The sequence below is a fragment of the Balaenoptera physalus genome (assembly GCF_965194825.1).
Source record: "Balaenoptera physalus genome assembly, chromosome: 8".
NCBI classification, from domain to species: Eukaryota; Metazoa; Chordata; class Mammalia; order Artiodactyla; family Balaenopteridae; genus Balaenoptera; species Balaenoptera physalus.
In genome coordinates this window covers 13,845,945-13,914,774 of record NC_138887.1, presented here as the reverse complement: position 1 = coordinate 13,914,774, position 68,830 = coordinate 13,845,945, and the positions used below count along the sequence as shown (strand labels likewise).

Genomic DNA, 68,830 nt, shown 5'->3' with positions numbered 1-68,830 from the left:
GGCAAATTTCTTGGCCCTGGGGATTCAAGGTCCCAGCTGTTATGGCACCCACAGCAGGTATGGATACATGTGAGCAAACATGATAAAGTCCTCCGTCTCTGCTGAAGTAAGAATTTCCTATAGTTATAGATGTTTTAGAGGAAAGAGGTCATCAAGTCCAACTGACCCAAGCCCCTTGTTATACTCAAAGAGGTGAAGTGATTTGACCAAGGTCAGTAGCCAAGCCTGGGTGAGAGAGACCTCATACTCTGGGCATCGTGTCATCACTCTTAGGCCACCTCTGATTGGTCCCTAAGCAGATATCTTGTTGGTTCAGAAAAATGTGCAAAACAGAGATTGTTCTTTGCAAAATTATCTTTATACCCTGTTTTCTCTGACCATTTTTATAATAATTCTTTTCTCTTTCCCTCATTCCCTCTCCCTCCCCACTTCTGCCAGCACTGTGCCCCTCCCCCCTCCCCCATCCCAACAACAATCACATGAACAATGTATGCAGTAGCTATGCATTGCTTTACTCCTCATTCCGGTTAATAAATTACCCGTGACATCGCCTAGACCCTGAAACTTCCCGAGGTTAGGAGTGGGGGAAGGGAATCTTCTTCCATATTCTTTTTCAGGTACATTCTGGCTTGAGCTGTCTCAAGTGATTAAGGTGTACCAGAGTGAATTTTAACAACTCAAGAAAAGGGGGTTGCAGCCAGCTCCCAATGGGAGAGGGAGTTTACATAATATACAAACGTCTCATGTTTAAGAAGCATACCTCTATCTAGACTTAGGTATATATTGATATTTATTGAGATTTCATGGGATACTTAGCAGGCCATTAGGAGATCTGAACATTTGTAAATAAGCATAGGCACGCCCTATAAAATTATTATTATTTTTTTAATAGATCTTTATTGGAGTAAAATTGCTTCACAATGCTGTGTTAGTTTCTGTTGTACAACAAAGTGACTCAGCCATATGCATACACATGTCCCCATTTCCCCTCCCTCTTGTGTCTCCCTCCCACCCTCCCTATCCCATCCCTCTATGTCGTCGCAAAGCACCGAGCTGATCTCCCTGTGCTATGTTGCTGCTTCCCACTAGCTAACTGTTTTACATTTGGTAGTGTATATATGTCCATGCCACTCTCTCACTTCATCCCAGTTTACCCTTCCCCCTCCCTGTGGCCTCAAGTCCATTCTCTATGTCTGCGTTTATTCCTGCCCTGCCACTAGGTTCATCAGTACCATTTATTTTTTTAGATTCCATATATATGTGTTAGCATACGGTATTTGTTTTTCTCTTTCTGACTTAACTTCACTCAGACCTAGGTCCATCCACCTCACTACAAATAACTCAATTTTGTTTCTTTTTATGGCTGAGTAATATTCCATTGTATATATGTGCCACGTCTTCTTTATCCATTCATCTGTCGATGGACATTTAGGTTGGTTCCATGTCCTGGCTACTGTAAATAGTGCTGCAATGTAGACTTTTTGATGATGGCCATTCTGACCGGTGTGAGGTGATACTTCATTTTAGTTTTGACTTGCATTCCTCTGATAATTAATGATGTTGAGCATCTTGTCATGTGCTTTTTGGCCATCTGAATGTCTTCTTTGGAGAAATGTCTATTTAGGTCTTCTGCCCATTTTTTTGATTGGGTTGTTTGTTTTGTGACATAGAGGTACATGAGCTATTTGTATATTTTGGAGATTAATCCCTTGTCGGTCATTTCATTTGCAAATATTTCTCCCATTCTTTGGGTTGTCTTTTCGTCTTGTTTATGGTTTCCTTTGCTGGGCAGGAGCTTTTTTTAATTAGGTCCCGAATTGGGGGTAGATTCTAATAATGTTTCTACTTTACAGACTTCTCCTCATGTCATTTGAAGAATAATATGGAAAGTTTCTGCTCTTTGGCCACAGAGGAAGGAATTCCCCATCCATGTAGATCCGTAAGGTCCCAGTGGCTATATCTACTCATAAACTACTTGAGGCAGGGGCCATATTTTCCCACAGCCTCTAACACTATGCTTTACACATAGTAGGCACTCAGTAAAGATTTGTCAAGTGTATGAATGCATAGGGTTTCCATAAAGGTGTGATCTAAGGCTGTTCAGGTGGTTCGTACTCCATTTTTATTGCCATTCCGAACTTACAGCTCCCATAGCAACAATAACTTGTACCCCTGGAGCATATGTAGTATTTAGTATTTCTGTATGTGGTGTCAACTTTCATGTCATAATATACTGTATAGGTAACTGGTTAAGTTACTGTTGTTTGGGGAACCACAAGCTCTCTCCTGTCTAAAACAAGCCCTTGCTAGCCATCCTAGTCTATGCAGAGGTAACATTCACTGTATGACCTTTTCCTGCCTAACTCCCTCCCCCGACCCCCAATTTGGTAACACATCCAGTCACAAGCTTACGTCCTGATTGTAATGACAATTCTGTGCTTAATAGTCTTTTTGCTAGTAACACTATGACATTAGTATTTCTAAAGGCCACTTTTATATTTGCTATTGTTTTGTCAGAGGTACTTTTATATTATAGCTACACTTTGCAAAAGGGGATTGATTCAAGAGTTGGTCTGGCTATGTGAAATATTCCTATAGAGACAATGACATAGAACACATACATTTCCTCATCCTGTCTCCTGAAACCATCCTGTCTCCTGAAACCACTGTTCAAGCAGATTGGTCTTGAGCCAGCAGATATTTCTATTTGTGTTACTCGAAGTTTAGAGATCTGTGTGTTGTACTCTCTAAGGGAAGACCACAGCATATCTGTGTCTTTCTAAATTTAGAGCACCTTACTGTTAAGACTGATTTACTTATAAGGATTTTACCCTTTTGGTGATCACTTAAACAATTAGTGAAGCAAGTATGATGTTTCACCGGTGTTTATTACACCTCAGTAACTATCATCAGATTCCTCTCTACTGTATTTCTTCTGCTAAAGGTTCTCTTAATCCCTTTTAATCTCTCACCTTTTCCACTTTCTCAAAACACACACACACACACACACACACACACACACACACACATACACACATACACACACCTCCCTCCTCAACTTACAACCAGTAGATCTTAATCTCCATCTTTTATATTTGGAGCCCTGGCCTCAAGACTGAATACTTATGATCTTTGTTTCTCCTTTGTAAGTCATAAATGGGTTCACTCAAACACATTTGTTGAAATGGAATAAAAATGCTCCCAATTTTACTTAAAGAACATCTGGAAAAACCTGGAGGCATTTCCCACTCTTGTCTGTTGGTGTCTTATTGGCCCCCGTGCACGGGGTCGCCTGGCCCAGTGTCTGGTCCATCCTTATCAACAAGTGACCTTTCCTTTCCATATATATACCAACACCTTAGTCCTTGGCAAGTCAAAAACCAACTATCCAGTGTTCTTTGTTCAAATAATCTGATAAATGAATTCATACCTAAGTGTATGTGAACGACCGTGTAGTATTCATATTTTCAAAGGAGTTTCTTGACATTACAGTATATTATCCTTACGGATTAATTTAATGGTGAGAATTTCTTGTTGGGCAGGTGAGAGAAATGTTTCTGAGTGTATAGCTCAATCAGCGTTTCAACCCATACCACTTAAAAGGCCACTTTCTTTGCCTTTATGTGATGTCTGTTCTTGATAGTGCCTGTAAGGTTTTAGACAGTTTAAAAATGACTTATTATGGGTATAACAGCACTACATTTCCATACTGAGACAAAATACACTAGAAAGATCATTTTGCATCACAAGCAATTTGTGTGTGTGTGTGTGTGTGTGTGTGTGTATGTGTGTGTTAGGTTATAGTTGGGGATAGGTGATTATAATTCATTGATTAAATCATTTGCTTTTTACTGAGTGCCTGACATGGGCTAGGCACTTTGTAATGTACTGAGAATAGAATGATGACCAAGAAAATTGTGGCTGTTGTCTGAACCTAGATTGTAGTGTAAATAAGGAAAGAGATGAAAAATAAGTTAAAGAAACAAAGAAAAATCCTAATTTGTGATAAGTACCAGGAAAGAAATAAAAAATATTGCTAAGATGGTGAATTATGATTGAGGATGGGAAACCTACTATAGATGGGGAAACGGGAGAAAGCCATGTTTCAGCTAAGTCTTGAAGGTTGAATGGTCAGCCTGTGGGGACTGGGGCTGGTGATGGGATGGGAGAGATGATGATGATGGTGATGGTGAGGATTCTGATGCAGATGGTGGTGGTGGTCATGGTGATGACGGTGGTGGTGTTGGAGGTGGTGGTGGTGAAGGTGATGGTGATGGAGATGGTGGTGGTGGTGGTAATGGTGATCATTAACCACAATGAAGTTTAAAACTACTCTGTGGTAAGAATAACAGAGCTATGTCAAACATAGTCTTTGACATTTTATCTAAGAAGACCTGGAAATAATAAGAAGTAGGATGATATTAAATAACTTACTTAATCTTACCTTTGTCCGTGAACAATTTACTCTTGAAAATACGTTTAGTAGCAAAGGAGCAAACAATACTTCTACAGCTTATGTGTTTTCTTTTGTAGATAATGAATTCTAGACAAAACAAAGTGACTGCTACTACTCTGTTCTTCTTTAGGCAAAATTCAGGAGTTTTGAAACCAGTTTTTTAATATCGTACTGGTTTTATCTTGAGGTCAATGATTTACAGATATCAAGGAGAAAAATAACATCTTAGGGCAATAAACTGATTACTGACCTGCTGTTTTGGTAATTTATTGATTTGATCAATTTATTCAAAGCACTAAGCTTATTTTTCTCTTCAGGTGGAGTTTCTGAATATTTTCTGATGGTTATCTCCTTCTTCCCTGCCATCCTCTTCTCTCTTTTCCTTCTCTTTCCTCTCCTGCCAAAGCATCCTTATCATAGACATATGAAGATTTCATTAAGGGTCAGGTATTAATGTTAAGTAATGAGCAGAGATAGTGTTTTAAGATTTTCTGAGTTGCTATTAATTATATTCAGTCTTATTCATTATCTTTGGGAGAGCACTTGCGGAGGACCAACACAATTTAGTCAATTTTTGTTTCTGAATATGAAAGATTTAATGACATAGAAAGAAGCTCAGTTATTTTGTTAACCAGAAAAAGCAAGTTATAAAATATTATGTACTACATGCTTCAATTTTATAAATAATACAAAAGTATAAAATGCATATGTAAGTATTTCATTTATATATGCATATAAAAGCCATCAAGGGTATACTAAGACATCTATCTCTTACTCGTGGGATATTTTGAGAAAATTTTATGTTTTTTCCTTTCCTAAGTTCTAAAATTTCAGCAATGAAAGGGATACTTTTGAAATAAACCACAAACAAAACAATAGCTTGTTTTGGCCTTTGACCTGGTAATTCTAGTAAAATAACCAGAGATCTGGGTGAACAAATTGTGTCCCTTTTGTTGCTTATATTAGCACTCACATATGAAAAGGAAAGATCTGATGTCTTAAAAGAAGGGAGTGGTTAAGTATACGAAGGTAGATCCATAAATCATGACATTAAAATTATGTTTTCAAAGAAGTTGAATGACATAGGTGTATGCTTACAATATAATGTGTAATGTTAAGTGAAAAAAATTCGCTTATGTAGTAAAATACTAATTATGTAAAGAAAAAAAAAAAAGGTATGTGTAGGAAAAAAGACCATAAATAAATAACCAAACATTTAGCAGGGGTAATTTATAGATTTGGGGAATCATGTTTCTTAATTTTTCAATGAACAGGCATTCCATTTAAAATGAGATATATAAACATTATTGTAATTAAAGAAAATCAGAACAAGATAACTCAGACAAGAATTCATTTAGATGTTTGGGTGAGACTAGGCCTAGAAAATATTACTTTTCTCTATGTTCATCCAGTGGTGTAAGTAAACAATAGCAAATAATAGCCTTGAATTTCTTGGACATTTCTTATAGACTGTCTAAACTCTAAAGAAAGGCAAAGAAATCTCAAGTTTTAGGATTAAATTATTGGATTGTCTAAGCGGTTATAAGATTGGACATGTTATTGTTAATATGATTATTAGAGACATTATCAACTCTTGTCAATTGATCAGGAGAGTCCATTCAGATTAATAAGCCACAGAAGGGTTTCCTAAAGGTTTTCTTGTTTGCTGGACGTATGGAATAAGAATGGACTGTATTAACCTCAGAGTCCCTTTTAAGCTACAGGACAAACCCAGTGTATGAACTGACCCAATGGCTCAGGCATCCCTGGACCTCGGGCTCAGGGAAAGAAAACCTATGGATTTGCAGTGCCCTGTGCAGAAGAGACCCTCAATAAACAAATGAATGATCAGGGGGCAACTAAAGCACATTTGATCCTGGCCATATCCCACTCCACAATTTTAACCAGAAAGCAAATACTTTATATATGATATTTACACAAAAGGTACCTGTCTGGGGTAAAAAAGTCAAAATGGGAGGAGTAATTCTATAAATAGTAATAAAAAGATACTGAAAATTATGTCTGCCAATTATTATGCCCCTGCTATGTGCCAGGCCCTGCAAGAGCTGCTGGCATGTGACTTATCTTTAATCAGTGATTCCCGCCCCTATTTGCTCTGGGACTTGGCCTTCCCTGATGGTTATAACTGCACAAAGACACAATGACCAGGCTCTCAGTACATAGGGTGTCTAATACCCTTCTCACCCCCTGTCTACCCGTCGGTCTTGGTCTGCGTCCTGATGGTGTTCCATCTCTGTCTGAGGCAGATGGCATTCAAGGTGAGAGAAAGAACAAATCCTGTAAGGTAATTCTGTCACTCACCTCATCCTCATAATCTTCCCCGGGCTTCCTCCGCCGTTCACCCTGGTATTGATCGTGTCACAGGCTATAGCCGACCAAAGCAGGGGGCTTGAAAACCTTTCCTCGCCAGCCTCGCCCGCATGCCTGTTTCAGCTCCAAGAAGAAAAGCCTGCTGTGAAAACAATCAGTGCATTTGCTTTAGATCTAAGTGATTCCAACTAGGTCGATGCTTCATGCTGATGTGTTGAAAACATTTAAAAAATTTCTCAGAGTTTGATTTTCACGGGAACATTGTGGCATGTGTCTGACCGTCTGCCTCTGTTATTTTTCACGGAGGTGGCTGAAAACTGCTTCCTGCCACTGTGTACAAAAGCAACACAGAAACCAAGGCTTTTGTCTGCGTGGGTATTTACCACGAGGGCTTTTTGGAAAAGGGAGGAACGTGTGCAGGTTTGGTTGATAGTTGCGTGCTAACTTGACCTACAGCGATAGGATTTTGTTTTTGTTTGTTTCACTCCGGAAGTGAACATGATTCAACATTGACTAAGTAGAGATGTGAGAGAATGGACAACCCTCTGGTTTGGTTTTGAGTTTGGAGATTTTCTTTGTTTGGGCACAGACTTTCCTAAGGCCAGTCATGTATAACAATACCAAGAGTGGCTTTTCTTCTAAAAGATCCATGAGGTCTCTGCAAGTGTAGGTTTATACTCAGAAACCGTTGGAACTCTTCATCACATCTTGGCATCAAGTGGCAAAATAGGCATTACAGAAAGGAGCTATCCTCACCCAAATTAATACTTACTTAATATCTGTTGCCAGGACATTTATTAATTAAATTAACAACTTAATATAATCTATTAAATTTATTAATATAAATATATTATAATTATAGAATGTACAATCACAAATTTCCCCCTGAAAAATAAGCCCTAAAGGAAGGGAATGCTGCACCAGCATTTATGTGGTGTTGGGGGCATGATACAGGGTGGGGGGGGGGGTCTAATGTAAAAACATGGAAGTCGGGGCATTTATAAATTTATTATACCTGATCACATTTCAAGGCTCCCCATCCTGGTTATTTTTTTTTAAATAAATAAATAAATTTATTTATTTATTTATTTATTTATTTATTTATTTATTTATTTATTTATTTTTGGCTGCGTTGGGTCTTCGTTGCTGTGCACAGGCTTCTCTAGTTACGGTGAGCGGGGGCCACTCTTCGTTGAGGTGCGCGGACTTCTCATTGCGGTGGCTTCTCTTGTTGCAGAGCACGGGCTCTAGAGCGCAGGCTTCAGTAGTTGTGGTGCACAGGCTCAGTAGTTGTGGCTTGCAGGCTCTAGAGCGCAGGCTCAGTAGTTGTGGCTCACGGGCTTAGTTGCTCCGCGGCATGTGGGATCTTCCCAGACCAGGGCTCGAACCCGTGTCCCCTGCATTGGCAGGCGGATTCTTAACCACTGCGCCACCAGGGAAACCCCCCCATCCTGGTTATTAATAGTAGAGCCCAGGGTTTGTTAAAAACGAAACAAAAGTAATCTACAAGCCACACCTTCAAAATGACTTTTCCTTTTTTTGAGATGGAGTCAGAGGACTGCCGTTAGGGTATTTTGTTTTTTCCATATTGTTCCTTGGGATATCTATGGCTGAATCAGAACTAGAACTCAGTTGGTTAGTGTTTCACTAGTTCTAGTGTTTTCTAGGACTTCTGCCAAGTCCTAGAAAAACTGTGTGTGTCAGTTCAGCTGAGTTTTCTTTGCAATACCATCATTTAAATCAAATGTTGGGGTTTTCTTCTAGGCATGAACTCTCTGGGGTTGTGTTACCCTGTTCGCTGTTTACTGTCAAGATGCTGAGAGAATGTTCTTACAAAGATCCAAGAGGAAGTGGCAAATGAGTGCTCCTCTTCAGGTATTTTGTTGCTTTTTCAGAATGCCTACCGATAGGAAAATTTCCACAAGACTATAATCTCTGAGTTTGTTGTATGAAATCTGAGGGAAAGCACTGTCATAATCCCTTTAGTCAAATGAGTGAGAGCCCCTTTGCTCTGATCTGTTGCTAACCAGAAGGTTAGATTTATTTTATGCCAGAGTTTTTCCTTAATTCATTACCTGTTCCCACCTCTCGTTAGTTCTGTATCCATATTATGGTTTATTTTGCTGAACATCTATATTGAATGCGTGTTGTTTGCACACATAACTATTAGAGCTTATATTCTAAATACAAACTGCTTACAGATGACCCCTTATGGAATTTTTATTTGCTATTTTTATATCTCATTAAAAATATAAGATAGAGAGAGGGTGTGGCTTTTATGGGGAAAAATACTATGGGTCTTTGTGTATTACCTTACCCTTTTATTTTGATCTGTCTATCTGGGAAGCCCAAAGTGTTTCCAGGGTGTGTAGACAGTGATACTCATAGCTTCCTTATGAAGAAGGCGGGAAGGAAATTTCAAACTGAATGTACTCGTCTTGAAGGCATAAAAGACTTGTGTTCGAGGGGAACCTAGGACAGTGCTAATGGATCTGGGAACAGAATTTGTCTCCACCTTTCTAATTTTCTTCTCTTTCTATCAGATACACACTTCTCTAAAATGGGACAACTCTTCAGAATGTCTTGATCTATAGAGTTTTAAGACCTTGGGGATAACATAATCAAATGATTTAGCCATGACAAAGATATTTCGCAGTGTTCCAAAGCATAAAGAAGGCAGCATTTATGTAAAACCTTGTCCCTCTTCTTTCCAATAGTAGCATTTGTTTAAAAACATTGAGAGAGTAAGGCTGCTGCAAGTCAACGAGTGGGGAAAATAAATCTAAAATGTCATCTTTCCAGCATCATTTCATTCCTTTTAAAAATCACTCCTTGGGTGTGCTGTAGAACTACTATTTGTCCTTTAAATGTACTATCAAGAGCCCTATTTGTAAAGGACTTATGCACTTAATTTATGTATTCAGTTTGCCAAGTTACTTTGCCTCTAGATTTCCACCCCCCAGAGCAATGGGGAGTCTTTATGAGCTGCAGAAAGAAAAACTATAGGCTTATAATAAGCTTATACTGGCTCATGCATGGAGCTTAGACTATATAGATTTTCCAGAAAATCAAATATGGATGTGACGGGAATATCTTTTCTTGCCATAGAAGTGACTCATTATGGGACCGTTAACTGGGTATCTCTTGGGAGTGTCTTTAAGCAATTATTTGAAAGCCGATGTTTACCAGGAGAACTTTCAGAGAAGCATAACCCAGTGCTGGCAGGTCAGTAAAGCTGCTTTAAATGAACATTTCCCCACAGGAGATTATTTCAGATGGGGCTGTGGAAATGGCAGGTGACATGGAGTTCTCTTCCAGCTAATTGGAAAAGCATGTTTTCATGAGAGTAGGTTCTATAACTATAAAAATTGAAGGTGAACATACTGAAGAAAATGAATAAAATTTGCTTTAAAGAAATAATAAAATTTTAGACATTGTTTAGCAACTTTTAACATTAAAAAAAAAAATCTTTCCTCTTTCTATGCCTTAGGTAATGTGAAAACAACATTACTGAGTAGTTTTAGGGGAAGTCTTATGTGTAGGGCAAGTCTTAATTCCCCTGATGAATCCCATTAAGATATTGTGTTGAATCTTACGGCTTCAGACAAAATTGAATTGTAGGGTATTTGTACTTTGACAATTTACTTTTATTCTGTTGTAACCTTCTACTTGTCACTATTGCTTAGTCCTGGAGAGGAAACTGCAGGTTTCTGGGTTCTTTTTCTTTTTTCCTGGTTCTTTTCCTGGCCTCCTCTGAACTTCGAGGGTCATGTGGAACGTCCTCTCACAAACGTTGGAAAGCTCTTTTTCACAGTAGGCAATAAAAATATATCCCTGGTTTAATAAATGACAGGCCCTCCCTGGTTCTTAGTTTCCTTTTGGCAAAAGCTGAATTATTTCCACGAAGTTGTTGCTTTTTTCTTTCTAGTAGTATTGACCCTTCTTTTCTGTTAGTGGGGTTCAAAAGCCTTTTGGCGAAAGGATGACATATGAGAATAAATTATTGTCTTCTTCCTCGTACTTCCCATTCAGATGACCACTGAGAATATTTGGCTATTTACCTAGGGATTAAAAAAAAAAAAACAAACCACTGAATTAAAAACAATCATATTAGTAATGGTGTCAGAATATTCTATTTTGTCGACAGCAGAATTTTTTGTTCTTCAAATCTATTTTCTCCTTCTGTTTTTTTAAATATTACGATGACTCAATTATACCTGTAGGTCTGATTATATCCCTTTTCTCATGACATAAAGTGGAAAGAGATTTCTTTCAGAAGTGGAAGTTGGTTTTAGGAAAAAGATTCATTTGCTTATTCATTTGTGTGTTCATTCTCTCATTTTATTCATTCATTTAGTTACTCACCAATGAATCAACAGATATTTGTTCAGCTTTGTTAAATAGTAGGCATTTTGTTGAATGCTGAAGATAAAGTACCAACATACACAGTTTCTTCTGAGGGTTTCTTGCCCTCAAGGATTTTATGGTTTATTGTAGAAAATATGTCAACAAATAATCACAATGTAATGATAATTGCCTTAATTCATCCAGCTAACAAATATTTGTTGAGTCCTTGCTGTAAGCCAAGCAGTCCCAGGAATTGGGATATGATGAGTATGGTCCCTGTCTTCTGATAGCTCAGTAGACCACATCTCTTACCACATACACCCCGTCCTCCACAGTATAGCCACACTAGACATTCTTGTAGTTCCTCGAACACGCCAAGTATGCTCTCAGCTCAGAGAACTTTCTGTTCTCTCTGCCTGGATGCCCTTCCCCCAAATAGTTGCATGACTCCTTCTTGTTATAGGACATTCAAATTTTTTACTATGCTTACACCTAGATATTGCGTGCACGCGCGCTTGTGTGTATGATTTGAATGGATTTTTTTCAGAATTCTCTTATTAGTTCTCTTAATTTATTAGATAATTATCCTGGATTTTCTTTATATTATTTGTAAATTATCTAATTTGAGAAAATTTGATAATTAGATACATTAAAAAAATTTATATTCTCTTTTTTATAGTAGTTATGCTTCTTATTTCTTTTTCATGTCTTGCTTCATTGTCTATTACTTGTATGTCAGTGTAAGAAACTTGGGGTAATGGCAGGCATCTTTGTTTTAGTCCCAGCCTGTTGCAAGTCTTTGTGATTTGTAAATATAAAATCAGTCTGAACTCTTTCAGTTGCAAATGACAGAAACCCAAATCAAGCTGTTAAGCAAGCTGGCTAGCCTAACTAATTGATAAGTCCAGGGATAGGACTGTCTTCAGGCAGAGGCAGACTTCTGAGTTTCAAATAATTCTATCAGGACTATGCCTGTGTCTCCATCTCTCACCATTATTTTCCTTTGTATTTGTTTATTCTTAGAGATACCTTCTCCCTGAAGTAGGAGATATGGAATGATTCTGATTGGTCTTCCCAAGGTTATAAGCCCACGTTTTACTTCAACTTCTGTGTGAGGTGGTAGGTTAACCATGCTTGAGGCAATGGCCTGAATTCACTTGGTCACAAAATATGACCTGAACTGCCATGTCAAACATTTACACATTTTTTTTTCCTGCAGAAATGTGTGATGTTCCAGAATGTGCTGTGTTACTTAATATATAGTCTAAGCATTGTATTGTCCTTATAAAATCTCTAAAATTCTGAGTTCTGATTTGTACCTTGCTCCAGTGAAATCATACAGGGGATTGTGACCCCGTATAATTAAATTTTCTATATTTATATGTAAGTTGAATCTAAAAATGGGGAACAATTCCACTACCTGAAATATACATTATAAAACAAAATAGTGTCTCATAGGTTAAGACATATAGTCTTATGTCTTGAAAGCCGTATCACTAAAAGAGGAAATACAATTAATATAAGTTGGAAGTGGGGAGGGAAATTTTACTTTTAAATATACTTTTTAAAATTTTATTATTATTTTTTTTTTATTTTTGGGGCTACGTTGGGTCTTCATTGCTGTGCGTGGGCTTTCTCTAGTTGCAGCGAGCGGGGGCTACTCTTCATTGTGGTGCGTGGGCTTCCTATTGCGGTGGCTTCTCACTGCGGAGCATGGGCCCTAGGTGCGCAGGCTTCTGTAGTTGCGGCACATGGGCTCAGTAGTTGTGGCTCGCGGGCTCTAGAGCACAGGCTCAGTAGTTGTGGCACACAGGCTTAGTTGCTCCATGGCATGTGGGATCTTCCTGGACCAGAGCTAGAACCCGTGACCCCTGCATTGGCAGGCAGATTCTTAACCACTGCACCACCAGGGAAGTCCACTTTTAAATATTTTAATACACTTTTACCTTTTCGTCAAGAAGGTTCACTTCCTCCACCAAGAAATTTATTATTTAGAATTCATTTGCTTCTTGGAAACACTCCTTTCAGAATTCCACGACTTCAAGTTCTATTGCAGCCTGGTTTTCCAGATCCACTGCATGGCCATCTTCTGGAATCCTTTCATTTTGCTGCCTTATTTGGTCTGTGGTTTCTTAAATCTCATATTTTCTTCACTCTTGGATTCCATGTTTTGTGGGTGTTACTGCTGGAATACATTTTCAAGTAATTCTTCAGGAACAAATCTGTAGATGGTAATTTTGTGAGTCCCTTGCATCTCTGAAAACGACTATTTTTGTCTTTACTTTTGATTGATAGCTAGAATTCTAGGTTCAAAATAATTTTCACTCAGAACTTTTGAAGGCTTTGCTTCAATGTTTTTTGGCATCCAGCATTGCTTAAGAGATGTCTGAAACCAATTTGGTACATCTTCCTTTGAAGATAAATGTTGTAATCTCTGAAGTTTTTAGAACCTTGGTGTTCTGAAATTTTACAGTAATGTACTTAGATTTTTTTCCCCATTCTTTCTGCTCAGCACCAGATGGAATCTTTCAAAATGAAGACATATTCTTTTTGTTGGTGTGTTTAAGCCTTGGGTAATTTCATTTTTTTATTCCTTTGATAAATTGATCCTGCCCCTTTTTTAAGCTACCTCTTTCTGGAACTACTACTCAGATGTTTATCTTCCTGGATTGACTGTCTGTGTTGAAATATTTTACATTTTCTGTTTATTTGTCTTTTTTTTCTAGATTCTGGAAAGTTTCCTTGACTGTTTCATCTGGTATCCTATCAAGCTTTCAAATGTCAAGAATTACGTTCTGAATGTTCACAAACCCTTGTTCCTTTTATCATTGTAACCTCTTCTTGTTTTATGGATAAAATAATTTGTCAAATCTCTCTCATAAAACCAATTAAATTATTTTAAGATTCCCTTTTCTTCCTTGAATTCTTTCTTTCCTCCAGTATCCGTAGATTGTTCTTTTAAAAATTTTTGGTTATTTGCTATGATTTTTCTCGTGCATCTGACAATAGCTGGTTACCCATTTGTATTTATGAATAAAGGAGTAGGATAATGATGACCTGTTGCTTTCATGACTTTCCTTTGCAGTTTACTTGTGTCAGACTTACCTCTATGACATGTGGAACTAGGAGCAGGTGAGCAGGGTGAATGTTGGCCTCCACTCTGAGGTTCCATCCCTCACTCTGGAAGTCAGTGCCTCCATTTTGAAAAGTGTTGGCGAGGATCAGAGGGGATTCCTCATTCAGGCCCTGATTAAATAATATCTTTGTATAAGTCTGTAAGATGACATATTCAGAACAGTAAGAGAATGGGAGAAAATATTTTAATCTAGTCAGGATACACAATTTTTGACTCAGGATATTATTATATAACCATAAGATATCACCATATTGTTTTCTCAGTCTACTCTTGATGTGATTTCTTTCATTTCCAGAGTCTGTGCAGACGTGTTAGTTTCCACAGTTATGGCATTGAGGATAAAGTATGGGCTAACTGCTATTTCTGCTTTGAGGAATTTGTTGAGATGGTCTTTGTAGTCTCATCCACGCTCCTTTTCATTACTGTCCCATGAAAATTTGAAAAGAGTATGTATTTTACATCTGTAAGATATAATGTTCCTCTCTTACTCTTTCTCCTCAATAAATCAAACTCTTTAATTGTGTTATTCAAGGACTCACTATATTTTTTATCTACTTGATCTGTCACATTCTGAAAGAACTATGCATTATCTCCCTTAAGATTGCAGTTTCTGCCAATTTCTTATTGTACTTCTAAAAGTTCTTCATCTAATGTATTTTGAGATTAGATTTTTTTCAATGCATAAAGTTTCTTGACATATCTGTTTGGCAGAATGTACCTTTTATAAATATGGAATACCCCATTTAACGCATTTTGCTTAAGCTATACTTCGATAGTAATATGGCCACCTGCTTTCCTTTTGTTTCCATTTGCTTATCATATCTTCAATGATTCTCAACCTTTCCTTATCATTTTATTTAAAATGCTCCTTTAAACAGCCTCTGGCTGGGTTTTGCCTTCCTTTTTTAACCACGATTTTAGACATTGCTTCTTATATAGAAATTTAGTTCATTCCATTTGTTTTATTAATTGATTTGTTTGGTGTTGGTCTTATTCTTACCTGGTACATTTTATGTTTTGTAGTTTTCTTTTCTTTTTTTTTTTTTTTTGCATTTTTCCTTGGAGTGATCAATTTTTTTTTTTTCTAACCAGTTTGGAGGTTCTACATCTTATTTCTCTTCCACCAGCTGGTGCTATTATATTGTAAGAAATATATTTGACCAATTTTTTTTTCCTAATGGCAAGATCTAAACTGTATTTGTAGCCTCTCTCCATAATCCCAGGATAAGATAAGAATTTTAGTATTCATTTACTCCACCACAGTTTGCCATATTTTATTGAAAGTATATGAAATTTTGGTTCCAGAATTTATTTTTTTTTTCAGAATTTATTTTAAAAGTTTTATTTCTCCTTTCAAGAATCCTTTCTTCATAATTGATCTAAATTTCAAAACCATGTTTTTAATTTCTTAGGCTTAATATCTATTTTATTATTTTTATTCCCCAAATATGTCCTGTATACTACAAATTCCCTTGATTCTATTACATTTATGTTGATTCATATCTTCCTCCAATAATTTTTTTACAAAGGGCACACATATATCATATTATTTCAGTCCTCACATTAAAAAATGTAAAAATGATGATGTACATAAGAATAGAATTCCAGGAAAATAGTTCATTTTGCTAAAGATTTCTTATTGCATTCTTAACATTTATTTGGAGCCTCTTCTGTGAAAATATTTTGACTTATCTGTAAGGAAATGAGATACAAGAACAGGGTGTATATTTGTGTGTGTCTATGTATATACTGTTTTTGAGGAATGACTGTCTGTAATTTTGACATATCCTTCCTGTTTTCTTGTGGTGCCATTAGATGAAGGTGAAGGTAGATGATAAAATTTTAAGTTTTTTACTTGTATAAATAAAATTTGGCAACCATTAAAAAATGTTTATATTGGTACCTAAAGCCAATTCGGGCAACCCACAGTTCTAGCATTTTTTTCTTTGAAAGTAATCTTTTTCGCTCTTTCTTCTTTCTGTACATATTCAGGACTTTATCTTTATCCTCAGAATTCAGAAATTTGTCAGGATATGTCAAGAAATAGGCCCTTAAGAAATAATCCTGCCTTGCTCTTAAGAAGACGTTTGGATGTAAGGCTTGTGGCTTTCTTCAACTTAGGGGAAATTTCTTTTCTTATATCTCTCATTAATGCTTGTCTTTCATTTTCTTTGTTCTCTTTACTTTTATGATATCCTCTGTTTGGTTTTTTTCTGTATTCTTTTCTCTGGCCTTCCAGTTTACTAATTTGTCTTTTTTTTCTCATTTGTCAATTGCTCATTTTTCATGCTTGGTTGCTTTTTTTTTCCTGGATAAAATATTTTCTCAAATTTACTGAAATGACTTGAATATATAGGTATATTTAACATTCACTCTTTTCTGTAGGTGTTATTATTCTGATTGCTCGCCTGGTTACACCCTTACCCCTCATTCTTTCTTACAGTAAAACACTCAGATGTGCATTTCTATCAGTTCTGATACACATGTATAATTGTGTAACCACTACCCTAGCCAAGACATAGAAAGTTCCCTAGGTCCTCAGAGGCAACTGCTATTTTGATTTTCTCATCGTAATTTATTTTTGCCCTTTCTAGATTTTCTTATAAATAGAATCATTCAGTGTGTACTCTTTTATGTTTTGCTTCTTTCCCTCATAATGTCTATAAGATTCATTCATGTTTTTGAATGTATCAGTCTTCCTTTCTTCTTCCTTCCTTCTCCCACCTCCCTCCTTTGTTTCTTTCCTTGTTTCTTTTCTTTCTTCCTTTCTTTCTTCCTTCCTTCCTTCCTTCCTTCCTTCCTTCCTTCCTTCCTTCCTTCCTTCCTTCCTTCCTTCCTTCCTTTCTTTCTTTCTTTCTTTCTTTCTTTCTTTCTTTCTTTCTTTCTTTCTTTCTTCTTTCTTTCTTTTTTTCTTTCTCTTTCCTTCCTCCCTCCCTCCCTCCCTTCCTTTTGTTCTTTCTTTCTTTTTTTTCTTTCTCTTATTTACTTTTTTCCTTTCATACTCCCTCCCTCCCTTCCTTTTTCTTTTTCTTTTTTTCCTTTTGTTCCCTGAAGGAGTATTCCACTGGATGATAAACCAACCTGTTTATCCATTCATCTTTTAAACATTTGGGTTGTTTCCAGTTCTGAGTTACTGTGATTAAGCATGAACGTTACTGTGAACGTTCCTGTACAAGTCTTTGCATAGACATGTGTTTTCGTTTCTTTTGGGTAAATACTTAGGAGTGGAATTGCTAAGTGATAGGGTAGGTATATGTTGGGCACCTTTTCATGTGCCTATTGATCATTTGTATATCTGCTTTTTGGAAGTATTTGCTCAAGTCTTTTGCCTAGTTTCTAAGATTAATTAAAAAAAATAATTGTTTTGCAGGAGTTCTAAAATATATTACGCGTGCTAGCCTTTATCCGATACATATATTGTGAATTTTTTTTCAGTCTCTAGCTTGCCTTTTCATTTCTAAGCAAAGGCTTTTAAGAGCAGGAACTTCAAATTTTGATACAGTCCAATTTGCCACGTTTTTCTTTGCAGGTTGGGGCTTTTTGTATCTTGTCTAAGATTCGTTGTCCCCCAGTGGACATTGGCAACTTCTGCAATGTCTGGAGACATTCTTGTTTGTCACAATTTGGGTGGGTGAGGGGCTGCTAGCGTCTAGTGGGTAGAGACCAGGGATGCTGCTAAGCCTACTACAATGTACAATACAGCCCCCTCACAGCATACAATTAGCCAGTCCCAAATATCAGTAGTGTCGAGGTTGAGAAATCCTGGTTTAAAGTGACACACAACGTCCCAATGAGTTTTCCTTCTTTCTTATTGGAGAGTTCTTATTAGGAAGGTGTTCCCATCTAATTTATAAATTTACAAGGTCTTATATTCTCCTAATCTCACTAGAGCTACCACTTATTGAGAAGTTACTATTATGCAGGCTCCGTTCTACGTACTGTATATATTGTCTCACCGAAGTCTGACAAGCAGGTATTCTCCCCACTTTACAGGTGGAGAATCTGAAACCAGGTAGGAAAAAGGCCCAGTGGTCAAAGAGCCAAGATTTCTGTTTAGATCAGTGTGAGAGTTTAGTCTAAGACTCTAAACATTCTTTTGTGTTTATTTTCATATAAAACAAACCACCAGTTAAATTGCTTATTTTACTTTACTATTAAAATAATACTGAGATTCAAAAATAGATGTACTGTATTTGTACTGTGATGATAGAGCACTTCAGGTTGAAAGGTAGGGCAGTAAGGATATAGGTATTTTCATTTCCATTTTAGAGATTTCCAAACTAAGAAACTGAGGCCAAGTGCCTCATCTGATACCCAGGAATGAATTTCAGCAATTGACTGCTCCTTGCTCTGTTTCTGTTTTCCATTTGACTGTCCAACTTTCTGATTATTGAAAGTAGTATTGAGCAGGTTTTGCTTAGGATTAAGAAAAGACATAAGCAATTTCTCCTGACAGCATGAAAAACAATATAAGTAAAGTACTTATGAAGATTATAGTGTACTTCCAGAGTGCTCTGTGCAATTTGAATGAGTAACAGGGAATATATTTGTATGCTTGAGACCTTTGAGGCTTCTTTCAAAAACATTGGGTACCTTCGATATTGCACTGGATATCTTTCTAGAAATCCTACCCATTACTGTGCATTGAGCAGGTGTTCTCTAAAAACACTCATTAGGCTTTCTGCCACCATCCAATTGCACTGAGGTTCTAGGATGCTTCTGTCATGTAAATTAAGAGTGTGGTACAGCAGAGCTCAAAACCCCATTACCCACAAGACATTTTTTTGGCCTGTGCCCAAGCCTTAAGAACATTGCGGTACATCCTCAGGGACGCCGAAGGGAGCAAGGAGGTTCTCCCCCCACCAGACCCTGACCAAGTTCCTCCAAATTCAGTTAGAGCAGTTCTGGCAGCTCTGCTATTGTGATTTTTCACATTTTGGAAGTTTGATTTCAAGGGGTTGTATGATTAAAGGTGCTTGGAAATTTTTGATCTGCAGGACAAAGTACAAACCTTTAACCCTACAGAAACAGCCGACCATGAGTTGCCTCTTTCCAAAGTTGCTAATCACATCTACTTCCCTTCCCCCTTAAACATACACCTCGTGCTCCATCCATAGAAACTTTGTACAGTTCTCTGAATTTTTCTGAATGTGCCTTATTATTTCATGCGTCCATCTATTGGTACATGTTCGGTTGTTTTGCTTTGAATTCTTTGACATTCTTTCCTACTTGGGGTATGAGAAAGTTCAAATTTAAAAGATAACAGCAATTTGTATTTCAAATGGATAGACCCATTTATATTCCTAGAAGGCAATATTTAGAAATCTCCATTGATCCACACCCTCTCCAATACTTGAGGTAATCAAATTTATTAATTTTTCCCCATCTAAGGGGAATAAAATTGTATCTCATTGTTCTCTAATTGCATTTCCCTGAGTATTAATGAGGTTAAGTATCTTTTCATAATTTTATTTGCCATTCTTATTTTATTTTCTGTGAAAAGTTCGTTCACGATTTTTGCAGATATTTTCTACTGTTTTTCCCATGTTGTATATTCATTATGTATTCAGAATACCAATATTTTGTCTGTAATATGCATTCTAAAAACAGTCTCCCTATTTCTGCCTTACATTTTTCTTTATGGTGGCTTTAGATGGGCAAAGGTTTTAAATTTTGATGCAGAGGAAATGAATGTTGAAACTTTTATGTTTGTTTCTTTTAGTGTTGTGCTGAAGAAAGCTTAAATCTCCTCAATGTTTTAAGGATATTCTCTTTTATGTTTTTCAAACAAGTTAAAATTTTGTTTTTCACATTTAAGTTTTCAGTCTACCTGGCATTAATTTTTTTGTTTGCTGAGAACAGGAAGCCAATTTCATCTTTTCTCTATACGGATAGCCCAATGTCCCAGCAGTATCAAATACTCAATCTCTTCCCCAGTTATCTGCAATGTCACCTCTGTCATAGATTAAAATTCTGTATATGTGAAGGTCTGTTTCTTGACTTTTAATTCATTCACTACCATTCTGCCTTAATTACTAATGCTTCATAAAGGTCTTGATATCTGGTAGGGCAAGAACCTAAACCCCTGTTGAGATTTTAACTTGCACGTCTTTTTTGAAAAAAAATGGGGAGAATTAACATCTTTATGCCATAGAGTTTTCCAATCAATGATCATGGTATATCTCCTCATTTATATAGATTTTCTTTCTATAAAAGTTTACACCTATTTTTAGAAAATTTGTAAAGTACTCTCTGTGCGGGTCTTGAGTATCTTTTTAGATTTATTACTAAATACCTTGTAGTTTTGTTGCTTTTCTTTTTAACAGAACTTTTCCAATTATTTGCAACCTTTTTAACTTAGATTTTCTAACTATAGTTGCTGATGTAAAGATCATAAATCAGTCACCTTTTCATAAATTAATCATTTTGTCTCCATTTATGATATTTTGTCATGTTCTTTTGGGTTTTCTATGAGACAATTATATAATCAAAAAAAATTTGTTTCCTTCTTTTCTATCTTTTATACCTTTGGTTTTATGTCCTATGACACTGGCTAAGATCTTGTCTCCAATATTTAATAAAAATAGTGGTAGTGAGAATGTTTGACTTGTTCTTCATTTTAAAGGGTACTTGCCATTTCTCATGATTGAGAATAGTGGTTCCCATGAGTTTGTTATAGATATCCTTTAAAACAGTAAGGACATGCTCTTTTATTCCTAGTCTGCTAAAAATGTTATATTTTATATCTATAGTGGAATTTTAATCATATGCTTCTTTTGAATACATTAAAACAATCATATAGTTGTTCACTTTAATCATTTAATATATTGAGTGTCCTTTATAGATTTCAAAATATTAAGTCATCTTGCATTTCTTGGGTAAATATGACTTGGTCATGATGTATTGCTTATATACACAACTAGATTCTGCTTGTGGATAGTTTACAGATTTTTGCATCCTTTGTTCATGAATGAAATTAGCCTGTAAATCTTTATTCTCCTATATCCTAGTCTAGCTCTGGTATTAAATTCTTGCTTCATAGATTGGGGAGTATTCCCTCCTTTTTTCTTCTCTGAAAGAGTTTTTAAAGATCAGATTGACTTTTTAAAATTTCATCTATAGAATCATCTGAGACAATGTGTGTGTACATGTGTGTATGTAGACTTAAAATTATGGATTCAATTTATTTGATAATGATGGGAGATGTTCATGCTTTTTATCTCTTCCTGAGTCTTTTGGGAAATTTTCTAGGAAATTGTCCATTTTTGACTAGGAATTTATATTGTTTGATACACATTTTTCATTGAATTCTCTCATTATCTTTTTAATATCTGTTTCATATATAGTTATGTTTCCATTTTTATTCCTAATATGGTTTACTTGTACATTCTCTTTTCTTGTCTAAATCATTCTTGATTGAAATCTGAGTATTTATTAGCTTTTTCAAAGGAACAGTTTTTGCTGTTCTTCTCTATTTAATCATTTTTTTAATAGTTAACTAAACTTTCTTATCATGTTAGCTCCTTCCTTCTGCTTTCTTGAGCTCATTCTGTTATTTTTTTTCCCACTAACTATTGAGATGGATGTTTAGCTCATTAATATTTGGTCTTTATTCTTTTCCAATATGTGCATTTAAATCTATAACTTTCCCTAGAAGAACCGCTTTCTCTGTATCCCACAAGTTTTACTATATGGTATATTCATCATAATTCAGGTCTAAGTATTTTAAATTTCCATTATGATTTCTTGAGTTATTTATTAGATTTTGTTAACATTGCCAAATATATGGAGATTTAAAAATATGTATGTTGATATTGACTTCTAAATTAATCATATTTTAGTGAGATGATGCGACATGCTTAAAGTTGATTCTTTGACATTTTTTGAGATTTACTTTATGACCTAGTTAGTTTGCATAACTGTTCCATGTTTTTGAGAAGAATACTTATTTTATTATTACTAGGTACAGAATTATATACAGGTCCACTAGCTCATGTTTCATAATTATATTGTTCACATTTTCTGTATTTTTACTAATTTTTGTGTGTTTTTTTCTAGCAAAAATAGAGATATATTAAAATCTCCCACTCTGGTGGTGGTTTTTTAAAGTATCTCTGCAATCCTATGACTTCTCTCTAAATTTTTAAGCTATTTTGACTACATACATAGAAGTTTAATATTGTTTTAGTTTCCAGGTGAATCAACTATTTTATCACTGGCAAGGGTGACAGCAGGGAGACCAGTTAGGAAGCTACTGAAATAATCCTGGTGAGTGGTACTGGCCTGGGCTGGAGTGGAAGGGCTGCAGTTGGTGAGAAGTGGTTGGACTCTGGATATATTTTGATTTAGTGTTGGATTAGATGTGGGATGTGGGGAAAAGGAGAGTCAAACACACCCCCAGACATGACCTGAGCTGCTGGAAGGATGAAATTGCCATTTGCTGAGATGCGCATGCCTAGAGGCGGAGCAGGCTTTGGGAGTGAAAAGCAGCCATTCACTTCTAGAGGAGAAAAGTTTAAGATGCTATTAGATGTTCAAGTGGAAATACATGGAGGGAGTGGTTGGATGTTTGAGACTTAGGAATCAGGTCTAGGCTGGAATTTAGTCTTTGGGGATGTCAGCTTGTGGCTGGGCTTTAAAGCCAGGAGCTTGGGGAATGGGTCTGAAAGAGAGAGGATAGCTAGAGAAGAGAAAGCCAGGGGACCGGGCTCGAGGGCACTTCAGTGCTCAGAAGGTGGGAAATGAAGAGCCACCTGCAGAGACCGCGGAGGCCTGGCAGGTAGAAGGGGCATGTGACAAATGTCGTGTCCCGGAAACCAGGAGGGTTTTAAGGAAAAGGGAGTGATGGATTGTGTCAAAGGCTGCTAAAAGGTCAAGGCATATGAGAGCTGAGAATTGACCACTGGATTTAGAAATGTGGCGGACCTGGTGTCCTTTACTAGAGCAGTGTGTAGTGACCAGTCTTCCCTCCATGGATTGCTGAGAGGAGAGCCACATCAAGCCCTAGCCCGGTGGAAGCATCCTATAACAAGCACTAGCTGTCGTTGTTCACCCAACTGCTGGGCTGCAGCTTCTACTTCACTTTGCAGGAAACCCCGGCCAAGAAGAACACGTGGTGTTTCCACCCACCCATGTGGTGCTGTCTCAGAGACACAGGGCTTTCTAGGTGGGCAGACAGAGGCCGCCCCTTATGCTCTCCCAGTGACTTAATGCCCTGGGGCTGCTGTCCACCAGGACTGAGGGCATGGCATTCCTCAGCTTTAGTACAGCAGCGCCCACTAGGCAGATGGCAGCCAGGCACTGGGATTCAGTTCGGGGCTATCTACTTCAAGGTGTCCTCGAGATAAGAGGAGAAGGACTTGGAAAGTGGGACAGGGGAAGATGCTGGTGCTGTTGCAGCAGAATTAAAAATCTTCATCAAATAAAAAATAGCATTGACCCTTCCCCCTTCCAATAATTGGTATTGGCAGAGGATGAATTGAGCTCTCAAAGTATGAAGAAGATGATGCCAGGGTAGAAGCTATGGAAGCAGAGAATATGAACTCAATCTATATATTACTGATACTCCTCGAGAAAGTTCTAGAATGTTCAGAAACAGTGAAGGAAATTGAGAAGCAGTGGCCAGTGAAGTAGGAGAGTCTGGCAAGCACAGCATCCAAGTGACGTGTATCCACGATCTCTGTTCTAACAGAAAATCTCTTTCCTGTGCTAAAGAAAGCCCCGAGTCTGCAGACCAAAGGGCTCACCAAGAAGCATTATTTAATAGATTATCTATTTTTAAAAGTTAGAACTTCATCTCACATTGTACACCAAGATAAATTTCAGATGGATTTAATAGTTAAATAGAAGAGAAAATTACTTTAAAAAGTAGAATGAAAAAATAGGGGACTCATATCTGCTACTAGTTTAGGAAGAAATTTTCCCAGGTATAAACAACTCTGGAAGAAGATGCAAGAATGAAAACCAAAGGGATTTGGCGAAATAAAAATGTGAAACTTCTATAGGTCAATAAATACTGTAAACAAAATTCAAGGGGAAATGAAAAACAAAAGTATTTGCATATGGTGATCATTTCACAATATATATAAATATTGAGACATTATGTTGTACACCTGAAATTAATATAATGTTATATGTCAGTCAGATCTCACTTAAAAACTTGCATAAACATGAAAAGGATTGACATGATTCCTACAAAGAATTCATAGAATTTGATGAGCGAAATGATACTACAGAGTAGAAAATATTCAGAAAAATAATAAACCCATGAAATAAAAAAATACATGCAGAAGCATCTAAGTACACCCAAAATTTAAAGGAAGAAAATTAAACTTATGAAATGTTGTTCTTCATCTGAGAAACTTACAAAAATGAAAACAATTAATCTGTAAAGATGTTAAAGGAAAGAGTGTTGAAATGCAAGGTACTTAGACCTTTTTGGAACACAATTTGACATCATTTGTTTTAGTCAAAACAATTTGACCAAAATCCTTAAGATTATAACATTCAGCAAGGTAATTTTTCATATTAGAAACTCATATGATTATAGTGATCCAGAAAAAATATGTTGAAAAAAGATGCTCATAGTCTCCTTAAACATTAAAATATTGTAAATAGCTTAAATATCCAGCCATAATACAGTGATTACCTTAAATATTACAAAGCCATTATGGTACAATTGTTGAGGAATACTGAGTTTGGAAAATCTTCAGCTGAGTGAAATAGGATAGTAACTATACCATATGATACCAAATTTGTGTGTGTATGTATTAAAGAAATAGGTCAAGTAGTGTGACTGTGGAAGGTATACATTTTCTAATTCATATGTATGTTTTCAAAATTATCTTCAATAAGCATCTGCTTCTTTACATATTATATTATTATATTAATTCTTACGTATCACATTACTATTAATACTTATAATAATATATATTTTAACACAAAGAGGACAGGAGACAAAAGAGAAAAAAGAAAACCAAGGAGTAGTATTGCCAAGAGCTATAGAGCTCATCTAGGGCGATTTAGGGGGCAAACGACACTTGCTAAAGCTGATGCTTTTTCCATTCTTCTTAACTGTCTCCAGAAAGCAGAAAGAGTCGATTCTCCCCAAACTTTGGGGAAGTTGGCCCAGAGAGACCCATGGGATGATTTCCACTTTGCCTAAGGCAATTTGGATCACTGAGGTCATTTCCTTCGATCAAAATATTTCATAGCATAAAGCAAAGTGGACAGGGAGAACTCCTTGATTTACCAGAACCTTGATGCACCAGCTGCACATAATGTGAGTGAAACGGTCCCCTTTACATGACTGGCACCTTCTCTTGTTTGAGAGGCACCTGCCAATCTGCGCCATGGTCACCTTGTGATGGTGCCCAAGAAGTGATGCCCTTGGCCGGAACCCACGGTTATATTGATTTTAGAAAAATTATCCATAAGCCATTTTATTAAAAGCTTAGTAAAGGGAGGTTATTAAGATCAGCAAAATAGATTTTTGATACTAATAATACTGTTTGAATATAGACTGCAAGTTGGAACAATATCAGAGGAAACATTCCATTTTAAGGTTTCCCTGTGAATCCGAGTATGTAACAAAACACCTACTCTATACCTCTAGCTATTAGTATTTTATTTACTAAGTGGCCCTTATTTCTCCTTTGAAAAGCAGTTGAATTTCCTCCCTCCTATCATTTAGCATCCTTAGAATGGCACTTGGCATTTAATAGGTAAGACTCCAGACTCCATGCTATCCACAAGCTCGGAGTTAGAGGAATTTGAGTTTTCATATTTCAGTAGTTGGTTCCACCGAATCTGAATCAAAAAGGATGCTACTTATTGTTTCTAGATCCATGCTCTATTTTGGGTGCTTGATAGAAGACAACATTTCCCCCAAATATTTAGAGATGCCAAGAGCTCTTGTTTCATTTGCTACCCCACAGACTTCCCTTCCCCATATGGTTATCTAGTGGGCACTGGGTGATGACTTTATGTAGAAACTGTGACCTGGCGTCTTAGAACTCGTACACCATCTGTTCAGGTAACATTACAAAGGCCAGGTGGTGGGAGACAATATAATCATATGAGTCCTTCTTCTTCCAGAAGGAATTATAGTCCCTCTCTATTGTACCTGAATGAGTGTCCATATAGTATTACTTAATGAAAAAAAAAGGAAAAGAGGCATTTAATAAAAACTCTGGTACAGCCCCCAACCCTGAAAAGTTACTAGTAGATGTAATTCCTATAGCATATGTGTACATTCAATGCAATGAGATTTGTAGACATTAATTACACCTGTCTGCCAATCCTCTCTCTCCTTTCTTTGCCCAAGGATGCTGTACGTGAACATAGCGCATCCCATGGAAAACCTTTTTTTCCCCAAAGGTGCTATCCTGATGTTAATTCTGACATAAACTTGCATGAAGAACAGAGAAATTCAGGTCTGAGCCTGCCACACTGAGAGTTTGCTTGGTTTTATCCGAGTATTATAGGACACAGAGTATTTAGCATGCTCTGAGGCCCCTGAAATACCTCACTACCGCACAGGACATCTTTTTTTAATAACCACTTTTACACAGTGCAGGGGAAATCTCAACCACACACAGCTCAGGATGCTATAAGCAGAGAAACTCCTGGAAGCCGTCGGTCCCTCCTAGGCTTGCTTTCTCATGACACACATCTGTCTAAATTCTTTAGTGAGGATTCTTGGCTCCAGAGTGGGAAGGAGCATGGACACCCCACTTGTGAAATAAATGGGGAATGTAGAAGTCGGGGAGAGCTGTAGCCACACCAGTTCAGTGTCATAGAGCGTGTGTGATAAAATCAGTCTCTGAGGTTTCCTTGGTCTTTGCCTGGGGAGAGAAAGAGATATTCCTGGAAAAACGAGTAACACCCCAGGATTCGAAGCATATCACACCCCACGTATTTTTAGGCATTGAGAGAATACACATTTTATATTGGTGAACAGGTACCTAAAAACCACACAGACATATTTGGGTGAGGAATTCCGAAAGTATATTGTGTGACTACCCAGAGAACTGATGTGGTTAGAAACATATATGTGTGTATGGCTATAATGACATTTCCTTGTATCACATCTATCAGGTTACAAGCAGCTTATAATTTTCTTTTTCTAGTCACAGCCAAACATTATAATGGCACAAACCATAAATCAACAGACATAGAACACTGCTTAGCACATATAAATGTATGTGCATTGCAGAGTGATCTGAGATTACAAAAATATATCAGAAGTCAAAAGGAGCTGGTGGAGAGATGCTATGTCTTTATTGAGATTGTTTGGAGGATCCTAATGTACTGTCACTGAAAGAATAATTTTTCCTTTACAATCTACTTAGCAAAGATTTATCGATCCTTCCCCCTTCATAGAGAATTACTGATCCATTTTAGAAAATCAGATTTTCACACCTTTCATGAGAATGTACCCAGCGTGGTTCTCAGGGGACCGCCGGGGAAGTTGACTTTGACACTCGGTCCCTTGAAACTTACACACCACAGCCAAGAGTCTCATCACTGATTTGTGGCACCAGGCCATAAAATACTTTCATACATTTATAGAGAAACGATTGTACTGCAAGGACTTATTTTTCCATGCTCGTGGATGTATTCAGGGTACCGTTATTTGTGTAAATAGCATTTTTCAGATGTGGTGCTTTTTCTTTTTCTTTTCTTCCCCTGTCTTCTCAGCTGTGATGTGGTGAACAGTAAGGTAAGATAAAAGTTGTTGAAATTCATGCTGCAAAGCCATGGGATGCTGTAGAATTTCTCAGTGTGTGTGTAAATAACTTTCTTAGCCAGGTACACATCTGCTTGCCCCTCATGATGGGAGTATCCGTGGTAGCAAGGCAGCCTGCATGGTATATTGAAGTATGCATCGTAATGAAGGTGATTTATTATAATTAAAACAGTGTGGAGAGGAGCTCTGTATCAGACATACTGTTTCACAGAAGAGCTTAATAAAGGGCATTATTATTAGTTATGGATTTGGGTGAAGGATGTTGTTTCCTGGGAGTTATATGAGTATTAGTCAAAGTCTGAAGTTGCTCTTTTGAGTTGTTCTGGATTGGGAGGGAGGAAACACTCATTAAACGAAGAATCTTCATACTGACGGGGAGGCTGGCGTGGATACGTTTGCATGCAAGTAAGAGAGGGATGGGAGAGAAAGCGAGAGGGAGGAGACAATGACGTGCACCTGAACTGCTCTCTCAGCAGGCGCAGTTCTAGAAGCCTTTATTACATATCTATGGAGACAATGGCATGGGCTGTAAGTAGCTCCTGTCTCTTGATATAATAATGCACATAAAGTCGGGGTCAGACTGGGTTCGCTCTGGGCTTGATGCTGTGGAAGGTCACTAGGGGAATCGATGGACCAAAATGAGCCCTGAGTTTCATGCAATCAATGCGATTTTTCTATTTAAAGTGGACACTGCTAGGTGCAAGCCTCAAGCTTCCAACGTGGTTTGGCTCGGCTTTTTCAGATCGAGAGTAGATGGCAATGCAAAGAGATGGTTTGCTATCGTAACTGAGGTGAGATGCTGAATGCAGTACAGGAGTGGCTGTCTGCAAACACAGCTTTCAAGTTTGGTGCCCTGTTATTTGAGCAACCAAATTAGTAGCCGCTTGATTGCTGCGGGGTTACCTTGTTCTCTGTTTATTTTGCGATGTTCAATGAGTCAAGAATTAAGGGAACCCTATAAACATGAAAAACGAATTGTTACTAAAATCAGACTATTTCTAGATCTTTTCTACATTCTGTCTATCCACCCACCCACCCATCTATCTATTATCCATCCATAATCTATCATCATAGTCTATCTATCTATCTATCTATCTATCTATCTATCTATCTATCTATCTATCTATCTGTCATTACCATCCATAATCTTTGCTGATTGGAAAATAGATAGAAGGATTCTCTAATGTATTTTTACATCAATACCGTTTCTAAAATAAATTTTTTGAAAGTTTGGCCGAGTCAGATGTGAACAGAAGACATTTGATTGTCCGCAAATCTAGAGGACTTCTGATTTTGCATTGATTCGTCAAGCTCTCGGATTCTCTGCAGGGGCAAGCAGCTTCCCATTTAAAAGGACAAATCATAAATGCAGTTTTCCCACCAGAATGAAAGTTCTGGGGCTGCTGAAGGATCTTTTATGGGTCTCTCTTCATCATGTTACATTGCCACTGAGATACGCTGTATGTCATTTAGGAAAACATTACAGAGGGAAGGCAATGTCGTTTTCTTTTGGGGGAGAAGGTGCATAAGAAAAGACTGGGATTTATAAAAATATTCTAAGTCTATGAAGGACACCTCTTTTGCTCTCTTCTACAGGAGGACTGCAGTGACAAAGACAAGTTAACTGGCAGATTCTGCATTTTACTTAGGGCGAAACTTTACTTCTTCCTGCAAATCAGGGTTCTAATCTACTGAGAGAAATGAGAGAAATGCCAGTCTCCCAGTTACTAAAGGGCCAGGAAGCTGGAGGAATTAAGGAAAATTAACTTTCCATCACATTGAAACACATTTGCCACTGAATGGCTACTTTATGTTTTTCCTTCCACTCTAAAAGATAACATTGCTGCCCGGATTTTAATTTAAACTTAATTTAATTTAAACTTCCAGAGTTTTAATTTAGTAAAAGAATGCGAGAGAGAAAATAGCTGAAACCACTGTTGACCCATGACAGAAAGCCAAGTTCCCACTCCCTCACACAGGCCCTGGCCGCCTTTCACGTTCAAATAAACATTTTTTGCAAAGAGCTAATTGAGTATATTTGTAATAGTACAGGTCAAGTACAAAGAAGTCTAAATTTACTTGCTGAAACTGGAAAAATGTCCCCAGGGAATAAGAGGTGACAAGAATAAGGGGAGAAGAGGTGTGCAGAGAACAAGTGAAGAATTTTACCTGTAGGATGTTGTCACTGGGTATCTTCAGCTGGGGCAGTGTGCCTTTATGCCTGCAATTATGGGTCTTTGTGTGTAGGGCCCAAACCATTTTGAGTTTGTGTATTTAATTATCAGAATCCCAAAACAACTCAGAAAAATACTACTGAAAATGGCATTTTAGCGTGTGTTTCCAATGGCACAGAACCTCAAATCTTAGGAATCTGAAATATGTACTTTGTAAATACCTGGAAGATATGGAAAGAATGATTTAATCATAATTAATTGTCATGAATGATGCTGTACTGTTCAAGTCTAGTCACTATGTTATTTTCTGAAGTGAGTCTTCAGCATTTATTCTACATAATACTAAATACAAAATTTGACTTATGGACAGAATGATTTTTTTTCCCCGTTTGTTTTACCAGTGATTCTATAAGACATGCCCTTAAAAGGAGAGGAAGGGGGGACTTTGAGATTTGTAGTGGTGATTCTTACTTTCCAGAATACGTTCATTTGTGAAAATAATAGGCTACTTAAATTTTCTGTGCCATAGATTTTTAAAAACTCATATATTGGGGACCTCCCTGGTGGTCCAGTGGTTAAGACTCCATGCTTCCAATGCAGGGGGTGTGGGTTCGATCCCTGACTGGGGAACTAAGATCCCACATGTCATGTGGCACAGCCAAAAAAAAAAAAAAAAATCATGTTTTGTATTCCAGGAAAACTTGGTAAATGTAAAAAAGGAAATGTACTTTGCATATGAACTTACAATGTATGTCATTTTATATTTTGCAATATAATTTATGGTATTTATTATTCCTTAAATTTATTATTTTATTTTTATTATTATATTTATTATTCCATTTAACTCATAGTGTCCTAGTATTTTAACTTATAGGGTCCATGGGAAAATGCAAGAGTACCCCTCATTGATTATGATTTTGAAATCCTTCTTGCATAGTCCTTCTTTGAAAATGAATTTGAGTGACTCAGTCACTGCTTAGAGACCCAGAGGTCTTTGGGAGAGGGTGAAATAAGACTGCCACTGAGATGCTTCTTCCTGCAAAATCACTTCCCTTCAGATGAGGATACTGGGATAATGGAAACATCCTTAATCTCAAAAGCATCCCTGAATGTGCCACCCTGAAAATTAACCTCGTTCATCCCTTTCCCCACCTTCATTTTTTTTTCTTTTGGGAGATCTCAGAAAAATTGAGCACATAAATTAAAGTGTCCCTTTAGCCACCCTAACTTATGCAACCAGCATTTACTCAACAGAACCCTGGGTTTCAGAGACCTTGACAACACCACAGAGGTCATATTTTCACCCAGATGAACTGCTCATGAAGAATTTTTTCAATGTCTTAGAGCCAAACAGGCTTTTCTTTGATTTCAGAGACAAAGGCTGCCTTCTTTTCTGTCTTAATTTTTTTTTTTTGAAAAAGATGTTTATTGTGGCTATTTCTGGGGAAAATCCCACTTTCCTGTTATGTTTGTGCATCTCTGGCAATATATCAGGTGAATAAAGAGGTATAGGCTCTTATCCTGCACTTACATGATTTCTTTTTTCTTTGGTGGCACCCCTTCCCTGTTGCTAGTACCACAGACCGACAAGCCGTGTTGATTGATCTTTGTCAAAAATTGGTCTAGTTCTGGGGAAAGGTTTTGATTGATTATGCTCTCTGGAGAGATCCTTTTCCCCATCACCCTAATTGTTTAGAAGTACCATCAGCAGAGGTTAGGATATCTTTCTAGTTTTCTGAAGGCCAAGAGTAAATAAAATATCTCTTCACCATTTACCACCCCAAATTAGAATAGGCAAAGAGGAAACGTGTAATGAGCAGTTTCCCATAAATCTCCCATAATTCAAATATATAGTAGGTTATGTTGATGGTCTTGAAGAGGGGGCCCTTCTTAGAATTGTTTGCTCTGCTGGGTAGTCTACTGAAGGGACCAGTTGAATGAAAGTGTGTTGTCCACAGACCCGTGACAATAGAAACTGTGGCTAACTGAGCATTCAAAAATTAAGGAAGAAAGTGGCTTAGAAATGTTGGGGAGGAAGAAGTTTTCCTTTACCCTTCTAGGTTCTTCAGGATGGTCTAAGAATTAAACTGACGTAAGACAGATTGACAGGAGAAAATCAAACAAAAGTTTCATAACATGTGTACAAGGGAGACACCCAGGAAAACTGAGCAACTCTCCAGAATGGCTGAAACTCATACCATCTTCAGCCAAAGGCAAAAGAGGATATTGGGGGTAGTGGTCTGGTACCTCAAATAGGAGGAAGGCAATTGACATGGAGATGGAAAAGCAAATGTTTGGTAAACAAATGTTTGCTGGGTCATGCACAGACAATGGGACACAGAGAGGAATTTTAACAAACAGACTTTGCTAGGTTCTTCCCTGTCTACAGACCTAGTTCATACTATAGTTACCTATGGTGATAGCTCCCTTCCTGGAACAGGTCCTGCATCTACATTCTTTAGGCAGTTAGGGGAAGGTCAAATATTCTTCCTGAGTCTTTGGGGCCTTGATTGTTTTCAGTTTAAAATAATCCATATGCCAAAGAGACATTTTGGCGTGGCAAATTTTGCTCCTCAATTCTGGAGTCCCTCTATTCTGTAACATAAGATTGTTCCTTTCCCCTTGCAAGAACTGTCTGCAGGCCTTACTGTGTTCCACCAAGATGTAGGTACAGTTCACATTTTTTTTTTTGCCACCTCCACTTCCTCCTTATACTATACTTTTCCTTCCTTTAGATCATCTGATCCCTTTGGACACTGCAAAATTTGCATTCGTTTCCGGGGAAAATTAAGCTATTTCTAAGGAATTTGAATACTCCTATGAAGGCCTCTAATTTTCACAGTATCTTTATTTTGCCAAGGGTAAATGTATTTGAATCCCAAAAGCCTTAAGTTAGTTTCAAAGAAGACAGCCAATAGCGAAGGCCCTACACAAAAAATTCACATCTCTAAAATGTAGCCTTAAGGCAATTTCAGTCTTGGAGAAATGTCTTCCCATTTTTCAACGTGGCTTGACTTTGTTATAACCTTGGAATTAAGTGCACTGTTTATTCTTTCTGGTAGATCCATTTAAGAGCCTCTTTAGCAATGCTGCTAAACTCCTAAGAACATTGCCTTTTTAACTATACTCATTTTTTTTCCCGTTACCTTAACTAACTTTCAGTTGTCTATTTAAATCTTGACTGGCATAGAGCGGGCCCCACGAAAATAACACTGCTTGGGCTGACTTTAGTGATACCTTCCTGATTTGTCTTGGGCAAATGAGAGAACTTCTTCTTACCCCAGTCTCACCTTTTGTTAACGGAGAATGTTAGGTCACCGCAGAGATATCAGAGGGGAAAATGTGGGTGCTCAATAAGGGTGGAAGACAAAACTGCTCATAAAATGCTTTTAGTTCCTTGGGAAGAGGTAATATATAAATAGACGGATTAAGGGCATAGATTCAAGCCAGTTTGAATTCACATAACTTTTGTTGGACAATCGTATCACAATATTGACTCAAGCCCAGATTAGGGCCTCTGGGGTGTCTCTTTCTCTACTGATTTGCAGTTTATTGGTTCTGCAATTCCATTACCCTCTATCTGATTTCCTCAACATTTCCCTTGCTATTTTACTGTGGTCAGAAGTTCTGTTTGGGAATAGCAGGGTACTCTTGTATGGAATGCTGGCATCACATTTAATTTCCTTGATTCTGGGACACTCACTTTGTTCTCTATAATTTATTAAAAGAAGAAAAAGAATCGATAGTTGAGAAACCTTATTAGTTAATTTCCATTGTAATCTGACTTTTTTTTGGTCATGTCTGTCCTCGGATGTCTACATCTTTAATTTTGCGAAGTACAGATGAGCCCCTTTATGGATGCATCAACTAATTGCATTCACTTAAAGCAAAAACGAAGAGACTATTTTTTTTTTCTTTACTCACTCACAGTAGACATTCTCCATAATTGCAAAAAGAAAAGAAAGGTACAATAGCCATCCCAAGTAATCCTAATTAGTTCAATGGATATTTGAGCTCTATCAATTACTTAAATAACTTAGGGAGTGGGGGGTATGTGGGTAAAGAACCATCAGCATGTGGGTTGATAGTCCCAAGTAAAACAAATGGCTTGAAACCCAGATAATGCCCCAGACTCTGGCCTTGAGATACTTCTGACTACAGCACCTGGTGAAAGACATGTCTAAAAATTTGCATTTCTAGTTTTTGAGCAATGAGCGAAGGTTAGGTGACGGGTGAATTTGGAAATGAGACTGTGAAACCAGAAGTCTGATTGGAGCTGGACTAGGTGAGGTACCGGATTAGGTACAGAGCTCGATTCAGTGACATCAAATCCCTGGTGAATGCACGTGCCTGGAATCCTGGGCTTCAACCGGTTGTACTGAATCCCCTCGCCTGCTTTTTATCAGCAGCTGTATTGACAGGATTTTCATTACTTCCTAAATATCTTCACTGGCTTGCTTTATTTTTCTTCTCAAAGTTTGATACGTATATATATATATAAACCACTGGTAGTGCTATCATGTTAGTCACCACCAATTTCATCGTCCTTCCCATTTATTAATGGTCCTACTTGCTCTCTAATACCCCTTTTCTTCCTGATATATCTGTGAAACCCTTCTTCTTCCCTTTGAACTCCTTTATCTGGAATTAACCCAGTCAACTTCCACTGTCTTCTGTTTCTGTGGCAAGCATTACAGGGCCAAAAGTTTTCTTCTTGTGAAATAATGTATATGTAGTAATATATATGTATATGTATGTAATTGTGTGTATATATATATAAATATAAAACATGTATAGAACTGTGTATATATATATATATATATACACAACATGTATATATGTGTATATGTGTATGAATGTATATGTACATACATGTATGTAACAAATAAATTAATAGCATTTTTATCTCTACTACCATAAAAACCTATCTATGTTTTTAGTAAATATAAGAAATAAAATTTGGTGACTTGGCACTAGCCTGAATTGCATTTACTAAAATCTAGTCATCCGCTCTTTAAGATATATTTTGTAGTCTTACCTTTAATCAATAACTAATGCCACTTCTAAGATAATAAACAACATTATTTCCTAAGGAAATAATCAGAAATGGACTCAAAATTTATGTATAGTTAACATTTACTCACAAAGTGTAAACTTGTTTGAAAAATCCAAAAGCTAGGTTTTTCTAGGAAAAACAACTGGAAGAAAGAATATCAAAATATGTGGTTACCCTAATGTAGAAGAATTATGGGTATTTATATTTTCTCCTTTATTCTCTTTTACATTTTGCAGTTTTTCTACAGTAAAAATGTATTAATTTTGTAATAAGATACTTAAATCTTGATTTAAGAAAACTAATAAAGCAATATATTTTCAATGGAACAAATCCAAACAATAAACCAAGGGCTCTGCTTTTTTGTCCCACTGAGGCTCTTTTGTCCCACTGAGGCTCTGCTCCAGTTTCTGTTTACTTTTTCAGATTTTTTTCTGTGCCTCTACGATCACACACAAACACATGTTTTCATACTTACATACATACTTTTTAAAAAAATGAAAATAGTCCCATATACTGGCCTGTGGAATTCTGTAAGCAGATTGTTAAGCTGTTGGTAGTTTGAATGCAGCTATGACAAGAGTGTTTACCTCATGGAAATCAGCAAACACGAATCAAAGCTTCTTTGTAAAATGAGAGCTGGTTTCCCAGCACGCCACAGACCCATACTATGTATTTCATTCTGTAATTTCCTTTTTGCATAGTAATGCAGGCCATATTCCATGTCAGGACTTATAGCTCTTATCTGATTTTTTTTATGGTTGTGTGATCTATTGCATGGATGTAATGATCTCTCTATTGATAAACTTTTGTGCTGTTTAAAATTTTTGGTATAAAAAAAGAAATATCATGCTTATATCTCTTGATGTATTTGTGCAAGTAATTCTGTAGGACAGATTCCTAAAAGTGGACGTTCCTTGGTCATATAACCCAAATTTAAAGTTTGACTATTTAAAGTTTGACTATTACTGGCAAATTGCTCTCCAAAAATCATTTTTCTAGTTTGCACATCAACCAATTCTTTATCTCTAGTCACTACTTGAGGTTATCAATCTTTTAAAATTTTCTAATTTGATAGGCAAAATAATTGGTACTTTAATTATCAGTGAAGCTAATCCTATTTTTATAAGTTTATTGTTCATATATATTTCTTCTTAGTCTTTTATTATTGATTTGTAAATGCTCTTTATATATTAAAGATGCTACATTTTTGTTATATGTGTAGTAAATAGTTTCTCCCAATATATTATTTTCCTTTATCTTATTTAAGGCTTCTTTTGCCTTCTGGGAGTTAAAATCTTGCTTTATGACATCCAGGTTTCATGTAAGAATTATAAAGTGTTCTCTAATCTAAGGCTATGAAATTATTAGGTGATCCTTGGACTTTTTCCACATGCTTTCATGGAAAAGGGTACTTCCATTCCTACCCAAAGATCCAAAGAGTGTTGAAATGATCTGTTCTCTGCTTCTTTACTTTTCTCCATGAGAGGAGGAATTGTTAATTTGATGGTAAGAATTATGAACACTTATTGGGCCAGATTTACAAATGTGTGGCCTGAGTGTTAAAAGTCATAGTTGCCTGTGGCACAGCCTCTTGGCTTCTTGGACATATACATTAAAGTAGGGATAGAGGATGGGCAGAAGAGGATGTGGGAGGAACAGAGAGAACAGTTGGTGTTCCTGCATTATTTTTATAGAAGTGCCTTTTCAATGCTTGTTAAGACTATGAAAATAAGACATTAGAGGAAGCAGAAGAAAATGGGCAATTAAAATGTGAGTGGTCAACTGGTGAGATACATAGAAAGTAAAATGAATGGAGATTTTAAAATGCTACTTCCTATTGTAGTATATATCCCTAGTGTTTATAGTTTTCTGGTTCATGGGAGGAAACTGTACTTTTCTGTCTCTTTGAAGTTAGGAAGAGCCATTTAACAAGTTCTGGCCAGTGGATTGTGGGGAGAAGTGATGTGTGGTACTGCCCAGCCAGAACATTCAATTGAGGTTGCTAGGTCCTTAGCTGCAGTGGTCATGGAACCGTGGTGTGTTGAGAAGCCACCTCTGTCAGCAGAGACCCTGAGTAACTATGATGAGCAGAGCCCTCTTGTCAACCCATGTTTGACATATTGCATGAGCAAGAAAAAAATGCTGTTTTAAAGTCCCTGAGATTTTGAAGTTGTTTGTTACTGCAGCCTAACCTAGCCTATACTGACTGTCACATTCATCAACAAATGGTGTAGGCCCTACCCTTTAACTCATTCCCTTTAACAGCCTAACCTAGCCTATACTGCCTGTCACATTCATCAGCAAATGGTGTAGGCCCTACCCTTTAACTCATTCCCTTTAACATCAGCCTCTTTAGTGGGGCTTGCCTTGTATCACCTGTCTTCAAGTGGTAAACGGATCTTATCAGCACCTACTGGAGACCCAGTGAGATGCCTGCTCTTTCTTTATTTCAGCTTTTCAGTTCCATGTGGATGGCTAAGTCATGCTTTCAATGCACACTGACCTGTTTTTAACTGGGGCAGAGGAAATAGAAATCTTTCATCTCAGACTCTCTCCTATGCTGCATCCTCCTATCAGAAGCCCTTTCGGGGTTTGGGGACACCTAGCAGGACATGAATAAAACTGGCATTTTGATCTGCATTGGGCAAGTGGTTCTTAAGTGTGTATGTGTTCTCTGTAGGTTGGAACCCCGAGGGGATAATGGAGAGTGTTAGATTTCCCAATATCCCACAGAAGACATTCTCCTTAATTTTATTCTTGTAGAAATTTATATTTATACCACAGAAGTAAAGTTTTAACAAGTTATATTTTGCACATTCTTGTGTTTACACATGACACATTTAATTTAGGAATGCAATCCTCAACTCCACCACCTATAAGTGTAAAAACGGCAAGAAAATACATTGGGGAAAAAATGTAACTCTTGGAAATTTCACTGTCTGGCTTAGGAATGGACACCAATACTGCAAAGTAGCAAGGAGTATTTGTGAGAGCAATTTGTGTGACATTATTCTGCTGTCTATAAATATGTCCTGTATGCAAGAAGACCAAGGAGGGGGAACTCCCCTCTAATACTCACTTAGGGAAGAGAAGGACTGCTTTCCAAACCAAGGCGAGTGCTGTTGTGGTAATGGGGCATCAAACAGGCAAAATTGTATGTGTTGTCAATGGCTACAATATAATTTTATTGATTTACAATGTTTAGAGTGAAGACGTGATTTCTAGCTTATATAAGGTGTCACATTGGAGTAATTGCACACCAACTGGATTTTATGACCAGAAAAGAGCATGGTAATGCCCACACAGATTCCTCAGGCTGCCTTGCTTTTAGGGTTGTTCAGTAATCAGGGAGTTATTATTAGCAGTGGTCCTGCTTGAATGCTCATGGAAGGCACAGATGTTGTGTGGCTTGGGTTTGATTTTAGTATACATATTTGAACCATGCAAAAGAAAGCATCTTCAAGTTGCTTCCGTGGTTTAGTCAAGAGCCATTCTGTCCTTTTGGTCTCCAACTGTCCAGATATTCATGAACTTCTCCCCGTAATGTTCTCCATCCGGCACTTTACGTATCTCAGGCTCCTGTGCAAATGTTTTGGGAAATACTGCTCCCTTTAAGCAGAGCACAGGAGTCTTGAGTGGTGTTGCTCTATGAATGATTCTCACACCACCTGCATCAAATCACCAGGTTGCTGGGCCCTGTCTCAGAGGTTCCAAAGCACAATCTCCAGGGGATAGAGCCTTGAAAAGTGCATTTAGAACAAGCACCCTAGTGGATTCTGATGCACAGAATTCTGGGATCCTGGACGTGAGGAAACACGTACATCAACTATGACTCATATGAAATTTTTAAAGAATGCATGGGTTTTATTTTTATTTTCACTATCGTTTTGTTTTACATTTGTGTCGTACCCTTATTCAGAGAAATTCAGAAATCCAAGTTCATATCAGCTTTCCAAATAATTTTCATGTTGCTTTGAGGCATGTCACATTCAAGATTTGTTGTGCATATGAATACATGCCCATATATTTATACTTATACAGGAATTACAGTATATTTTGTGTAAAGATCTTGCTCAGAGCTCACCTGTGCTGTTCTTGACAATGAACTGCTTTGAGATATTTTGAGAAAATTGTATCTGGTGAAGAAGCCGACTGTAGCATTTTTATTTGAAATTAAAACATGTTAGTTTTCCTGATCCAAGTTTATAAAGTGATTCTAAAAATCTTGCCACCTCCGCTATGAAGTAACAAATATTTCCTGGGACTGACCACTACTGTGATGTGATTAAATTAGAAAGCCATTTCTGTTCTTACAAGTTGTTGTGGTCAAACACAGGATGTCATTTCTCATAGGCTAAAAATTGCTGACCGAGCCCGTGAATAAGTTGATAAATATGAGCATTTTTCTGCAGAAAAAAAAATGTGCTTAAGTTAGCATTCACAAGAAGAAAGAATATCTCTTCATATGATGTTTTATAAGAAGGCTGTGATATTTTTGCAATTGTGATTGGTTTAGTTGGGAAACATATCAACCGGTAATTACTATCAGCCCTCTTTGAAGGCACAAAAGGTGAATTCCTACTTGTGATCATCCCAGGGACATGGATTTGCCCCTTTCTGAGCTCTCACCAGATGCAAATCTTATCTGATCTACTTTAAAACACCTGTATAAAGACAGGCTGGTACAAGGGATATAGGGCCTTCTGTTAGTGATTACTCTGTGGACACATGCACCCCACCCCTTGCAATGTCTTTTGAAACGCTTTAAGGTTGACAATCCTATAGTTATGACTCTGGTACACCACTCTATCGGTTTCAGTTCCTCAGAGGTAGCATCATGAATACCACATCTTGAGTTGAGAAACTGTCAGCACCTTGGTCAGCTCCAGGGCCCACTGGGTGGAAGGCAGAGGAGGGCCTAGAATTCTCACTCTCTCCTAAACATATACATAAACCAGTGGCAACGCCAGCCCTTATTCATTCCAGGAGGTGGAAGAAGGAGTTTCCAGGGTAGGTTATAGCTCTTTCTACTCTCCTTGCCAAGATCGCAATTAGCAGATTTTTATGAAATTTCCCAATATTTGTTTATTTGCCTTAAACCCCTCTCTCTTCTGACTTCCCTTCCATTATTATCTGCATTCTCATATTGGGATTAGGCTCTCTGATGACCAGCTTCGATTAAAAAAAATCTTTATTGAGGTATAACTTACATACTGTACATTCATTCATTGTAAGTGTGCATTTTGATAATTTCTAGTACATTTGCAGAGTTGTGTAACCATCACCACTCATCAGTTTGAGAACATTTCCATTACTCCAAAATGTTTCCTCATGTCCATTTGCAGCCAGTATCTACTTCCACCCCTAACCTCAGACAACCACTGATCTGCTTTCTATTACTACAAATTTCCCTTTTCCAGATATTTTATCTTTTAAAATTTTAACTGCCACCGCATTTTATTTATCCATTCGCAGTTGTTGGACGCTTGGATTGTTTCTAGTCTTTTGCTATTATGAAGAATGTTCCTGTGACCATTCACATACAAGTCTTTGGACATATATTTTCACTTTTCTTAGGTAGATTCCTAGGAGTGGAATTTCTGGGTCATATTGATATAGTTATGTTTCATTTTTAAAATATAAATTTATTTATTTATTTATTTTTGGCTGCACTGGGTCTTCGTTGCTGCGTGCGGGCTTTCTCTAGTTGCGGCGAGTGGGGGCTACTCTTCATTGCGGTGCACTGGCTTCTCACTGCGGTGGCTTCTCTTGTTGCAGAGCACGGGCTCTAGGCACACGGGCTTCAGTAGTTGTGGTGCACAGGCTCAGTAGTTGTGGCTCACGGGCTCTAGAGTGCAGGCTCAGTAGTTGTGGCACACGGGCTTGGTTGCTCTGTGGCATGTGGGATCTTCCCAGACCAGGGCTTGAACCCATGTCCCCTGCATTGGCAAGCGGATTCTTAACCACTGTGCCACCAGGGAAGTCCCAGTTATGTTTCATTTTTAAGGAAACTGCCAAACAGTTTTCCAAAATGGCTGCCCCATTTTACTTTGTCACCAGCAACGTGTGAAGGGTCCAGTTTCTCTAAATTCTTGCCAAAAACTGGTATTATAACCCTTTAGTAAATGCATACTAAACTTGCCTAATGACTAAAAAAGTTGAACATCTTTTCATATGTTTTAGCCATCTGCACATCTCCTTCAGTGAGAGTATCTTTTACCCATTTTTAAATTGAGTTGTCTGTCATATTATTGAAATGAAGTGTTGATTATATATTCTTTATGCAAGTACTTTGTTAGAAATATAACTTGCAAATATTTCTTCCCAGTTTATGGCTTTTTAATTTTTACTTATTTATTTTTAAATTGTTATTGGAATATAGTTGATTTACAATGTTGTGTTTCAGGTGTACAGCAAAGTGAATCAGTTATACATATATATATATCCACTCTTTTTTTAGATTGTTTTTCCATATAAGCCATTACAGAGTATTGAGTAGAGTTCCCTGTGCTATACAGTAGGTTCTTATTAGTTATCTACTTTATATATTGTAGTGTGTAGATGTCAATTCCAATCTCCCAATTTATCTCTCTCCCCTCCCCCCACCTTATCCCCTGGTAACCATAAGTTTGTTTTTACATCTATGATTCTACTTCTCTTTTGTGAATAAGTTCATTTGTACCCTTTTATTGGATTCCACATATAAGCGATATCCTATGATATTTGTGTTTCTGTGTCTGTATGACACAGAAGTGTCATGACTGAGTCTGTATGAGTCTGTATGACTCAGTATGATAATCTCTAGTTCCATCCATGTTGCTACAAATGGCATTGTTTTGTTCTTTTTCATGGCTGAGTAATATTCCATTGTATATATGTACCACATTTTCTTTATCCATTCATCTGTCAATGGGCATTTAGGTTGCTTCCATGTCCTGGCTATTGTAAATAGTGCTGCAATGAACACTGGGGTGCATGTATCTTTTCTTTTTTTTTTAATTATTAGCACCTTTAATTATTATTTATTTATTTATTTATTTATTTATTTGGCTGTGTTGGGTCTTCGTTTCTGTGCGAGGGCTTCCTCTAGTTGCAGCAAGCGGGGGCCGCTCTTCATTGTGGTGCACGGGCCTCTCACTGTCGCGGCCTCTCTTGTTGCGGAGCACAGGCTCCAGACGTGCAGGCTCAGTAGTTGTGGCTCACGGGCCTAGTTGCTCTGCGGCATGTGGGATCTTCCCAGATCAGGGCTCGAACCCGTGTTCCCTGCATTAGCAGGCAGATTGTCAACCACTGCGCCACCAGGGAAGCCCTGTATCTTTTCTAATTATGGTTTTCTCTGAATATATGTCCAGGAGGGGGATTGCAGGATCATATGGTAGTTTTTCTTCCTCCTTTCTTTATTCACTGTCTCTCTGTCCCTTTCTCCCTACTTTTCTCTTTCTTTCTTAGATATATTTTGCTATCTTTCTTAGATATTAAATGTGTATATATACACATTTGTTAACAGTAATACCCTTTTTTTCTCTCAGAAGATCACTGAGGTGAGGATGGATTACTTAAAATACAAAATGTTCTTTTTATGAACCCATGAAATGGATATTCATTTGTGCATTCACATATACATTGGTATGTATGATCTGCAAGCATATATTACAGGAAATTGCCCATTTTTTTCCTGCCCCTTTCCATTTGTTTTACCATTCTTCTGAGGGTATTAGAAACTTTTCAGCAGGCTGAAATGATATGTAAATAGTTTTGAAATACTCCATGTCTCTGGTCTAAAAGAAATCAGCACTGGCAAATAAAACAAAAAAAAAATGAAATAAAAAAAGTATATCTTTAAACATTTTTAAAAGTTTGTATTTCCTCCTATTCCAATCAAAACTACTACAAGGCACTTTTGGATATCTTACATCCAGATGTATGACTGGTCAAATAAAGCCACTTGCAAATAATAATAATTATTATTATTCTGTTAATTACACAATTCTTTCCCCATTTTAAGAAACTTTTATTTTTTTATATATCTATTTATTTATTGAATGAAAGATTCTTTAAATTCTGTAGTGTTCTACAATTTTCAAAAGTTTCATACAGATGATTTCATATCATCCCATAATAACCCTTTTTTGTCCCCTACCCTTATATTGCTCCTTCCCCCTTCCCTTCCCCCACTGGTAACCACTAGTTTGTTCTCTATATCAGTGAGTTGGCTTCTCTTTTGCTTTATTCACTAGTTTGTTGTTATTTTTACATTCCACATATAAGTGATATCCTATAGTGTTTGTCTTTCTCTGTCTGTCTTATTTCAGTTAGTATAATGCCCTCCAAGTCCATCCACGTTGCTGCAGATGGCAAAGTTTCATTCTTTTTTACGGCTCAGTAGTACTTCATTATATATATATCACATCTTCTTTATCCATTTGTCTGTCAATGGATACTTTTAGGTTGCTTCCATACCTTGGCAATTGTAAATAATGCTGTTATGAACATTGGGGTGCATGTATCTTTTCAAATTCGTGTTTCTGGTTTTTTGGATATATACCCAAGAGTGGAATTGCTGGGTCATATGGTAGTTCTATTTTTAGTTTTCTGAGAAATCTTCATACTGTTCTCCATAGTGACTGCACCAATTTATATTCCTACCAGCAATGTATGAGGGTTTCCTTTTCTACACATCCTTGCCAACATTTGTTATTTGTGTTCTTTTGATGATAGCCAGTCTGACAAGTGTAAGGTGGTATCTCATTGTAGTTTTGATTCCCTGATGATTAGTGATGCTGAGCATCTTTTCACATCCCTGTTGGCCATCTGCATTTCCTCTTTGGAAAAACGTCTGTTCAGTTCTTCTGCCCATTTTTAAATTTTTTAAACATCTTTATTGGAGTATAATTGCTTTACAATGGTGTGTTAGTTTCTGCTTTATAACAAAGTGAATCGGCTATACATATACATATATCCCCATATCTCCTCCCTCTTGCGTCTCCCTTCCACCCTCCATATCCCACCCCTCTAGGTGTTCACAAAGCACCGAGCTGATTTCCCTGTACTATGCAGCTGCTTCCCACTAGCTATTTTACATTTGGTAGTATATATAAGTCCATGCCACTCTCTCACTTCATCCCAGCTTACCCTTCCCCCTCCCTGTGTCCTCAAGTCCATTCTCGACATCTGCATCTTTAGTCCTGTCCTGCCCCAGGACCTTCAGAACCTTTTTTTTTTTTTAGACTCCATATATATGTGTTAGCATATGGTATTTGTTTTTCTCTTTCTGACTTACTTCACTCTGTATGACAGACTCTAGGTCCATCCACCTCACTACAAATAACTCAATTTTGTTTCTTTTTATTGCTGAGTAATATTCTATTGTATATATGCGCCACATCTTCTTTATCCATTCATCTGTCAGTGGACACTTAGGTTGCTTCCATGTCCTGACAATTGTAAATAAAGCTGCAATGAATATTGTGGTACATGACTCTTTTTGAATTATTGTTTTCTCAGGGTATATGCCCTGTAGTGGGATTGCTGGGTCGTATGGTAGTTCTATATTTAGTTTTTTAAGGAACCTCCATACTGTTCTCCATAGTGGCTGTATCAATTTACATTCCCACCAACAGTGCAAGAGGGTTCGCTTTTCTCCACACCTTCTCCAGCATTTATTGTTTGTAGATTTTTTGATGCTGGCCATTCTGACTGGTGTGAGGTGATACCTCATTGTAGTTTTGATTTGCATTTCTCTAATGATTAGTGATGTTGAGCATTCTTTCATGTGTTTGTTGGCAATCTGTATATCTTCTTTGGAGAAATGTCTATTTAGGTCTTCTGCCCATTTTTGGACTGGGTTGTTTGTTTTTTTGATATTGAGCTGCATGAGCTGCTTGTATATTTTGGAGATTAATCCTTTGTTAGTTGCTTCATTTGCAAATAGTTTCTCCCATTCTGAGGGCTGTCTTTTCATCTTGTTTATGGTTTCCTTTGCTGTGCAAAAGCTTTTGAGTTTCATTAGGTCCCATTTGTTTATTTTTGTTTTTATTTCCATTTCTCTAGGAGGTGGGTCAAAAAGGATCTTGCTGTGATTTATATCATGGAGTATTCTGCCTATGTTTTCCTCTAAGAGTTTTATAGTGTCTGGCCTTACATTTAGGTCTTTAATCCATTTTGAGTTTATTTTTGTGTATGGTGTTAGGGAGTGTTCTAATTTCATTCTTTTACCTGCAGCTGTCCAGTTTTCCTAGCACCACTTATTGAAGAGACTGTCTTTTCTCCATTGTATATTCTTGCCTCTTTTGTCATAGATTAATTATTAGTGTGTGGGTTTATTTCTGGGCACTCTATTCTGTTCCATTGATCTATGTGTCTGTTTTTGTGCCAGTACCATACTGTTTTGCTATTTCCTGTTTTGATGACTATAGCTTTGTAGTATAGTCTGAAGTCAGGGAGCATGATTCCTCAAGCTCCATTCTTCTTTCTCAAGATTGTTTTGGCTATTTGGGGTCTTTTGTGCTTCCACACAAATTTCAAAATTATTTGCTCTAGTTCTGAGAAAAATGCCACTGGTATTTTGAAAGGGATTGCAGATGGAAAGATACACTGTGTTCTTGGAGTGGAAGAATTAATATTGTAAAAATGACCATAATTACACAATTATTTATAAAAAGTTATAAAATTCATCATCAACTCTGACTCTCACACCAGTCAGGGAAGATGTAAGTGTTCTTATGTTACAGATAAGACAAATAAGCCACAGGAAGTTTAAGAAACCTACTCAAACCTACAGCACGTTGACAGCATTGAATAAATGGAGTAAATGGATATTAAATAGGTTGAGTTTATCTTGGATCTATGATAACTTCAAAATACCGTGTTTTATTTAGTTTTCTGGGATTGAGAGTAGAATGTAAATATGAATTGATACAGGTGATGGTCCTCAAGCATGGATATAGAGTTGGGGGAGACAAATATTGAGAGGAAAGGGGAGTAATGGCTCAGGAAGGTCTACCCCGAGGAAGGATGTTGAAACAGGGACACAAAAGTTGAGTAGGAGGTATTTATTTCTAATGTTTAGTCATTTTCAGATGCTTACTGAGTAGAATTTGAAGATAAGTGAGTCTATCACTATGGAGACCTGGAATTACAAAGAACAGATTTAGATGATTCTAATATTTGCAAAGTCTTGGGGGAATAAGTTATCCTTTAAATGATTAGATATGTATAGGGGTTTACTTGCTTATCAGTTTTGTATTGCAAATATTCATCAGCATTTTCATGTAGTTCAAATGGTTAAGCAAACATCTCTAAAAATTCAAATTGTGGATGATTTATATTTGGGCAAGGAATTTTATTAATTTGAGTATTCACAGAAACTGACATTAGCCCAACTCCCAGAATCCTCATCTTTTAAAAAATTTATTTTTATGAAAACAATCTAGATTTTATGAAAATACAGTGTTTAATTTCCTGAGAAGTTAAAAGATAGTCTCAAAAACTTAGGAAAATAAAAATGTAAAAAATACATGCCTTTTAGAAAGATGTCGTCACAGCAAATAAAGGTTCTCGGAATGATTCTGAATAGTACCTTTTTAGTAAGCTAACAAAACAACATGGAAGTAATGAAACAGCATAATTATTACCATAATGACATCTCAGAAAATATGCCACATCATCCTTAAGTGTTCACATAGTAACTCAGTGATAACCTTCAAGAAGAATTTTAGAATATTATATTTAGAGATAATATAAATATTTTAATTAGGAAAGGAAAGGCATTGTTGAGATCTTTCGGGTTAAGTTCTTAGATAAATGCACATGTGTTTCTAAGAGATTCAAGAGAGGACAAAGGAAACATGCAGGGAAAAGGATTATTCAAAAGCTTCAAAAACTTGCATGCAATATTTTAAATGAGTGACCATTTAATGAGTGACCATTTAATGAGTGACCATCTCATTCATAAATGTAATATTTAAAACATGCTCAATTTCTGGAAACCACAATGAGATACTCTTTATACCTACTAGGATGGCTATAATAGAAAAAAAAAGTGGAAAATAACAAGTGCTAGAAAAGATGTGAAGAAGTTGGAACCCTCATACATTGCTGATGGGAATGTAAAAAATGTGCAGCTGCTGTGGAAAATAGTGGAAGCTCCTAAAACATTTAAACATATAATCACCATATGATCCAGTAATTATACTCCTGAGTACGTTTCCAAGAGAATTTAAAAACATATGTATATTAAAAAAAACTTGCCCACAGATGTCTATAATAGCATCATTCATAATAGCTAAAAAAGTGGAAACAACCCAGATACTCATCAATTGATATATCTATATAATGGAATGCTATTTAGCCATAAGAAGGAATGAAGTATTGATACCTGTTACAACATGGATGAACCTTGAAAACATTGTGCTAAGTAAAAAAAGCCAGACACAAATGTCATATATTGTATGACTCCATTCATATGAGATGTCCAGACTAGGTAAATCTGTAGTGATAGAAAGAGTATTAGTGGATTCTTAGGGCTGGGGAATGAGGAGATAAGGAGGTAGAGCTAAAGGATTTTTTTGAGGGATTGAAATGTTCTAAAATTTACTGTGGTGATGGTTGCACAACTCTATGAATACAATAAATATCACTGAATTGTATACTTTTTGAATGGTGAATTTTTGGTATGTGAATTATAGCTCAAATTTTTTCAAAAGAGAAAAATAGTTCTCAATTTTCCACTAAAATATATGAAGGAATTGATAACATGAAAATTTACAAAATCCCCAAGAAGAACTAATATCCACCTATTTATTTTCCAAATCCGAGAGGAATTTTTACTAACTTCAAGATGGAAGAAATTTGAATGAAAAATGCAGTTTGTGGTCCAACAATGCTTTATAAGCCAGAAACAGAAAGTAGAAATTTGTCCCTTTCTATCTGCACAAAATAGAGTGGTGGTTCTCAAACTTTTGAACTCAGGACTTCATTACAATTTTAAAAATTATTGAGAACTACAAAGAGCTTTTATTTATATGCGTAATATCTATCGATATTTATCAAATTAGAAATACAAATTGAGGAAAATTTGAATTATTATATACCATGGCATTTTAAAATAACAATAATAAACTCATAAATATTTTTTGTTAAAAAACTATATTTTCTAAAATAAAATAATTTAGGAGTGATATTGTTTTACATTTTGACAAATTTCTTTAATAAAAATTTCATAGAAGACAGTTGGAGTCTAATGTCTACTTCGGCATTTATTCTATTGTGATATATGTTCCTTTGGTTGAAGTATACAAAGAAATCGACTGTCCTGCAGATATGTGATAGGAGGGAGTATTTTAGTTGCCTTTTAGGATAGTTGTGGTTATTCTTTGACATTATACCACTCTGACAAGTGGTAGTTTTGTAACATTTCATTGCAATGTAGAACCAAAGAGCATATTAACATTTTTTTTTGTACTCACTTACACTAAAATCCGTTGATCGGCCTTGCACTTTGATCTTTTACCAAGGCATAATTTTGCCACATCGTGCTTTGGTCATTTGGAAAATTCACTGTTATGCAACTCCTCCAAATGTTGACACATTTTATTACACAATAGTACAAAATTAGTATTTGTTAAATCACCACTTATTTCAGCAGAAAAGTCTTTAAGTGTTGGGAAGTTCTCAAACTCTTGGTGGCAGATACAAGTTTTCCAAAATTCGAATTTTCTCTTCAGAGCTTGAATTTTATCATCGGCAACAAATACACTTATTTTCTTTGAAGTGACAGGCTCATTTCATTCATTTCCCCCAAAATGTCTGCCTGCCAAAAAAATCAGTTTGCCTTTCGCTGGTTTTTCAAGTATGCCATTTACACAATCACACAAATGCTTTTTCTCAAAACAATCATGATATTTTGATATGTAGTGAAGGTGCTTTGTGTGTACTTCCCAGTTCATCACACAGAATATTTTTTAAATGTACTCAAGGATTGCAGTTTAATAAAATTGATAATTTTTGCCACTCCAACAAGGACTTTTTAAAGAAATTTTATTTATTTTTGGCTGCGTTGGGTCTTCATTGTTGCACACGGACTTTCTCTAGCTGCAGCGAGCAGGGGCTACTCTTTGTTCCGATGCGTGGGCTTCTCATTGTGGTGGCTTCTCTTGTTGCGGAGCATGGGCTCTAGGTGCGTGGGCTTCAGTAGTTGTGGTGCACAGGCTTAGTTGCTCTGTGACATGTGGGATCTTCCCGAGTCAGGATCGAACCCGTGTTCCCTGCATTGGCAGGTGGATTCTTAACCAATGCGCCACCAGGGAAGCCCAAGGACATTTTAAAGTGAAATTGTCTTCTGCTTTTTAAAAATTTTAATGTGAGTTCATGGATATACAAATGTTGTTTGGTGCCATTGTTATGATTTATACCAAGACACTAGCAATTTTATCCACCAATGCTTTGGCATCATGAGTGTTAATGTCAATGCAGTGAAAAGGCAACTTATGTTGAGGTATTACCGCAAAAATACTTCACATTATAATATTATAGCATTTCTATGAAAATAATTTTGACCCTGCAGACTCCCTTGAAGGGTCTCAGCGATCCTCAGCGATTTGCAGATCCTGCTTTGACAGCTATGGCATAAAAGAACTTGTAAGACTCCCTTTTCTCATGGAGTATCATATATTGAGGCAATTTGAACACAGATCAAACTGTGAACCTTCCACCACCCGTCTTGACTTTTTATGTACAGTCAGACTTTATTATTACCAAAAGCAATGACATAGAAAGTGGAGGGTAGAGGCAATTTCCCAGTCCATCCTGAGATAGGAATTTTGCCCACACAAGCACAATGGGCGGGGACAAAGATACAAGCAGAGCGTGAGAACTGCTACTAGAAGTTGTACTTTCTCATGTACAACCTCAGTGTCAGAAAGGCAGGCAGAGCGGGTAGAAGAAGGTTCAATTTCAGTTTCCAACAAAGTAATACTAGATAAAACTTTAACAGATACATAATAAAACTTTAATAGATACAGAACCTTTAATGTGGCAATGGTCACTGGAGGGAGAGAATCATAGCAGGGACAAAGGGAAAATTATAAGTATCTGCAAATGAGACCAGGAGTTATATGTAAGCCAACTACTGGTCAATGTAGATTAAGAAAGAGATTTGGTGATTCATTTAAGTTGGCTTCTGAAAATGGGGCCAGAGTCACTTTTTAGCTTAGTAAATACTAGCCTAGATAGCTTTCTTTTTGGTCTATAGATAAATAAGAAAAAAAAAAAAAAAAAAGAACAGTACTGGACCTATATGAAGATGCTACAGATCAAGGAAAATGACAGATTATTATGAACACTGTAACAGCAAGCTTCTAAATGTGATTTACGGTAAGAATCAGAAGGTTTTAGAAAATTCATTAGCACCATTAAAAGTGTATAAAATCCACTGGATTCCTGTCATTGGATCAGAAAAGCATAAGAGAAAAAGAGGCAAAAAAGAGAGATAGCAGAGTGAGATGCAGAGGGAGCTCTAGGAGTGAGAAAGCATTTCAATGACAAAATCAAAATTTAACATTGGAGGATCAAAATGGAGGCTTTCCACTGGCAAATTAAATCAGTGAGTAGAGAAGAAACTCACAAAACTCTTGCAGAACAGACAGAGCCAGAGGAGCTTAAAATGATGAGAGATACAGTGGATATGAAGGAGAGAGAATGGAGAGCAATCTCAGACTTCCTGCACACTAGATGAAAAAAATTTAAAGCAAAGCAATGATCAAGGCCACAATTAAGGAAAACAACAGAAACTGAGTGAAAGAAAAAAAAAACTGAGAAATTAAGATTGGGAGGATTTTCTCAGTTCTAAGGAAATCAGTGGAAGAGACCCACTGTAGAGATATGTTCGACATTTTTTTAAATAGCAAAGAGAAACAAGAATTTTATAAGCATGCGGCAGGAAAAAAAAATGTTATTTACAAAGGAACAAAAATCAGGTTACTCTCAAAACATTCCCATTTAGAAACAAATTCCAGTAGACATTTGAATAACCTCTATAGAGTTCTGAGCTCAAAGTAGCAATATAAGAAATGTACTCAGTCAAGGTAACTTTAATGTGTGAAAGCAATAGAACGATGTTATCAGATAAACAAGGATTTAGACAATATGCCACCACATAATCTTCTTTTAAAAATTACTAAAAGACAAATGAGAGATGAATCAAAATTAAGAACTAAGGGAAAGGAACAACACAAGTAAATGGACTGCTGTTGAACTTTGAAGCCAATTAAATATAAGGTGGACTAAATAATTATGGTAAATTTAGTTAAGAATTGAATGCAAATACAAAATAATATTAATAGAAAAGATTTTGGAATATTAAATATTTTTATAATAATAGTAAATTCAGTGTAAAATTCCAAGTTAATAACTTGGAATGAAGTGTGTGTTGGTGGCTGTATATAAAACAATTTCATTTTAAAAATATCTCATATAGAGAGGGTTGCTTCAGGGATATCATTCTATTCTCAACTATGATAGTTAAAAATTAAAACCTGATATATATCTATTTTTAAATAGTAGTAACTATTTGAAAAACTAAAAGCAGGACATAAAACTTTCAAATTTCTGGCAAAATCAGTAAAAATACACACAAATGAAACAAAAATGACAAGACAACCAACTCTAAAAAAGAGGCAAAAAAAAAGACACATAATAACTGAAAATAAAAATGAAACAGAAAATAATAAAATTACTAATAACTGATAATAAAACTGAGGTAATCAAAATAAGATCAAATATATTGATTATGTCAATAAACATAAATGTTTTCAATTTCTCCATAAAATACAAACTGCAAGTTTGCATTAAAAAAAATCGACGTCTTAGTAACAAGAGACATAACGTAAAATAAAATATTATAAAAGTGTTAAAATCAAAGAAGCAATTGTTTATCAGTAAAATTTAAACAAACAAAAACCCAAAGCAGAATTCAAGGTAAGAAAGGCTAAGTGAGAAAAAGGTCATTTATAATGATGGAAAATACAACTGACAACTAATTGAGACATTACACATCAAATACCAAATTTAAAATACATAAAGCAGAAACTCTTAGAAATTCAATGCAAAATTGATCAAGGTATAGAATTCTGAGAAATATCAATACAAGTCAATCAACTTTAGCTAGACCAAGAATTCACAAAGTAAATAATGACATAAATTTCTATTTTAATTGTGTTTGATTTATGTATCAGATTCTCATACAAACATAGAACATATTTTGTTTTTATGTATCCATAGAACATTTTGAAAAGCTGATCATAAACTTGACCACACACAAAAAATTCTCTCAAAAAGAACTCAAAAATCACATTCTCTTTCATAATATATTAAAATTAAAAAATAATAAAGACCTAGTTTTTTAAACCTTCACTATATTTAAAACATCTCCAAAATAATTGTTGGGTCAAAAAACAAAACAAAATCACAAGATGAACTACTTATTAATTAATGAAAATATAAAGGATAAATATGAGGATTCACAGGATATATCAAACCTATAACCTTCAATTCTCTCATTATTTTTTAGAAGAATGCATGAATTAACTAAGTGTGAAAATTAAGTAACATAAACACATTGGGCAGAAAGATATACTAAAGATAAAAGAAGAAATCAAATAATTTTTTAAAAAGTTGACAAATATAAGAATTAGTTTTCTGAAGAAAAAAGCTAATAAAAAGATTTGATAAATCTAAAGAACAACATAAAATAGGAAAAACACAGCAACAGGAATGAAAAGAAACTTAACAATGGCTGTCAAGGATATTCCTCAAAAAACTAAAACTAGAACTACCATATGATCCAGAAATTCCACTCCTGGGTTTATATTAGAAAACAAAAACAGAAGCACGAATTCAGAAAGATCCATGTACCCCAATGTTCATAGCAGCATTATTTACAATTGCCAAGATGTGGAAGCAAACTAAATGTCCATCAACAGACAAATGGATAAAGAAGATGTGAGATATATACATATCTATTTATATACCATAGTGCACTACACAGCCATTAAAAAGAATGAAATTTTGCCATTTGTAACAAGATGGATGGACTTGGAAGGTATTATGCTTAGTGAAATAAGACAGAGAGAGAAAAACAAATACTGTGTGTTATTACTTATATGTAGAATTTAAAAAATAAAATAAACTACTGAATATAACAAAAAAATAAGCAGACTCACAGATAGAGAAAACAAATTAGTAGTTACCAGTGTGGAGAGGGAAGGGGGAGGGAAGAGGGGCAAGATAGGGGTAGGGCACTAATAAATAAATAAATAAAGGTATATTGTACAGCACAGGGAATATAGCCAATATTTTATAATAGCTATAAATGGAGTATACACTTTAAAAATTGTGAATCATTATGTTGTACACCTGAAATTTATATACTGTAAATCACCAATATCTCAACACCAAAAGAGAAATTTACTGAAGAAAAAAAATGATAAAAGCATATTATGTACAATTCTATTCAAATATCCTTCAAAATCTTGATAAGTATGAATTACCCAAATACCCGTGACATAAGCTGCCACAATTCCAAGAACGGGCCTCAAAGAAATGGGAACAAACAGACCCTGGAACTAAAGACTGACTGTACTTAATCGAGATGACGCTAGTCAGACCAGCGATGACCGATTTAAAGAAGACTGTCAGAGCTGACTGTGCTGTTTCTGCATGTAGCCCCCTCCCTCCATCTATAAAAGCTATTGCTCACTGATTATCAGTGGGGGAAGTCGGTCTTTGGACAAGAGTCTGCCTTCTCGCGTCCCCAGTTGCTGGCCTTGGAAATAAAGCAAACTTTCCATCAACCTTGCCTCTTTATTAGCTTTTGAGCGGCGAGCAGCCTGACCTCCGCTTTCAGTAACAGTGCTTTGGCGCCCAACGTGGGGCTGCGTTCTCGCGAGATCTGACTGCGTGGGGTTTTCTGGAGTAGAGCTCCCGGTCGCGGCAACGCGTCAAGATGGCTGCGATGAGTCAGCTGTATGTGGCTAGGTGGCCCTGAGAGGAGGCTCCTGGGGGATGTTCCTCGCAGCTGCCAAAGCCATTTGTTTTGGGAATCCTCCCTGTTTCTCCCCTGCTCGGCACTGGCTGCCAACGCACACTTTTCCTTGGTGGAACGGAAACATGCATCTGGACGAGCTGACAAGCTCCAAGACGGAGTAAGTGTCCCGGTGTGCACCTGGGCCGACTTCTGTTTTGAGCGCCAAGTGCTATTTGGGCGTTTTTATTGGTTCTGACGTTTGTCTGACATCGAGGACCGTTTGTGTTGGGGAAGTGTTTTTTTGGGACTCCATATCAATTATTCTGTGGAAGGATTTGTGACAGTTCTGTCTTCTGATGTGTGAGTGTATATTCCATTTGCGTGATTGGTATCTTTGTTGTCTTTTGTAAAATGGGAAATTCAGGTTCAGTTCATTGGAAAAAAAAATGTTTTTTAAATTTTTATTTTATATTGGAGTATAGTTGATTAACAATGTTGTGTTACTTTCGGGTGTACAACAAAGTGATTCAGTTACATACACGTACATGTATCTATTTTTTTTCAAGTTCTTTTTCCATTTTGGTTATTACAGAGTATTGAGCAGAGTTCCCTGTGCTATGCAGTAGGTCCTTTTTGGTTATCTATTTTAAATATAGTAGTGTGTATATGTCAATCCCAACCTCCCAGTCTATCCCTCCTGCCCACCCTTCCCACTGTAACCAGAAGTTTGTTCTCTAAGTCTGTGAGTCTGTTTCCATTTTGTAAATAATTCATTTGTATTATTTTTTTTTAGATTCCGCATATAAGCGATATTATTTGATATTTGTCTTTCTCTGTCTGACCTACTTCACTTAGTATAATAATCTCCAGGTCCATCCATGTTGCTGCAAATGGCATTATTTCATTCTTTTTTATGGCTGAGTAATCTTCCATTGTATTACAACAATATATATGAACCACATCTTCTTTATCCATTCATCAGTTGATGGACATTTAAGTTGCTTCCGTGTCTTGGCTATTGTAAATAGTGCAGCTATGAACAATGGGGTGCATGTATCTTTTTGAATTAGAGTTTTCATCTTCTCTGGATATATGCCCAGGAGTAGGATTGCTGGATCATATGGTAACTCTATTTTTAGGTTTTAAAGGAAACTCCATACTAAAAAACAGCCATTTCTGATAAAAAACATCCTTAATGATTTGTGAGTTTCTTATATGATAAAGCTGATCTTTAAACCAACACCAAAATCCTACAAAAACACCAGAAGCATCAAGGCCTCATACCACTATTGTTATGCACTATTTTTCTTACAGTGTTATAAGATATGAAACAGCCATAAATATTACAAAAGAGGAGACATCTATTTTTATTTGTTAAAAATATGAATATATATGTACAGTCCTAATAGAATTAACTGAAAAACTCAATGGTTTTTCTAAATAAGAGCAGTAACCATATATAACTTGATCTTAGAAAGGGAAATTGATTTTATTTACAATAGGAACAAACCAAAAAATATTTGGAAATTTTAAAGCAAAAATGTCTGCAATAGATATAAAAATAACCACACATCACAGATAACAGTATAAGAAAATTTAAATAAATGCAGAAAAGGACCAAGTTTCATGATGGTGACACAGAATGTTATGAAGATGACATTTATCTGTTTAATTTTAAAATTAGACAAAATGATTCTAAAGTTCACTTGGAAAAAACACAGAGAATATGTAAGAAATTTTTAAAAAAGAGCAATAGACTATAAAAAGGATTTTTGCTCTATCATATATATTACATAATATAAAATACATATATAATTATATAAATAAATGTTAATATAATTTATACCTATAAATTATATTTATAATAGTCAACATATATATTATATATAACATATTTATACACTTAACACGTATATATTGCATTATGTATGGTCACACATATATATGCTACAAAAACAGACCGGAGTTTCCATTAGAAATTAGTTTTTGATTAAAAAAAAAAGCATAATATGTCAGTGGGTTATTCAACTAGTTGTGCTCTAAAAATTGACTCTTTGGGAAACTGTAAGATTTTCAGTTAATGCCACCCCCACATAAATTCCAGATAGATTCTAGAATTACATTAGAAATAAAATCATAGAAAAAAACTGGAGACTATGCCTTTTCATGGATGATTTCTCATAATAAAATCAATAGAACAAGACATAAAGGAAAGGGCTGATAAATATGACTGGATAAGAATTTTTTAAATATATTTTTTAACCAACATTAATAAAAATCAAAGGGATAACAAATTCTAAAAAAAAGAAATTCTAACTCTTACAATTTGGAATCAGGAAGACTCTGCCAAATTACGTTATTTCACTTCATTCCTTTCAATTTCATAATCCATGAAATGGGCATAATAACACTCTTGGTTGTTTAGAGGACTAGAAAGGAAGTCTGGTCTATTTCTAGCATAGCCGGCACTCAACACAATAAGTGTCAGCCATTGTTTTTAATAATTATTACTATTTCTATATATCTATACAAAGTTCAGTTAGAAAAATACTTAGATCCCCAACAGAAAGACAGGCAAAGGATGTGAGTAATTTATGAAAGAAGAAACTTAATTAGCTAATAAAGTTGAAAATTTTAGCTTTGTTAATGAGATGCAAATTAAAACATTAATAAAATGCCAGTTTCCGTCTAATAAATCCGCAAAAAATTTAAATATAATATGAAAGAGAAGCTCTCTCAGACACTGGGAGCATAAATTTTCCACCAACTGACCTAGAAGGCAATTTGGCAATGGTCCATCCTCTTTTACTTGTAATTTCACTCCTGAGAATATGTTTAAAACTGTCAAAATTTTATTTTTGTGTGAATAATTGGACACATCTTAAATCAAAGGACTGCAGAGTTTTGTGATAACCCAGCTTTATCAATGAAAATAATTTTTACCATGTACTCCTAATATGTGTAAATTTATTTACTGTTTTTTTGGTATTATACTGCTAAAAATCATACACAAAATAGAATTGAAAAAATTGAAATAAAAATAGAAATTCTAATACTTTCTTCCTGTACCTCAGTGCACTGCCTTGCACTTCTCCTTGTGTGCATGTAGCCCATTTCAAAGACCACAGCCCAGAATGTTCTGCAATTAGAATAGAGTTCAGTAAGCCATGGCATCAGAGTAAATATTATTCAGCAGTTTGAAATCACAGTTTTAGATACTAATTCATTTGGAGAACATGGTTACAATATAGTATAATATAATAATGTCTGTGATGGCAGATATAGTGCTCAGCTGTCTTACCACGTGGTAGCTGGTAGCGCTTGTTAGGTCTCTAACAAATATTTATTAAATGAAAACTGAATTATAAAAGCAGGATACTAGGGGGAAGGGATAAATTAGGAGGTTGGGACTAGCATATACACACTGCTACATATAAAATAGATAACCAACAAGGACCTACTGTATAAGCACAGGGAACTATACTCATTATTTTGTAATAACATATAAAGGAAAAGAATCTGAAAAAGAATATATATGTGTGTATATATATGTGTGTGTGTGTGTATATATATATATATATATGTATAACTGAATTACTGTGCTGTACACCTGAAACTAACATGACATTGTATATCAACTATACTTCAATTTCAAAAAATGCTTTGCTGAAAAAAATACTTTATTGCTAAAAAATGATAACCATTAAAAAGAAAAGCGGAATACTAACTTGTATATGCAATGTGGATCTGTAAACATTAACAAAGGTAACAAAGATTGTATACAGACATACTATATGTATATATGTGTGTGTACACATATATACATATATACACACACATAGATATATAACTTTCAAAGATTTCTACAATGAGTTCCATACTTCTAAAGTTCAAGATAGATATGGATGAAAAAATAGAGCTTAAAATATAGTATGACTCAGTTTAATTTCCATTTGAAAATGTTTTCAGAGTTTTGGACTTTTTACCCCTTTCATTGAGATTTACCAAATTTTAGCAATAAAGTTTAGTGATTCAGAAAAAAAAAAAAAATATATATATATAGTATGACTGTCAAAATGAATGATGATGTTGAAAGGATGAAAGATAAAGTCTGAAATATACAGAATATGAAATAAATATTTAGTTCAAGACCCCAAATTTTACGACTCAGAGGACAGAATAAGAGGAAGTTATAAAGCAGTCTCTTACTTAAAAGTTATTATGAATCTGTGCATTGCTATGGCATGCTTTCTTCTGAAATGTTGAGAAAACTTGTAACACTTTCCTTCTTAGTCTTCAGAGTATACCTTTAAGGTAAGGGTTCTCGTACTTTAGTGCTCGTAAGAATTTTCTGAGGAACTTGTTACAAGTATGGATTTCTGAGACCCGCCCTCTGAGATTCTGATTTGACAGGTTTGAGGAAGGAACCCCTCCACCCCATTCCTCCCACGGGGTTCTAACCCACAGGACTAGAGCATCGCAGTTAGAGGTTGTAGAGCGGGACCAAGCATTTGCCCTGAATCACGCAGAACCTCGGAGACCTGACGCACTGCGGGTCAGAATGGATGATAATAGAGAGATGGGGTAGGACTGAAGTGGAGACTTAGAAGGCACAAGCTTCTTGCCAGGGCCACCCTGGAAGCAAAAACTGCATTAAGAAAAAGGCTCTTAATACCATTAACAGTTGAAAAGGGGGCTTTTTATCATGTGAAAGTAAGTCAGAACGCCCAGAATGCAAGTGCCCAAGTGTGTTAGAAGAGATGTGCTTTTACAGGTAGAGCAGAGGCTCCTTCCAAATTGATGCCCAGGTCGGTGCCGGGGGCAGGGGTTTGGGGGGGTTTGGGGAGGTGGAGGGGTGAGATTAATGCCCGGAGAGTCCTGTAGGTAATGTTTTTTGTACAGTCCTTAAGCCCCACTGGGATGTAACACATTTTATTTTAGCCGAAGGAAACATTCAAAGAATTTAAAGTGACTTTTCTAAAACTGCCTTGGGAGCTGGTCAAGTGTCAACAAGAATGGATTTCAGTGATGTTAGGGACCCCCTGCCTTCCTCACCTGGTGAGGCGGACTTTGGTAATAATTTAATTCATCCTGAAGAGCAAGAAGGAAGCAGTCAGGGAAGCTTCTGCAGAGACAGGTAGAGCTGAGAGATGATTCATTTAATTACTTTCTCAAAAGAGATTAAGTTGATGTAAAGGCTGTTGGGATAAGATAGCAAGCAAAATAATGTGGCTGCAATTTGGGTTTTCATAAGATTCGAGTTACTGAAGTGTTTTCTGGTCCCGTAGAAATAACATCTTTTATGTGGTAGACATTTTGTAATCTTTTGTTTGTAATTTAAAATTTATCAAGAAAAAGGGGCAGGAGGAAACCTTTAGAGGTGATGGAATGTGTTATTGTGGTGATGGTTTCACATGTGTCTGCATACATCCAAACTCACCAAATTGTATACATTAAGTATGTGCTAGTTTTTAAAACTGTTAAAACTAACTATACTATTGTTTTTGAATATCAATTATATCTCAGTAAAGCTTTTAACAAATTTTTTTTTTTTTTAGTGATATTTTCCCATTTTTTTTTAAATTAATTTATTTATTTTTGGCTGTGTTGGGTCTTCGTTTCTGTGTGAGGGCTTTCTCTAGTTGAGGCGAGCGGGGGCCACTCTTCATCGCGGTGCAAGGGGCTCTCACTATCGCGGCCTCTCTGTTGCGGAGCATAGGCTCCAGACGCACAGGCTCAGTAGTTGTGGCTCACGGGCCTAGTTGCTCCACGGCATGTGGGATCTTCCCAGACCACGGCTCGAACCTGTGTCCCCTGCATTGGCAGGCGGATTCTCAACCACTGCGCCACCAGGGAAGCCCCAACAAATGTTTTGATCTCACGCCCGAACTACAAGGTATTTCCCTCTGTGCTTCGCTTTCCTCCAACAAAAGCAGCCTTTTGAAAGACAAGTCAGATCCTGTCTCATCTTGCTCAAAACCCTCTGTGGTTTCCTCTCCCAAGTCCCCACAATGGCCCAGAAACCCACCCCCACCCCCTTGATCTTGCTGTTGGCCATTTCTCTGGCACCCAGTTCTCTGGCCTCACGGCCCACCGACCACTCACTCCCTCTCAGCCATCTCAGCCTCCTGGTGCCCTGAGGGCACTGAACAGTCTCCCAGGCCAGAGTCTTTTTCTCAGTGTCCCCTTATGATGCTCTTATGCACCTCACCTTGCTCGCGTGGCCTCTGCTCAAGGGTCCCTTATCTGTGTGACCTGTCTGATCATCTTATATGTGACACACCCACACTCTCCCCACACTTCACTCCACTTTATTTCTGTTCATAGCCCTCAGCACCACCCAGCATCACGATGGTTCCTTATTTATTGATTTGGCTATTGTCAGTCTCCCCAAGTTATTTCAGTTACAGGATTGCCTGCATTGACCTGTCTTGCTCAATGATGTGTTCCCATCACCTTAAAGAGTGGGTAGCATGGCACCCAGTACTCACTCAATACATATTTGTTGAATAAATAAATAGCATTAAAAACCCTCCCAATATCAAAGTTAAATGAGGAGGAAAGAATCTCCAATAATCCTGTGCAACAACAAATCAAACTACTTTCCACTGGATTTAAAAAACTCGATATTTAAAAATCTATCATCATTGACTCTATTTTTGTATCAAAAGCTCGGGAATGTGTTTCCTAGTTGATTTCAGTGCTAATTTGAATTTACTTTTCTGCTTGTTTTTAATCAAAAAATGATTTCCTCCTGATTTTTTTAACTGAGTACTCTGCAGGTTTGATTAGAGTTTTGCTTGACATGCTAAGGAAATGAGTGCCCACAGGTGGCCCCCTCAAGATCCAGAAGCCAAGGGCGAACCTTGCAGGCAGGGTATAAGATCCCACAGAGATTACCAGCAGGACCCATCCGTTAGTGGGCATGGAGGAAAGAAGAGACACGAGCCCTTGTAGCTGAAGCAGTGAGAAAGGAGAACTCATTTCTCATTTATTTTGTACAGGAAACAGAAAACTTTCCAGGCACAATGCATGTGCGTGGGGAGAAACCGTGCAGAAGCTCAGTGGAGTAGAATGAAAGAGGGTTGTGTAACGAGGCTGCATTCCACCATGGACGTTTGAGCCTTCTTGGGGCCACTGGTACCTTAACGTCACTGGGATGGACCCACTTACATAGATTCAGGATAAGTCAGCTGGCCTTTAGTTAAAACTGTGTATTTTCAATCTATGAAACATTTGTCTAAGCAAATTAATAGCAGAAGGGTGGGATGGGGATGGAGGCTTCTAAACCCACTGAAAAGAGCCAGTTGTTTGTAAAGACTTCTGCACATCTGTTTTCTGATATTTTTATGAGTGTGTCTTACTGATTTGTTATAAAACAGGTCTGTTTTCCTCTTGACAACACATTACCCATTCTCATTACTGTAGGTGCTCGAGGATATTAAGGAAGCAATTCTTTAAAAATACTCCGTGACAAACAGTGGTAACTCAGGTGCTTCCTCTGCTGCACTTGGTAGTACAGCCCTTAATTGCCAGTGATCCTGCCGATAGCGGTGTTGATACATTGTTTTAGTGTGTGAGTCAAAAGATAGCCCGTCATCAGTTGCAGATTAGGGTTAGAAAAGCCCCGTTAAAACGCTCTGAGTGGAGCAACATGTTTATTCATTAGCATCTGTAATGATATTAAAACAGTGTGTCAAAGAAAGGGTGTTACGTGTGTGTGTGTGTGTGTGTGCGCGCGCGTGTGTGCGTACATGGTCCAAGTGGTTAGTATACATTGGCATTTTACAGAAAAGGAAGATAAGGGATGCCAGGCAAATGTTATATCTGTGACAGAAAGTATACGAGGCTCATAGAAGATGCCGAATACCATCCCTTTACTGATGCCTATAGATGGTGAAATTTTTGATGGTAGCGAGCGTTTCTTGATCCTTACATTCCCCATCGTCCCTTGAATAACACCTCGTACATGATGAACTGTCAGTAATTACCTGTTGAATTGCATCAGCTTTGTCCTAAATAGAACCGGATTCAGAGCCATCCCCAATCATGCAAATGAAAAAGAACATAAATAAATATTAATAAAAGCCGGCCTTGCTGTAAAATTGCCCTTGTTTCAAAGGCTAGAGATTTAAAGAAATACTCAGTTAAGTCTCTTTTTATGGTTGGGGTTAGAAACAAAATATTTTGAATAGAGGTTAATACGAGAGCTGAGGCGGGTCGGGAGAGTCCATAAAAAAAAAAAAGGAAAAACCTCCCAGTTCCTGTATTTGTGAGAGCCCAAATCCCTAGGAATGAGAAGATTTAGCTAATCTTTCCAATCACATTCTCCCTCCCTCCCACCCCCATCTCCTTGGAATTATGTTATCTCTGCTGTCTTAAAAGCTCAGAAGCCTTTTGAATTGGAGCAGCATTCAAAGGACAGTCAAGGGTCACCCTTGGAATATTAAAGGAGAGTGGATTACAGGAGAGGGAGGAAAAAGGAGCAGCTGGGGCGAGGCGCAGCCCTGTGCAGACCCAAGGCAGAAAAGGAGAGGAAAACTCCGCAGGAGCTGGTGTTGGCCGAGAGAAACCTGCCCAGATTGCTAGGAAGGACAAGAAGTAGTGAGGTAGCAACCCACATTGTTAGCCCAGCCCATGTTACTGCGTTTTGAGAGGAGAGGAAAGGAAAACACCTATTAGTGAAATCAATTAGACAATGGCCTTTTGAGCAGAGATAGAATGGCTCTTTTAGAGAATATGGCTACATGCTTGGAAGATTAAAAGCCAGATGCTGTTATAATTCAGGGATACAACTCTACAGAACTTACAGCCCCCTGACCATTCTTAAAATAATAAGACCTTAGGATTTATAAAGCAAATTCCTTCTCAAAAGACATCAGAGTAACTTAGTTTTAAAAAATCTAATGAATTTTTGGTCTTCCATCATTTATAGATGTCAAGTCTTGTTTTGGTTTTTCAAATAAAATCAGTGGATATTTAGGGAGGACTTATGATGTGCCAAACACCGTCGTAATATTTGGAGTAGGAGGATGCTGTGACAGGCCCTTACTCCTCAGCAGTGGTTACTTACTGATTGTTTTTCTGGGGAGGTGGGGGAGATGAGGAGGTGGATCAGGAATCCCTTTGAAAATCAGATGACAAAATGCACACAATATTCACCCTCTGTTAGGAGAGTGGCAGACCTAGAGCAGTATATACATCTCTTATTATTACTAGGCACTTGGCCTGTTCTAAGCATTCTTTGTCAATTATTTAATCTGCAAAGCTATCCCACGAGGCATATACCATTATTACTCCCATTTCCTCTCAGGGAAATTGAGGCTCAGAGAGGCCATAGTAAGGTCCTTGCCCCAGGCCCTTCAGTGAGTAGAAAGTGACACCAGGCCTGAGTATGCGGGCCTGGTGAGGCTGGCCCCAGTTGGCCCACTGTGGACCAAAGGGAGGGCATCTCTTTGCAAATTAAACCAGACAGTCCCCGACACTTTACTGCTACCTGCCGGAAAATGTCTTAGTACAGTCATTATAAAAATGTGAACGGCACTTTCTCTGGCTGTGCGTTGCCTAGCCATACTCAGCCAGAGAAAAGCTAGACCTGCCGAGTGTGGAAGTTGTGGCATGTCCAGTGAGATGTGGACCCAACCCAGAAGGTACTGCTAAACCTTCAGGTTTCAAACTGGATGTTTAGGAATCTTAGTCTGTCAGCAGGGGGCAGAATGGATTTTTCTATTTATTTATGGAACTTTGAAACTATAAGGAACTACAAGGATCCTTTTTGAATAAAAGGTTTTTCTCCTCAACTGTCTGTCTTTTGCTATTCAGAGTGGAAGAATAGAATTAGATGTGTCCACATATTTAATGGATTATTCATTTAATTCATTTCTCGGAATATTTGCTTCCGAGAAAAATGATAGAATTAGAACATTTGTAATAAAATATTTCTAATGTGCTGTGTGTGTTTGATGATACTGCTCCTGAATGACCATGGGGTGCCGGGGAACGAGAGTGAATTGTGTAGGAGCGGCGTCAGAGGGAGAATCTTCTTGGCTGAACAGGAGGCATGGACAGAGCTCTGAGGCTGAGGCCCATGGTGGGCCAGCCATGGCCTCATCTACGGCCACCTGAGTCCAGCACTGATGCCTTTGCTTGGTTGAGCTTATCCCCTGGACCAGAGGTAGCTTTGCTCTCTTTCAACCTCCGTCCTAAGCAGAGAAAAAGGACTTTCTTTTTCCTTTTCAGTGTTGCTATTAAATTCTTCCATTTTGTCTCATGGTAAAACAAAGTAACACAGTCATGCAAAACCAAACTCTCATTTCTGGAAGCAGAATATGGATCAGTGTGTATGTGTGTGCGATGCCAGACAGGTAAGATAGCCAAGTGAGGCCTTAGTTTCATATTGTATAGTTTCAGACGTGATTAAATGTATGTTTAAAATATTAAAAATGTCAACCAAGGACAATCCTTGCCTTAACCAACCTTCCTTCCTTCCTCCTTCTTCACAATCAATCAATCAATGAATCAATCAAAACACATTTCTTGAGAGCCTTTTTTTGTATCACACACAATATTGGCGCCCAGTATTGGGGATTCTGAGACATGTCTGTCTGCAAAGGACTCAAACATCTCAGCTGTAGAGTCTATCGCTTAAGTCTTTTGGAAAAGTAAGTGATTAACCAACCAAAAAACTGTCATGATTTTATTGCATCTGTGATGCATGGCAAATATGTAACATGGGCGGACCTGTGAAACCCTTTCTTTAAGTACACTGAAGTCTCCATACAGAATATATGAGAGAAGCCAATATGATGTTAAAAACTGGGAGTGGGCACTTTGGTCCTCCCCTGCCTCCTTTGGTCCTCCCCTGGTCCTAGAGGTACCTCCCTAAAAACCTTAGGTCTTCTCAGTTCAGTGCTCATTTTGAAAACTCTGAGACTAGAGACCAAGTCTTTCCATTCCGTGAACCAACTGTATCATCCACCTTTGCAAAAGGTTACTATCTATCTATCTACCTATCTATCTATCATCTATCTACCTATCTATCTATCTATCTATCTATCTATCTATTTATCTAATCTCTCTCTCTCTAAAGTACCTCTTAGAATTTTTAAGATGCTAGAAAGTACGTTTTTTAGGATAATATAGGTTGTTTTTTCTTTGTAACTCCTTAGTAACTGTACATTCAGATCTCTAAATGCAAGTCCATTTTAATCTGAGTTGTTTTCTGATTAAATTCTGATACCTATTTGAAGCCGTCAGATTATAAAGAATGTATGAATATAGGGTATGTGTATGCAATGTCGATACTGCTGTATAACCCCATTACCAGAAGACCAGATCTAGATGAGCCTGGATTGAACTCTTATTGATGCTTTTTCACAAAGGCAGCAGGAAATTGAATTGATGGTGCTATTAGGTTGTCAATATCAGTGTCTCCCTTTCTTCCCAGATAAGTATACATGAAGCATCACGCATAAAGTCATTTTAACCTCTTGGGGGCAAAGGAGCTATAGAGGTACAAGGTGATGAGCTAGATGAGGTGTGTCTATCTGTACACTAGATGCTTTGTAGAAGTCCAGAACTTGCTGACTACTGTTTGATTGATTATGTTGTTGTTATTTCATGTTACGTTGATGGGCTGTTTTGCTTGTTTATTTGCTTGTTTTTGTTTAAATACAGCTGTGTCTGATGCTCTAATCTTTAACTGGAGTTGTCTCTAGACCACTAGCATAGTTAAGAGGATGTGGCACTCATGGTGGGACTTGGAGAAAGATAGAAACTCTTTCTGTAGCAACTGACAGGGGAGAAGGAGATTGTATGCTTAACTGAAGTTCAACAAACCTCAACAAAAAGACAAGAGACTCTTAAACTGTGCCCATATGTACAAAACGAAATACCATCCTCTGACACCAAAGCAATCAGATATTTTGCAATCTTTTTCTTTTTTTAATTTATTTTATTTATTTACTTTTGGCTGTGTTGGGTCCTTGCTGCTGCGCATGGGCCTTCTTTAGTTGCAGTGAGTGGGGGCCTCTCCTCGTTGTGGTGCGCGGGCTTCTCATTGCGGTGGCCTCCCTTGTTGCAAAGCACGGGTTCCAGGCGTGCAGGCTTCAGCGGTTGTGGCTCACGGGCTCTAGAGCGCAGACTCAGTAGTTGCGGCGCACGGGCTTAGTTGCTCCGCAGCATGTGGGATCTTCCCGGACCCGGGCTCGAATCCATGTCCCCTGCACCGGCAGGCGGACCCTTAACCCGTGCGCCACCAGGGAAGCCCAGATATTTTGCAATCTTATTTTATCCTTCCAAGATGGTTCTGGGCATTCATCTTAACTAACTATCCCCTAGATAAAATGTTGGGGATTGGTGGAGGCAACAGTGTAAGTTGCCCAAGGCATCTTCTGAACAGGGGTTCTGGACTCTATTTCACTCTGTAAATGACCATGCCTGCTCCCTAAGACACTGTGGGTCGTCACCCAGTGTAGTGGGTTATGTTACAGTGGCCTAAGCCAGATTTTATTTGCACAATTACTGGGTTCTTTTTAGTGGTTGATGGCAGTCAGTAATGATTCGAGATGGGGGAGACCTTGCTATATCCCCAAAGCCTTCCTACCTGGTTATAATGAAATCAAGCTCTGAGACCAAAAGCTGCCATAATAACACAGTTATTAAATATCCCCAAATATTATTATCCCCCAACTTATTAATCATCCCAAAATAGTTTGTTCAGCCTGTCTGTAAGCTTGATAAAGTCATAGCTCTTTGTCATTTTGGGTGAACAGAGCACATCTGGTATGGAAGGTTCATTAAAGTAGGTATGGCAAGATTCTAGAAGCAAGATGAGTTTCCCTCACGGTCAGCATTAGGCAACTAGAACTCTCTGACCCAAAGATTGGACATGGGACAGTTTGGGGGTCAAACCTTAGGCCACTAGCCCCAAGAGCATAAGCAACAGGACTTGCTGGATTCTCAATATTCTCTGGTTGCAATCACTCAAGGGTGGGGAACGTCTCCAAAATATTTTAGCCAATACGTATACCTTGAATATGACTAATTTAACCAAGTGAGAACTCATTTCTAACCTCCATTCATGCTGATCAACAGTTTCAGTCAAAATTCACATAAATTGTACTGATGAGCAAAATGTAGGGTGCGGGGGTGGTGGGCAGTGAGCAGAGGTAGCTGTGGCATCTGTGGGGGCCACGCCTGGAGCAGGGACTTCCTGATGAAACACCAGCCCTGGAGCATGAGTGCTGTTCAAGGCAGCTGACCGAGCCCAGGGTGGACCTCAGGGGTCTGAAAACCTTTTCTGTAAAGGGGCAGAGAGTAAGTATTTTGGTCTTTGAAGGCCGTAAGACAGAATCTAGGCTGCCCTTAAGGAAGGGACTTGACCTTGGAAGAGGCCGGTCCCTTTAGGCAAAGGCAGCTCCTGGGAAGGACTCAGGGGTGAGCCATCCTTAGCCAGCGTTCCTGGCAGCTGGGAAATGAATGCCTTGGTCCTAAAGCAGGGATCTGGGTAGCACGTGGCAGCATCCACTGTAGCGTGCGCTTCTGGTCCAATCTGAAGGCATGGAAAGAAAAACAACTCACAGTCCATTGGATGCCTTAATGAGGGCAGAGGTGTGGTGAAAAATGGTCCCTCTGTGTAACACTTTCTACCTTTCAAAACATATTCACATGCAGTATCTGTACATGACCTCGCTCAGGTCTCATATTTTTCCCTTGAGATATGTAAAGACATGTTGGTATAGAGTCCAAGATGAAAGAGATGGTGATTCACTGCCAGTCATGCAGATGCTAAATCAGGGGATATCCATGAAGTCTCCTGAAGTTTCCTCAGTACTTCACTCTCAAAACCCAGCATTTATTTTGAGTTTTTTGAATGCCCTGCTTGATTTTCACAAATATTCATCTTCTTTATTATGGGATAGATTAAATAAAATGTTGGCCACACTAACTAAAAGTGGAGAGACGAGAAAGAAAAAACAGTTGTGAGTACTGGGTTGAAGAAGGCAGCCTAGGCTGGGATCAGCATGTTGCTGTGACAATCTATTGTGGGGTTATCAAGGGTATATACGTTTGAGCTTTGTAATTAAATTTATTGTAATGCAATTTTTTTGTCTGTTGAGTATTTGCTAAAAATGTGGGATTTCCAGCTTTGCTCAAAACAAGTTTTGTTTGCAGTCTAGGAAGTGACATTTAAAATAAAATAATCAATCAATGGTGGGTAAATTTATGGTGTTTTTAATGTCTTGTGATCTTCATTAATTTTCAGAATTTTTAACTATATATATACACATATAAAGAAAAATACGTACACATATAAAGAAAAACATAAAAATAAACTATGGTCTTATTTCCAAAAGTCAAATAGAATATCTTTTTAAAACTTATTGATAGAAGGAGGAAGTATTGTATAATACTTAGAAAAATTAGAAATTCTTTGTAACTTTTGGGGGAAAACATTCTTTGGTACATTAAATTTCATATTGAGAACTAACTTCATTAACTAACCTTAATAATATTTGGTAATTGGTTAAAGAAAGAGAAAAATTGTTTTTTCTTTCC

The 68,830-nt window shown here is 37.1% G+C and overlaps 1 long non-coding RNA gene across 1 annotated transcript; it reads right to left on the bottom strand.

Moving 5' to 3' along the window:
- Nucleotides 1-31,592: 31,592 nt before the first annotated feature.
- On the bottom strand, nt 31,593-40,221 carry LOC309666325. The gene is made up of 2 exons (XR_014267053.1): nt 37,522-40,221; nt 31,593-37,442 (listed from the first exon to the last, which is right to left on the bottom strand). It is a non-coding gene; the product is annotated as an uncharacterized lncRNA (long non-coding RNA).
- Between the last annotated feature and the right edge of the window lie 28,609 nt (nt 40,222-68,830).